General features: G+C 45.8%; 1 pseudogene; it reads right to left on the bottom strand.

Moving 5' to 3' along the window:
- Positions 1-24,853: 24,853 nt before the first annotated feature.
- Positions 24,854-27,217, bottom strand: LOC148091365 (chromodomain Y-like protein pseudogene; annotated as a pseudogene).
- Between the last annotated feature and the right edge of the window lie 39,516 nt (positions 27,218-66,733).

Genomic DNA, 66,733 nt, shown 5'->3' with positions numbered 1-66,733 from the left:
CTGAGGCACAGAGAGGTTAAGTATCTTGTCTGGGGTCACATAGCCATTAAAAGGGAAAGCCTCTTTCAATGGTTAGTCCCTTCAATGACTCCCCAAATCTTGACCTCCAGGGCAAAATGTATACTTTCAGCTTGGTCACAGAGTCCTTTGTGATGCAGGCTCTGCCTGTCCAGATTTATCACTCGGTGTGCTCTTCCCTGACACCTGAAGATCGAGCCTTGTGCAACCATCCACAGCTGCCCAAAGGTGCTCATGCTATTCTTTGTTCACATGGTTTCTTTCCCTAAGATGCCTTCCCCATGCAGGCTGTCTGGTAGACACATCTCCCAGGCTTCAACTTAAAGGATGCCTCCTGCATGAAGCCTTTTCAGACTTTGTCCCCCCAACTCCTTGGAGAACTGACCTCTTCCTCCCTTGGGCTTTGCTGTACATGGGCCTACATATTATGACCTTGTTTGTCACCAAGGGTTGAGGGTAGGAGTCTGGTTTCCTCTCCATGTGGTTGTGCTGTATGAATATTATAACTATAGGTGCTGTGGCCTGACAAATTCATTCCAGCTGGAGAGCTACTTCTCACTGTCTCAGTGGTGGGGCAGTAATGACCAGCTAGCTGTGAAGTTCTTGTCCCTCAATGTACAGAAGAATGCACTGGTGGCTGCCTGTTGGCCTTGGGCTGTGGCATGGTCTGGGGAGTGGCTTCCCTGGGACAGCAGACAGCTAAGGAAAGGTGGGAAGAGCTGCCTGCTGTTTTTTGGATTCTAAATTCCTCAAATTCCCCAAGGGGCCTTGTGAGTCTAGAGCCAGTCCATGATGCAGTGGAACTACCTCCAATGCCCTGCGGCCAGACCAGCCCCTTATTTGTGGGCAGGAGGCAGCTAAGTCCCTTCTCAGGCTCTTTTGGAGCTCTGTTCCTAGGCTATCCATGAAAGACTTTCCTCGCCCCACCTTTGGTGGTCAGAAGCCCTACTTGGGCAAGTCTGCTACTGCCTCTCCGCTTCAAAGCCCTTCGTTTTTAAAATGGAACAATTACTTGCTCCCCCACTCATTGCACTTGGCAATGGGTGCCAGGGGAGACAGTGTAAGAAGTACTTTCATTTCCTTAGGACTAAGAGTGCAGAGGAAGCCCCACAGAGAAGAACTAATATTAAGTAATAATTTAAGTTGGAGCTGTCAGGAGCTGGGGCTCGGGGAGTGTGGCTGCCCGCACTTCCACAGCTGAAGGACACCAGCAGATGGAAGGAGACATCCAGGCTCCCACATAGCTCCCCCTGCCACCAACCCCTACCCCCAGGTGATCTCTCCCCAGAGCTCCCAGGTGAGCAGCGCAGGACTGTGCGGCTTGGCAGCTCATACAGGCAGGCAGGAAGGGTGGTGAAGAGAGGCTGAACAAGTCTATATAAAGAACCGTATCTTTGTTGACAGTGGGTCAGAATGGTCTCTTAGATTTTTTTAGGCCTCTGTGTATAGCTGGTTCTTTCTCCAAATGGCTGCAATAGCACCCTCCTTTGGCCCTCTGAGCCCTTGCTATGTGCCTTCTCAAGGAACTTATATTTGATCCCCACTGTAGTAATTTGTGTAGGGCCTTTGCCCCCACCCCTTCATAGCCTCAGCTGCTTACAAGCAAAGGCCATCTCTATTATTAATCTCTGTCTTCCAGCACTTGGTGTGGAGCCTGACCCTGGTGGGGTTCCACACGTGTTAAAACAACCCTGAGATCGTTTCGGCATTTGTTTTCAATTCTTCCCTCATTTTATTATCATTATACTATTATTAGTACTATATATGATTCTATGTTATTACCAATATATAATATTACATATTATTACTGTAGGCAAAGGCACTAATGGAAATCTAATGTGTGTGTATAAAAGGCAAATGCAACTTTGATGATACATATCCCCTCCCGTCACCTTCCCTTTGCTAAGGGATCCCTTTCTTTCTTTGGACCTTTGCACAATCTGTTTCCCCTTCCTTGTGCTAAAGAACTAAAAACTGAGTAAATCTGAAGAACTAATTGGATTTATTAAGCGATTCATGAATTTAGGCAACATTCTAAGGGGTTGGTACAATGGAAGGTTTTTATAGGAAGAAGGGTGCGAGGAAAGTTATCAGAGAAAGAAAAGGATTATTTTGATCTTTTTTGGGGGAAGGGAATAGCAAGGGTTTTTATCATGCAGATAATCTACCTCTCCTTCCTATGGGTGGACAGATCATATCATTGGTTTTGGCCAGAAAATTCCAGCCTTATTAATTTAGATTACATTTTGGGGGAAGGTTAAAACTGCAATAGATCAGATATTAAGTCTAGGTTTGATATCAGGGCCTTTAGCACGTATGATGCCATTTTGGGCCTGAGGGTTTCCTTTTAAAAATTCTCCTCTTTTGATTTGACTCTCAATTAAGAGATGTAATAAAAAATTAAGACACTAATGTCAGTCTGGACTGCCAACCACTCTGCAGCTCTGTTGCTCCTTGCTGTGGCATGATGCTTTTGTTTCATCTCCATGACATTCACAGGTCACAGTTTCAGCTTAATAACCTTTAAATCAGTCATTCTCTGCATTCCCTTTTTGACGCTCCAGTCTTAGGGAGGTCAGAGGGAGGTCATTTGCTTGGCACTTAGCAGCTGCAAGCGTGCATTTAAACCTTTTGAGGGAATAAAATGCAGGGGAGATTATTATGATAACTATAAGCATGATAATTTCCAATGTTTGGAGTGCACTTTGGAGCCATAGTCCCCAAGACCCAAAACAATCAAAGAAAAAAAAACCTATGGTTTTCCTTTGTTCAATGATCATATATAATTGAATTTCTTGCTCAGTGATCTTACATAATTGAGTTTCAACTTCCTCAGAAGATTTGAGTCAGGTGCAACAGGCGGTGTTGGCCACAGCATAAGCACCTCCTTGCTCTGCTAAAGATAACCAAGAGCTATTCTATTATCAAGAACAATTTTGGCTGGAGAGTCTAAGGATTTTTTCTGGGCAGCAAATGTCTTAGCAACAAAATGTGCAATGTCAAAAAGTTAAGGAGAAGTTGCTGATTATATTATACCAGTTGGTATTTATTCCTTGCCAGGGAAACATAGCCCTGCCAAAGGAAGCAATTCCTGAATTATATAAACGCCTCCTGACAGGTGGTTTCTACCAGAGCAAGGGACACAGATAATCCAAGAGGCATTGCCCTGCTGTACACCAGCAACCTAGGCAGTCATAGGGCCAAGAAAAGTAACGACCAAGAAGATAATCCTGTTGGGGCACATTTACCTGTTCAAGCCAGAGGTCAGCTACGTTTTCCTCCTAGCCTGAAATGAAAAGTTGTTCTAAATGCCAGTGGTTACCCAACCACTTAGCAATGGCCTTGGAAATATGGGAAAGAAAAGAAGGGTTTTTATGTTTAGATAAAGTAGGAAGTCTTGGTGGGGTTCTTGGAGGAGAGTACTCTACATGAATGTCAGCCATTTCTCTTCATAGTCAATTTGATTTGAGGGTCTCCAGCGTTTGTACAGGATCAGATGTCAGGTGGAGCCTTCTTTAGCCATAAGATGTTCATCCAAAGCTCAATGCTTTGTAGTTTTGCAGTAGTGTCAGTGGTCAGGAGAATTTGATGAGGCCACTTTCAACAGGGCTCAAGCGCTGCCATCCTCTGATGGCACTTCTAGAACACCCAGTTAGCAGTCTCTATACTGTAACCAACAGGGTTCCTAGAATTGGCATCTTGGGAAGCTTCCTTAACCTATTAATGATAGGTTGGAGCACAAGACATTACAGACTTACAGTAGCTAGTGATACTAGCATGAGACAGTAAGAGAGCAGTAGAAGGCAATACAGACATTTGTCTATCTGTGATGAAATCTTGTGAAGTGAAAATACAATTTCTAACAGTTTCTTTACCACTGTGAAGGCATCAGCCTTGTGGCAGGGGAAGGTTTCCAACCATCTGGAAAACATACAAGAAGAACATTCTGATGACCCATGCTAAGTGGCGATTGAAAGAAGCCCAGTGGCTTGTGCCCGAAGGGTTCTGAGCTCACTGGGGACAAAAGTAGTTTTTGTGCAGCATAGTGGGTGAAGGAACACAAAAACCGAAGAATAGGGATTGCCAGGGAGCCTGTGGGAACCAAGCACCTGTCTTGTGTTTCCCAACTACTCATTTAATTTACAGGCATTGTTTACTCATTTTTATTTCTCTATTTCAGAAGCAGGCTGTTGCCATGTTGCAAGGACATTGGGAGGGCAAAAATATGGCAATGGTGGCGGGGTCATTTCTGCAGAAGCAGGATGGACTTCATCCGTATGTGCCACGATCGCTATAGAGTCTGCCAATGCCGCCTTTGCGTCCAAGTCAGCTCGGGCATTTCCCTGATCCTCAGGGTCAGTCCTTTTAGTGTGAGCCTCCGTGGTGACAACAGACATTTTATGCCAGGGTGTATCAGACTTCCAGGAATTTTATATAATTTCTAGAATACTGTAATTAGGTCAGGTACTAAGTCTGGGTTTTAGGTCATGGGCCTTAGCACGAGTGATGCCATTTTGGGCCTGTGGTTTTCTCTAACACTTGGAGCTTCATTTCTTTTATTCCTTCCATGGCTACTTCAACTCACCCTTCATAACTCAGCCCACATGTCAGCCACTGTAGGAACTCTCCCCTGATCTCCTCCAGCAGACTGAACACGAACATGCCTCCCTAGAACTTTCAGGCCGTCTTCTGCTGCAGGACACGGAATGATAAAGGTCTGTGTGTCTCTCTCTTCCCCTAGAATGACAGCTCCTTGAAGGCAGGGCCTGAGTTCCTTACTATGTCCTGTATAATAATGTTATCGTTCATTCATGGATTCAACCAATGCTTTTTGAATGCTGATCACCAGCCAGGCACTGGTGTTGTGTTAATAAACTATCCTGTGGTGGCCAACCTCCAAGGTGGCCCCAGTGAGCCTCAGCTCCTGGTATTCATGCCGTTACATGGTTTTCTCCCATCTGAGTCAGGCTTGTCCAGTATGACTGATTGAATCAGTGGAAATGATGACAGGTGCCTCTGATGGCCTGTAGCATTAGACTTGATCATAAAGGAGTTTCCAGCTTTCTTCAGAGTCTCTTGGATTGCTTGCTCTAGTCTAGACTAGCCAGCTGCCATGTCAGGAAGACAGTCAATGCAGCCCCAACAAATGTTCATGGGGAGATGAACCAGCTTGGCAGCACCTGTCAGCCATGTGAGTGAGCCACCTTGGAAATGGATCCTCCAGGCTCTGTTAAGCCTTCTGATGACTACAGCCCCACTGGCATCTGAGATGCAAACTCGAGAGACCCTGATCCAGAACTGCCCTGCTGAGTTTGTCTCCCAAATTCCCCATCCACAGCTGCCATGATTCTTGCTGTTTTAAACCGCTCAGTTTGGGATTTGCTATATGCAGCAAGAGAAAACTGACACAATTCTATTTTTACAAAGTTCACATCCTAGTGGAAGAGATGAAATGAACAGACTTTCTTCGTTCACTTTTTCGATATAACCAGATGCTGCTGGGTGTTGAGATTTCAGTGGCAAACAAGACACTGACAAAGTCCCTGATCTCAAGCAAATTCTACAAAATATTAGGCTGTTAAGTGCTAAGAATAAAAGAGAACTGAGCAAGTTGGGTAAAAGGGAGAGAATTGCAGTTCAGGTTGTCTAGTTAGTACTAAACACTTTTCGTCTTTATCTCAAGTAATACCCCCAACGGCTTTGAAGTAGTTTATGAACATTTTCCAGTGAAAATTGACCGTCAGAAAAGTTAAATGATGCGGCTACTGTCACACAGATGTTACAGTGTAAGCCAGGCTGCTGGAATCCAAGGCCAGTGTTCTTTGCAGCACACGAGGCTGACCACTTGGGACTTTCCTTCCGGCCTCTAACCTGGGGCTCACCCTTTGGCACAGTCAGTGCTCGGCATCAACGAGGTGCTTGTAACGTGTTGGTGGGAAGCAGGCAGGGAAGTGACCTTTAGGCAGGATTGCCACAAGCTGGCAGCGGGGCCGAGGCCTCTACTTTTTCTAACTCAGAAAACACCTTGATGCATCAAGCTCTGCCTACAGGCTGGGTATATATCCACCCAGGCCCCAAACTTGGCTGCCCTAGTAATTGTTTATAAACAGAGACATCCACCCCCAAGAACTACTCCCTGCCCACTTCCTTCTCTGTCTTTCTATGTCGCTTCATTTGCTTTGCGTTGCAGGAGCTCTAGTTCTCCTGGCCAGGCTCACTGCCCGCTCTTCCCCTTCCGTGCTCACTGAGTCCCTGGTGCCTGCCTCTTGCCACTTATCTCCTTTATTATTATTTTTTTTTTGCCTTCTTGTGCCAACACCACTAGATGGAGATATGCTAATACTTACTGGATGCTTACTCTGCACCCACTATTCTAAGTGCCTTTTCTGCATGATTTCATTGACTCCTCATGACAAGCCTTTGTAGAAGTCCCTTTAGTTTCCTCATTGATATAAAGGCTCAAGGTCTTCAGCTACCAGGGGTCAGAGCTGGGATTCAAACTCAAGTCTTTTTAAATCCAGACTTCAATTCTTTAGCCAAAATCACACACTGAGCTAGAAGAACTCAAAGAAGGGTGATTTCAGAGGTCACCTTGGCCACTCCTCTGGTAGGGTCAAACCAGATTATCTCTAGAAGAGTGCAAATACTATCTTAAATTAGTGCTAGAGAAAAGAAAAAAAATATCCCCTAACAGCTCATACAGCTTGTACAAGGATTTGCAAATTTAACATTGTTATTAATGCCTAACACAAATCATTCCTTCAATAAACATTAAGTTCCGACTATGTGCTAAGCCCTGTGCTGTGATAGTTAGGCATGGGTTATAATGAAAGTAGAGAGGCACAGAACAGACTGGCAAGTCAGGGATGTCACTAGGTGATGCCGAGTGAATGAACCCTGATAGTCTTGTAGGTGTCAGGCAGCACAGAGGGCCATCCAGACAGATGGAACAGCGTGCGCAGTCAGGGAGAAATGACTGAAACCGGCCTGTTTCAGCATATGGCTGAGCTTGCAGAATGTCTTTGGGAGGGATAAATAATTGGGATTAAGAGATAAACAGGGGCCAGGTCAGTGCTAAGGTAAGGAATTTACTCTGTGTCTGGAAAGCACTGGGGAACAATTTAAGGTTTTGTTTTAGGTAAGGTACTGATATAATCAGATTTGCATAGTAGAAAAATTATTCTGTTCGTATATGGATGATGAATGGGAAATACCAATTAGGGAGGATATTGCAATGGTTTAGGCAAGAGATGGTGAGTAGAGAAGAGAGAGGTGGGAGAGATTTACGAGTAGACTAGTTAAAACTTGGCAACTTCCTGGGTGTGGGGGTAGCGAAGAAGGAAGGCGCAGACTGATTCATCCAGGTTCCTGGCCGGGGCAAGTGGGATAGTGGTACCATGTGCTGAGATGGGAATCAGGAGGAGCAGTTCTGAGGGGGGAGGTATTGATATCTGACTATCCCCAGGCTCCTTAGGGCAACTCTTATTTCTGATGATAAAATAGAGACTCAAAAAGATGCTGTAATCTGCCCAAATTCACATGGCCAGTAGAGTATCAGAGGTGACACTCAAACCTAGGTGTTTCTATTTATGGGGTTATTCTCCGATGCCCAGGCAGATTTGCTTTGCAAAGACTATAAGGAGAGCTTAGTGTGGCAAAGCAAACATTTACCTATGTCAACTTGCCATTTTTCATTCATTCATTCATTCATTCATCCATTCAACAAGATTATTGGGCTCCCGCCATGTGCCATACATGTGGGGATGCAGTTGTGAACAAGCTAGGCAAGGACCCTCCCCACAAGGAGCCTGTAGTCTAGTTAGGGAGACAAGTGATACACAAATTAGCAAATATACATATAATATACTGTCAGAGTAAAGTGAGAGGGGGGGCAAGAGTGAGAGTGTGGGTGCTATTTTGGATAGACTGATCAAAACAAAGGCCTTTCTATAACATATTTGATCCAGACCAAGTGATGAGGGAAAATCATGCAAAGATCTGGGGAAAGAAAATTCCTGCCAGAGGAAACATCAAATGCAAAGGCCCTGAGGTAGGGATCAAGCTTGGATAGGCAAGGAACCACAAGGAAGCCACTGTTCCAAGAAAAGAGTAAGCGGGGGAGAAAGTGGTAGGAGATGAAACTGGAGGGATGGGTGAGGCCCTGGAGAACTTGTCAGACATGATCAGTAGTTCAAATGTATTCTAAGCATGATGGGGTAATCTTGGAGGTTTGGAGCAGGGCTGTTTATTTTTAATCTAGACTTTTTCCCCACAAGATACTTGTAGATTGACAGGCAGTTGTAAGAAATAAGACAAAAGAGATCCTGTGTACCCTTCTCCCATTTTCCCCCAATGGTAACATCTTGCTAAACTATAGTCCAATATCACAACGAAGATTCCTCGTGGTGGTTTCATTCGCATTTCCTGTGGGAACGATGCTGAGCATCTGTCACATTCTTATTTACCATCTATACGTTCTCTTCAGGGAAATGTTGTGTCTTTTGCTCATTTTCTACCTTTTGTTTCTAACAGTTTTTTGTTGTTCACTTTTGAGAGTTCTTTATATATTCTAGACACAAGCCCTTTGTCAGATTTGTGACTTGCAGTTATTGTCATTTGGTGTGCAGCTTTCTTTCCATTCTAACAAGGTTTTTCATAGAGCAAGGCTTTTAATTTGGATGAGACCCAATTTATCAATTTTTTTCTTTTATGGATTGTGTGTTTGGGTTGATGCCAAATGAAAGAACACCTTGCTTCATTCACACTAAAGCCCAGAGCTTTTCCTCTGTGGTTGTCTTGGAAAGTTGAAGAGAAAACTGACCAAAGAAATGTAGGGTTGCTGGGCAGAACTGAGGGAGCACTTGAGATTCAGGGGTGGGTGAGGGAAGAGGCTTGAAGGCACCTTTTACTCTCTGGAGGTAGGGCCGTTATGGGTGGGAGCTCCTTCCCCTTCTGGCTTGAGCTACATGGGTGCAGCAGATGGTCATCTTGGCAACATGACCAGAGGCCCAAGCTTTCCTTCTCCAAGAATACTCATAGGCCTGGAAAGAATTGTCTATCCCCGTTTACAGAAGGTACTACTGAGGCCCAGAGAAGGGCTGGATCTAAACACAAATCTTCTGCCACTCAGAGTAATGATTATTGTCCTACCAGTTAACTTGAATTTCTACCACTGGTTATTGCTTGAGATCAGTGGCTCTCAAAGGATAGTCCATCAACACCCAGGGATCCCCAAGACCTTTTCAGAAGGTCTTGATAGTCAAAGTCATTTCCCTAATAACACTAAGGCAGTCATTGCCTTTTTATTATGTTAACATTTTAACTAATGGTGCCAAAGCAAATGTGGATAAAACTGCTGGTAGCATGAATTAAGGCAATGGCACCAACATGTACTGGTTGTCGTTGGATTCTTCATCCCCAAGTACTCAAAAGGAAAAAAATAGCCAATTTTACACTAATGTGTGATTAAATGAGGCCACAAGAAGCTTTTCTGCTGTATACCAAAATAAGATGGCTGTCTTGAGTAAAAATGCTTCTGCAATTATTTGTGTTGCAAGCTAAACTATCCTTCCCCCCCCCCCCCATGGAGTACAAGAGAATAACTAATAAACTGTAGTTATTTAGACTCGAGTATCTGGCAGACATTTTCTTAACAAATGAACAAAGTGAGCCTGTCACTTAAAACAACTGACAACATTTGTTGCTAATGATAAAAGTTGAGCTTTCAAGTGAAAATTAGAATTTTGAGAAAAAACTCACTTGCAACTATGAGCCTGACAGCTTTCCGATACTTAAAAAAGACTTTCCCAATGATATCAGTGGTAATATGAATAAGTGTGTTTTCTTTGAATTTGCATGAAGAAATGTGCTTACGCTTAGAAGAGCTGCATAACTCAACAAACTAGTAATTCTCACAAGCGACCAATGCATGAAGGTACAAGTTGGCATGGGTCAAAGGTCCATTCAAAGTGTAAGGTCGATCAATGGGTTTTAATATGACAAAGTAGAAACATTTCATTGATGTGTTTTCAAATTTCATATTGCAACTAATCTTGAAACTTCCACTTGTCAAGTTTTGTGGAGTATCAAAAGAATACCCATAATTATGTGAAGAGGCTATTAAAATACTTCTTCTCCCTACTACCTGGCCATGAGAGGCTGGACATTCTACATGGACTTCAACTTAAAACTATGTGTTGGGAGAGACTGAATGCAGAGCCAGATTAGAGAACTTAATGAACAGCTGAGCCCCAACCAGCCCTGGTCCCCACTAAGTTACAGCTCTTGTCAGGGGAGTCCAGAAGGTTTCCTCAATCTCTTAGCCACTCTGTCCCCAAAGGAGGGTCCCAGCCACCCTGACCCACAAATCTCTAACATCTCCTAGGGGCAAGGATCACCTTCCCCTAATCTTTAACTTCTCCCAGGGGGTCAGGTGTCCCAGCACCACCTCCCACCCTTGTACTCCATGATGCTCCCAGAGGCTTGTTGCCAAATAGGTGAAATCTAACCTACCCAGAATGGGGGTGTGGGCTCTCAAAATATAGCTCACACCAAGTGAGGGGGTATCTGAGCCTGAATACCCTCTAAGACCCTGCCTTCAACTCCCACAGTGGGTGCTGCCCTTTCACGTAGGACCTATTTCCCACCTGGGGATGGACTGATGATGTTGCTTATTGGACACAAAGTAAGACAAAAAAAATAAACAAAAAGTAACAACAACAACAAACATCTTTTATTGTAAAGATGTAAAATTATATTTATACTAAATATTTTTATATTAATAAACATTAAAAAATAGTTTTAATTTTAACTATTGCAAAGATCTATAGGCATAACCCATATAAACAAAAGCTCTTTTAGGTCTTCAATAATTTTAAGAATGCAAAGGGGGCCTAAAAGTTGGAGAACTACTGCTTTATGCTAAAGTGATGAAGGCTTCTATCCCTTGTGGCCAAGTGACGCATTACCCAGCATTAGCATCCTTTTCCAGATGATTCTCCAACTCCAGGCTTCAATACGAAAGTCCTGAAAATAAGGATCTTCAAAGGACAGCTGAGCATGCTCACAGGGGACCCAGATGTCCAATGACGGCACCCACCCTTTCCCTGTTCCTCTCCTGCTCTCCTCCTGATGCTGAAGCCAGCAGACCTTGGTCTCATTCTCAGCTTTGCTTTTAGCAGCAAAGGGACCTTGACAAGTCTTCTGATTTTTGGTCTCAATAAGTAAAAAATAATGCCTGTCCTTTCTCACTGAGACTGTTTTGAGGATTAAAAGTAATAGAGACAAATCTGTAAAGTGCTCCCAAATGTAAGGATCATTTTCCCAATGAATTCCCATACACATGTATGGCCATTCATTTCTAAATATTTACCAAAAATGGCCCAATGCAGGCCTTGAATGCAAAAACAATAATGCACAGTTCCAGCTGGCAAGGACCTCAGTCTAACAGAGATGAGAAGAAACACTTCACCTACAAGGCTGTGAAGTGGTAGAAGATCTTTGAAATCTTAATGGCTACTTCCCTCCAAGCGCCCACTCATGCTTCTTGCTGCCTTGTGACCCATTTTCTCCCAGATAACCAGATGGTATTGCATCTGTGCCTCAGCAAGGGGATGACACAGAGGAGTTAGAGAGAAAGGTTTTGAGTGTTTAGTCAAAAGACTGAACTTGAGGAGACAAAAGGTGTAGAAGTTACAAAGGGAAGCAGGGTAAAGCTCCCCCCTCTCCTCCAAGACGAGAAATGAGGCTTTGTGGGCACCCTGAAGGGGAGCTGTAAATGGGGCTTGTGGGGCCTGAGATGAAAGGTGCCAACCTAGAGGAACTAGGTAGAGATGAGCCTGCAGAATCAGTATTCATAGAGGCTCCTGGTCTCCACTCCAGCGATCATCATTCAGTGCCAGAAATAGGGTTTCCTACACGGTTGGCGTTTACTTGCAGCCTGTTTTCTTTCTGTACCTCTGAGCCCCCCGACAGCCTGTGCCGGGGAGGTCTACTGTTTGTCCTTGGCCTCTGAACTCATCAGCAACCAGCAAAGCGGCTCCGCGTGTGCCTTCTAGACTTGGCTCAACCGCATTCTCGCTCATCTTGCATAGATAACCTCCTTTTTAATGGCCCGAGGCTCTGAGTAGCTAAAGGGCAAAAGGAAAAGCTTCATAGGCTTGCGCTTGGGTGACACCAAATGGAACCAGCCTGAGATCTCCCCGTTGCCAGTGGGATAAGAGCTCGAAGAGAAAGGGGCAGGGAGCAGCAAGACTACAGAGGAAGTGACTCCTTCCACCAGGCCTCCCTGGGCAGGAAGTGACTGGGAGCAAGAGGGGTGGGAAGACTTCACAGAAGAGGTGACATTTGAACTGGGAGCGAGTGCTGAGCCTCTGAAAACCAGCCACTGGTCATTGCCACAGAACTCAGCCCGCCCTATCCAGGAAGAAGAGGCTGTTGCCTGGGAAAGAGGAGCACATGGGCACCTGGAGAAGGCACCACTCTGAACCAGCAGTCAGTCGAGGTCCAGCAGACACCAGTTCTTCCCTAGAAAATGTGTGGGTCTTTTCAGAGCACAGAGACTGCCCTATTCACATACCTATCCACCAACAAATAGTGATTGCTACTTCCTGTGTTAGGTTCTAGGATGGGTAAGGGGCTGGCTACACAGCAGTATAAGAGTCATAATTGATGTATTGGGTTCTCAATATATACATCAGGCACAGTGCTAAACATTTACATTTATAAGGTATTTTAATCCTCAAATTTCCTGAGGCAAAAATTCCTACAGCTGGTTAAATGGTAGAAACAAGATTTGAAAGCATATTTATATTTTTCTTGACCTTCTACATTGAATAGCTTAGAATTTATTTGGGTAGTTAAGGAAGAAATGCTTGAAAAGGTAAATGATACAAGAGGAAACTCACATTTGGGTAAACTGCCCTTCCCATAGACGCCTGTGCTCATCCCCATTGGCAAGCCCTTTATCCAAACCCTGTCTATTTTGGCAAATTTCCACTCTGCCATCTCACCCATCTCTCACCTACATGAAGCACTAGACCTGATGCTAAATCCAAGGTCTTGACAGTAAGAAAGTTGGTCCCTGCCGTCGTGTTTTCTGTAGTTGGAGAGAGTAATAGGCAGTCTGCTGCCTGTCCTCCAGCATCCACTTGCTCTTCTGCAACAGGAACAGAATGTCTGGTTTTCAGCTGAGTAAACAGGTGCTCAGGAAAAGGTCTGCATTTCCTACCCTGCTCCGTAGCTGCTTGTGGTCATGTGACCAGGTTCTGACCAATGAGATTTGAGTGGAAGTGACACATGCAACCTTTGGCTCCAGCTCTTAAGCAGAAAGGGTGTGACTCCCCTTTCCCTTTCCCCCACTTCCACGGGCAGGCATGAGGATATTGTAATTTGCTATTTCAGACCATATAAGTGAAGGTGTCACCTTTGGGAGGGCAAAACAAGTGACTCTCTCTGAAACAGTGCTACCACACCAAGTCCAAGTTTTATGTGAGAGGGAAATAAAATTCTGTTATGTCATTTGGATATGTATATCTCCTAATAAATATAGGAGAAGAAAACATTGAACAAATTGTCATTCAAGTACATAATTTGTATAAGTACAAATTATAAGCAATAAAATGAAAGAAACATACATAAAATTTTTCCTGAGAATAGAATTGGGGGAGGGGCACAATTTTATAATTGTTAGTCAAGGAAAGCTGTCTTAGTCATTTCAGGCTACCATAACAGCCAAATACCATAGACTGGTTGGCTTAAACAACAGACGTTTCTCACAGTTCTGGAAGCTGGAAGTTCAAGATGAAGGTGCTAGCTTGCAGATGGCTGCAGTATGTTGTGCCTTCACGTGGCAGAGGGCTCTGGCCTTTTCCTCTTATAAGGGCATCAACCCCATGATGTGAGTCCCATTCTCATGACCTCATCTAAACCTAATAATCTCCCAAAGGCCTCACCTCCAAATATTATCACTTTGTGAGTTGGGGCTTCAAGATGTGAATTTGTGTGTGTTGGAGGAGAGGGGGGGCACAAACATTAATTCCTAACAGCTTCTCTGAGAAAGGGATATTTATGCTGAGACTGATGCATGGACAGGATTTGGTCAGGGAAAAGTAGAGCAAGGAAAGAGCTGCTATGAAGATTCTGAGACCATAGAGAATTTGGCTACTGCTGGAACCCAAGAAGGGCCGGGAGCAGAGCCCCTCTGTACCAAATCTTCAATCAGTTCTCAATCTCACAATCTTCTCCCCTACGAATGGGTGATGTAGCCTGGCACCTCAGAACCTAGACTTGAGGCAGCACCTCATGCTAGTCCAGATACCTCTTGAAAGGATGGCTCAGGTTGCTCTAGAGAGATCTGGAGGATAGATGCAAACCTTCCAGGAAGGAGCCCCAGAGTCAAGCCAGAGAAGCTGAATCTATAGCTGGGGACCAGGAGTGAATGTGGGTCCAGAGTGGAGAGGAAGCTGGGGGTTGGAGTGTGAGAGACCCAGGAATGGATCAGGAGGTGAGGAACCAGACAGCTGTGCAAGCTGAGGCTCTGAGGTTGGACATGTCCCAGCTGGATGCCCAGAGTTGCTTTGTACTGGGGGCTTGATGTGTGAGCATGGTTTGTGGCTTCACTGCCACTTCTAAATGATGCCAAGTGCAGTGGCAAACACTCTTCTTACAAAATCTCACGTAATTCTCTCATATTGAGTTTATAAGGTGGGCATTATCTCCATTTTACAAATGAGGAAACTGAGGCTCAGAGAGGAGAAGATAATTGTTCAAAGTCACCAAGTGGGTAGTGCTGGCCTGGGGTGAGGGTTAGACCCAGAGCTTATCCAGGGCCATGTGGGGGAGCAGAGCACATCCAACCAGTCCAGAAGACCACCTGGGCAGGGTGCTGCAAACTCTTGGGTTAGAAACCAAAGTTAGCCCACAGCTGTGTTTGGTTTGGCTGGTCAATGGTATAAGAAAACAAACAACTGAATTTGAATACCTGTAGACATAGAATGGATTTTGTCATCTATCATAATCTCCCCCACTTATTCTCTCTTTTATTCCCTGCCTGCTCCCAAAGGCATTGAAGTGTTCATGTGGCCTCCCTTCTAGAAAAACCTTTATTTAGCACCAGATGCCAGCCGAGGAAGCTTTCCTGAGCCCCTCTTCCAATTACTCTGGGAATCCATCAGAGACTTGGAGCCTGCGTATTTATCTAACTCTTAGATAACTGGATTCTAATATATCTACGACACAAATCTTTCTCCTAAAAGGAGGGTAATACATGTGGGCAAGGACCCTGTTTTATGAAGTAGCCATTATGTGCCCACTGCAAGAAAGTAAAGACTAGTCTGGCTGAGTCTGGAGTTCTTTGGGAGCAAGAGACAGTTGCATGTTTGCATATTTCAAATTGGGACATAGCAGGGGGCAACTGGGGCACTTGGAGGTAGAATGTCCCAGAGAGCTGGCTGTCTTGAGAACTCTTGTGGGTCTCTTCTGGCATTTTGCCAAGCTTGCTACCTCCGTGGGAGCCAAGCATGTGATTTTTACCCTTCAGGTCCCCATTGTGTACCCTATCTGCCTGGTCTGGAGTTTAACCAACACACCATTGGGTCCAGAGTTTCCATTGCAAAGCTTTGGCTTCTGAATCCCTTGAGTGTTTTGAAGCACAATTTGTGGACCCCATCCTTGTCATTAGAGTAGTGACCATTTAGTTCATGTGACAGTCAAAGGACTTTGAGTTGCAAGCTGCCATGGGCAAGGGGATATATCTACAACACAAATCTCCTGAACTCAAAATAGCCATCTGTTTACTGCTTTTTTTTTAGATGAAAGCAACTACATTTTTTTCAAAAACCAAGATAAATTTAAGTTGTCCATGGTGTGTCTAGTGAAAAGCTATAATCGAGGGTTTTATGTTCCATGAATGCCTTGAAAATTAAAGTTCAGCAAAAAAGATGGGATTGTGGGGGGGGCAGGATACTGGAGAAGAAAGAGAGCACTCCCCTTCCGTTAACCTTGGGCTTGCAGGGGAAGGGAAAGCACACATCCTTAACCCAAAGCCCTCCCCTAGAAAATTAATTTATACTCCAATGAAACAGACAGGAAGGGGCGGGGCTCCCAGGTGGATGAAATTTCGTTTCATTCAAACAATAGCAGCAAAGTGAAACAGTCATAGGGTCATAGTCTAATCGCCTGAGTAAGGAGGTTCCCAACGTGCTATTCTTCAACATCTCCAACCTGCGTCCCTGGGTCTGCTTTGAATTTCCTCTTCTCTAACTTGTATTTATATCCCGCCCATTGCAAGCTGGCAAGAACAATCACTGGCATCATCTGTTTTCTTTCAGATCCTGCTGTAATTCACTTACCTTCTCTCCAAGGGTCTTTTTCCTTTGCCATCAAACCAGACTGTCTTATAAAGATGAAGGAAAGAGAGAGGGTGCACTTTTGGACTTTATTAAGAAACAGACAGAAAACAAGGCTATTTGGTCCTGAGTACAGGGAAGGCGTGTAGTAAATTCACTTGTTAATTTGTTCATTCCACTAAGAATTGACTGAGAGGCTGCTGTGAATGGGCCATGTGCAGGTGACAGCAGGGAGATGGAGATGTTCTCTTTCTGCCAGGAAATTCACAGTTCAGTAGACAACACAAGCATCCCAGGTATTTACAAGCAAGGGCAGTGTGAATAAACTTAGCTGCTATGGTTGAAAAGTGCATTTTCAGGTTTTAGGTGAAAGGAGGGGGGAAGGGATGATTTCTGTGATTTGATCTGGTTGAAATTGTCAAGGCTTTCTCATTACTAACAATAATGTATTGTTAAGAAAAAAAGTTAACCAAGTAAATTTGAAAATCTGACTATATTGAACAATTTATGAATCGGGCAGCATCCCATCTAGTAAGTGAGGTGCTCAGAAAAATTGTACGAAATAAAAGGTTTTTATAGGCAGAAACTGGGTGGGACAGAAAATTATTAGAAAAATAAAAATGAGTTTTTTAGGCAGGGTCGCTTTTTTTTTAGGAAGGGCAGCAGAGCTCTTATCTAACTAAGGCTGACCAGGAAGTGCCAGGCTTATTAATTTAAAATTCCACTCCTGGGAGGAGCTGAAACTGTAATTGGGTTGACTATCAAGTCTTGGAGTAGCATGAGTTACTACTCCATTTGGGGCCTGTTGCTTCTTACTAAGTATTAAGGACTCCCTGAAGGCAAAGCAAGGCTCTCAATGGACAATCACGATTTGCCCAAAGATGACCAATGCCTTCATCTTTAGTTCTGGGAATGTGACTCATTTTGCTAATACCAGGAAGAAGGGAGAGAAATAAAAACACAGAGTTAGAAAGTGAGTGCAGGGGAGAAACTTAGCTCACCAGCTGTTAGGACCTCATGTGCTCTGTGCGCACTGCAGTGGAGGCCTTGGGATTGCCTGCTTGGGAGATATTCAGGGAGAGGGGCTGGTTTGCAATGGCGATGCACCAGACCCTAAAAGTAGAGAATTGGGCAGCAAATTCACAACACCCATGGCAAAGAGCAGCAGCTAATCAGACCACCTGATACCAACCAGCTTCCTCATCTGAACCAGAGACAGAAATGACCATTTTCTCAATTCTCGTAAGAATGTTGCATAACTAGTCCCACCTTCGATGCACAAGAGAGACATTAATCTGTTACAGTCCGTGCTTTAGGCACCGGGGCTTCATTCTCTGAGGAACCCCAAATGCAACCTGACAATCCTTGTCAACGGGTAGCACTCGACAGCAACCAGCTGTCCCAGCAGGTTGGTGGGAAAGCTGAAGTTTATTTGCCACCCTGGACCACTTGGCAAACTGGGGGGAAATGAAGGAAAGGCTACAAAAAGAGTAAGAAATTTTCTACTAGGGGCATGTAGAGAGCCACTTTCAGTACAGCCCTTGAGTGGAGCAGGAAGACGCAAAAACTGGGGGGAGTCACAATGAATTTTCCTCATAACACTGTCATATTCCCCAGATTTTTAGGTACTGTTGCAGGCAGAATTCTCAGATGGTCCCCAAGATCCCTGCTGTGAGGGTGGGAGGGACCTGAGAGTATAACGGGGTTTCACGCCTGCGACTGGGTTGCTGTGTTATGCAACGCAGGTGAAGGGATTTTGCGGGTGCCCCTAATTTGTCAACTGGTCTAGCAACACAAGGTCCTCCTGGGGGGCTCAGGAGGGTGAGAACCTAATTGTCCACGTCAGAAGTGTCTTTAATGAGCAGAGGGAAGAAAAGAAATAAGAATACATTTCCATCATTATCTACCCTGTCATCACACAGCACAGGCAACACAGAGCAATCGAATTTTGAAGTCAAGGTCACTCCTGTATATGCCATGGAGAGTAGGAATGGTGTTTATGTGCTGCACCCAGACCTATTCTGCATTTTCCGGGGCAACGCCTGTCCAGCGATCTGGTGAAATGAACTGGACACACTGAGGAAGACAGGCCTAGAGTCTGGGTCATTCCATGCCGGCAGCCGCCAGGTTGGATGGCAGGGACTGTTCCCCAACAAAGAGGCCCTTCCCCAAGGGAGGACATGTAGGGAACAGTGCCTGAGAATCTGCAAAACCTTTAACAGGGCTCCACCTAACAAATCAGAGCCGCAGCTCACCAAGCAGGGGCTGCCAGTCCAGCGATCCCACCCACACCCACTAAGCTAGAATCAGGAAACCTTCCAAACCACAGCAGAGTTGCCTCAATAAGTTTCACACGGTCTACCCACTAATGCTCACAGAAATTGGTATTCAAGGCGAGAGCTGCCCTTGGTGGTAGCTAATCAGTGCCAGGCACTTGGCATGTATCTCCTTTGGTGTCTTCATCCATCCACCCTGTGAAGCAGGCATTATTACTCTCATTTTACAGGTGAAAGAACAGCCATGGGAAAATGAAATGACTTGCCCAAACCTGCCTAGCTCTTAAGTCATAGAGCAAGGATTTGAACTCAGGTCTCTCTGTCAATCTGAGCCTCTTACGAATGTTGCTGGTTGGGTTCAGAGTTCTCTGCCTTCAAGATGTGACCACTGGGCAAAGGCCCCACTGCAGTAATTCTGGTCCTATGGCCTTGCCGCTTTGGCCTTATACCTTAAGAAAGCTGGTCTCCAAGGACTCCTATTTTTTTAGAAAAGTCCTGATTTGTTATTTCTCAAATTATAAAAGCAATATATTACAGTTTACCTGCTTTTTGTAACCAGTAAAATAAAACAGAGATGTATAAAGGAAAAGCAATCTTTTTTCTGCTTCATAATTTATTCCAGCCTCCTGCGGGAATTAGTGTTAATGGCCTGGTGCTTGTCTTTCCATATTTTTCTCCCTCCTCTTTTATCTAAAAGCATGGGTGCATATAGACAGGGTGTTGAGCTTGTTTGTTCATTGTGAATGAAGTAAAAGGACATCACAGTAGTTTTCTGGACAATAATAGATCTATTATCATACCTACATATCAGCAAATATGAGTACAAACGTTCCTCCAATTTCCTGTCTTTCAAACACAGAGAATTTAATAATTGAGATCAAACACGGAGCTTTAGCCAGATTTTACCTTTTCATATCCACCTCCCTATTATACCTACATCACCACCACCCCACCCCCACACATACATAAAATCCAGGTTAACAGTCATTGGGATTCCTTCCATACTTTTCTCCGTTTTCAAATAAATCATATATAAATATGTAAAAAAATACACAGTTTTTTGTTATTGTCTATTTTATAGAAATGAGCTGAATTAAACACATTTCTTTACATATGGCTTTTCTCAGAAATATCTCAAGGAAATCCCTCCAAGTCAACTGTTCCGGCACCCTATTTATTCCTGTAAGCGTCTGCATGTCATGGTGCAGCTATGCCAAGCTTTACTCAACCATTCCCAAAGTGCTGGGCCCATTTGTTTCTATTTTAGTCACTCTAAACCTAACTAAAATAAACTGCTGCACTTAATATTCTTGTACATATGAGCTTATATATTTGTTCTTCAAGTTGAAATTAGTTCCTGCATAAAGAGAGCTAAACACTTTAGTTATTGAAGAAAAGTTATACAATCTGGTGTTACTGTCAATAGAACATAAATCATGTGAAAGACTCAGTTATAACAACAGAAACTCCTACCAGTGCTTTTGCTAAAATAAAGGCAAGAAAAATAAATGGTTTAGCTTAGTATATAATAACTTATAAATTATGTATGTCTTTTATTATTTATCCCAACATCATCAGCCTCCCCACAGAATACCTAAACATTTGCAGTAGTAATTAGACTTGGACATCTTTGATATTTTGCCAACTTTTAGTCACACAAAATGTATAACTTTTCATGTATCTCTTGACTTTTTGTTATAAAGATGTATTTACTAAGGTAGGAGGAGACAACATTGTATTTAACAGCGTGTTAGCTTGTTTTGTAATTCATTTAGACATCTGGTAAGTGGGTCTCAACTTGTTCTTTTGCCAAAGCCCTGCAAATCTTCATGAGGGACTGATCCACTGCGGGTCCCAGACTATGCTCCTCTATTAAAGTGTTCCTTCCTTCATTCAACACACATTTGCTGAACACTTTCTATGAGCCAGACATTGTGCTAATTTCAATCATTCAACAAACATTTATTGAGTGCCAAGGACTGGACACTAAAAAGGTACTAATAAAATTCTGGTTAATATGATCCAATCGTAATCAGGGAGAGCTCAGTCCAATAAAAAAAAAAAAAAAGATTTAAAAAGAAATAATTCAAACATATGGTAAGGGTTTAATGAAGGTTCATGGCAGGCGCAGGGAACACACAGAAGAGAGGGTACCTCAGTCTAGGGAATTATATTCATAGAGGAGGAAGTGTCATTTTAGGTAGGACTTAATGGCTGCTTGGCTGAGCACTGGCACTGGGTCCCAAATATATGTTATACATATAAATACATAGTTATGTTTATTTATAATATACTATTTATATGTAATATATATTTGTACTATAATTTATAAAATGTCATTTACATATAGTTATGATGTTATATAATAAATATATTTAAGTATATAATACATTATATAAATATATTTAATTATACATAATTATACACTACATATAGATTTAGGACTATAAAAAAACATAAGCAGAAAGTAAAGCATTTGCTCTTAGTCTTATCACTCTATTAAAATGCTGATGAGACCCATGGAGAAGGAAGGATTTGTAGGGGTGAAGGCAGGGTAGGGCCGAAGAAATCAACAGCTTGAAGAAAGGGACAGCCTTGGGGTTTCAGACCTGTTGATTGATTATGTGGCAGGAGCTGGAGTCTCTCAGTGAGAAACAAAGCGCCTGTCCCTGCTGGTAAACGCAGGTGAGCACCGAGCCAGGAACTTGGCCTTAGTGGCTTCTTCCAGCCATTGAGATGACTCACCCACAGCGAACCTCAGCAGAGGCCGGTGAGACCAACGTCACGTTATTCCACCACCTTCTGCTTTCTAGCTGCGGCTTCCCAACACCCCATCTGACCACCCAGGCTGTTTGAGGTGCTGTCAGCACATGCATGAAGGAGCCTTCGCCTGTGGGTGTTTTCCTGACCCCACTACCTCGATGCAGAATATTCTCCAAAGCTGTTATTGCCCACAGCACCTAACTCTCTCACACCCCCACTGTTCAGTGACCTCACCTCCCCAGGATGGCAGCCAAGATGAGCAGGAAAATGCCCTCTCCAGTGATGAGCATCCAACAAAGAGGGAAATAGAGACACTTCTGGCCAATCTTCCTAACCAGAGGTGATTTTTCTACACCCCTCTCGGTCAGAATTCTACTCTCTCACCTGAGTAGTCAGAATGAAACAAACTGTGAAAATCATAAAAGACTGAATCCCCTTTGTCTACTAGTCCAGTAGAGTTTTTCAGCTTTGAGTAAAATGATAGAAAACAACTTTAAATGGATCTAATGGGAACCCAAGTTGACTCAATCATGAAAATTCAAATGGAAAATCTAAGCCAATAATTGGGTTTTCCTCAATTGCAATGAGGAATCTCCACATTCTGGCTTTCTTTCCCTCTGTTTGCATGGACAACCAAGAAGGATATCGCTCAACCTACAAACAAAAGAAATCAAGAGAGGGCGGTCAGAAGGCTAAGGGTAGCTGCTCCAATAAAAATATGATCCCTTGCCCAGTTTCCAGTCCCGAGCCCATTTTCAAGGCCAGAGCACATTGCCTGAGGGAGATCCTAAGCCCCAGGCCCTGTCCCACTGTGGCAAAGGTATAGGGCAATGATTTCCGTAGTCCTTTCCCCAAAAGACCTGTGGTCATTAACCCAGGTAATCCTACCCCAGGGAAAAGCATTCCAAGTATTTCAAGGACTGTTGGACGTAGGGTTATCATTGATTCTGCTTTATAGAAATGTACTTTCAACAAATATATGTGGAACATATAAATTTTGCATGATAAGTGATATTTCTATAAATATGGCCTTAGAGTTATATGCAATTCACATACTAATACATAAACATTATATGTACATTAACATTTATTGAGAGTTTACTGTGCAAGGCACTGTTCTAAAGTATTTTAACTCACTCAATCCTCACAGCAGCCCTATGAGATGAGAATTTAAATTTTACAGCCCGGCCGGGCGTGGCTCAGCGGTTAAGCGTCGACCTAGGATCCAGGCGATCGGAGTTCGATTCCCGGTCAGGGCACATGCCCCAGTTGCGGGCTGCGGCCGATCAGTGACTCTCTCATCATTGATGTTTCTATCTCTCTCTCTCCCTCTCCCTTCCTCTCTCTGAAATCAATAAAGATATATTAAAAAAAAAAAAAAAGAAGTTACAGAAGAGGGGAATATAGTGCTTTGTGCAGATGAGAAAATGGGCACAGGGAAGTCAGTGAACTTGACCAGGAGCATGCTGACAGTGACTAGCAAAGCTGGGTTTCAAACTCAGGCGCTCTGGCTCCAGGGATCTCTACTCTTGGTATGGAGTAAGTCAACAAAAGGGGGCAGGGCATGATTCTCTTAGCTCTTTTTGTCCTCTTGTCCTTGACTTCTGCTTCCAGTCCATCAGGGTTTGTTTGTGTGTGAGGCAGGATGAAATCCCCTGAGATTTTGAACTTATCTATTCATAGCTCTAGGGAATTATTTTATCAACAATAGCAAGTCAAACCCACAAGCAGGTGTTCAGCCAAATCTGTGTCCTGGGGAATTTGAGATATTTCCAGTGCATCACATGCCTACAGGTGTCAGGCAGGTGACCTAAGTGAATGGAGCAGCTGGGTGGAGACGGGGGCAAATCGGAATGCTCACACCTGTCCAAAAGGGGCAGCTGCTCAACTCCAGCCTAGGGTTCCGGGAGCAGAATAATCCAGTGTAGACAGGCCTTCCCAAAATTTTCAAGAGAATCAGAAATATAGGTAAAATCTCCTGATTTTTAAACATTAGTGATTTTTTTGTGTTAAGAAATATTAGTCTTATTTAACCAATTTTGACAGCTGAATGTTCTATAAAAACTTTACAGATTGTACAGCTTATATATTTTGTACTGAACAGAAAAGTAGATCCCACAGATGCAAAAGTACTGCACCAACCGATCCAAGGTAGAGGCAGATTTAAATCCTGTACAGCTCTCCTCACAGCCAGAGGTGGTCGGTTCTAAGTATAAACTTTGAAACTGTACAAAAATAAGGTTTTGACTTTATTTCACTTTTCGTACATTCAATATGACTGCAAGCTCAGAAGCCGAACTAATAACAGGCCTCTGTGATCAGGAATCTGTCCCCACTCCTGAAAGCAATGCAAACGTCTGTCTGTGCAGGGAACTCTTGGACACCACACTGTACTTGGTGTATTGTGTAGACATGAAAGCAGAGACCAAGAACATTATACATCAAATATAAGGTAGTTGTTATTATTTTTTTTTAAAAAAGATTTCTGTATTTAATAGGGTGCCAAAAGAATTTTGACTTATTAAATAAAATATATTCTAAGTGAACCTAAAAATTACACTTTGTAAACATAAGAATACTTTTTTTGGTGTAATACATCAATCATTTCTGCAAATAGGAAACCAAAAATGTATATAAAGTAGTATTTCTCACCCAGTTGCAGTTATTTTCTCAAATGAGTCAGAGACACTATTTAAACCTAGGACTAACATAACTTAGATTTCATACTTAAGCTATTCAGTGACTCACTAATTCTGCACAACCAGCTTTCTTCTAGAGACAGTGGTTTCTTCATGGTAACTGGGTGAGAACCGGACACATTAAAAAAGAAAGAAAAGGCAATTGATTTTTTTCAGCATAAATCCTAAGCGTACTTTAGTTTGGGGGCATGTTCATCAGTAGATTTTTCATCAGAAATATCCTAAAAGATGTGTTACTTTAGACTTTTCATCTGAGGTATCTGTACCCTCTTGGAGACAAAAGCACATCTCAGGTCTTTCTGTGTCTCTGTTTGGTGCAGGGGAGGTGAGGCCGTCTAGTGCCTCTTTAGAGTCTGTTCTAGAAGGAAAAAATAAGGAGACCAAACATTATTCCAGACTTTTCTGGCACCCAAACCAGCAAAACATACTTTCCTTTTTTCTATAGCACAAGCCAAAAGATAACAAAAATTATAGCTTCAAAGAGCAGTCTAGAGTTCACCCTTATACTTTCATATTTGTGTGTATGTTAAGTATAAAATAATGACTTTTGGACAAAGGAGCTTTGTAGTTTATTTTAAAGTCACAGTACTTAAAAACTCCTGGATAACAAATAGCCTGGATGTTTCAAGTCCTGCTTCCAAGCGTGAGCTAAAAGTGAACTTTTCTCAGACTGTGAGGATGGATTAGGGCATCTTGGAGCCACAGACGTCCTGCCCTACAATTCCAGTGTCATCAGCAGGTAGCCTGCCAATCAAAACTCATCCATCTCCCTCTGCAAATATTTCAACACGGAGTCCATCCCTTGGGTGGAACTCCAGATTTTCTTTAGCACTTCACACTCCCTCTCACTGGCCTGCTCCAACTCCATCTTCACGGGGGCTTTGGATTCCTCAAGCACAACTGGATTACATGAGGCAAGCTCCTTAATGCGACCCATGACTTCTTGGGTGAAGGCCCCAGGCCAGGACACCTGCGAGACCAGGCCTTTTGCATGCCTCCAGCACTGTCAGCTTACGGCCACTGAGCAACATTTCATTTGCATTTGTTCCTCCCATAACCTTGGGAAACATAATGGTGGCACAGCCATCTGGACTCTGTCTAAAGGTAATAAAGGGTATTTGAAACCAAGACTTTTTATTGGCCCAAACCACCTCACAAAGAGGCAATATGTATGGATGCTCCTGGTCCAATGGCTGGGCCATTTGCTGCTACAATAATAGCTGCTTAAACTGAATGAAAGTTTTCATGAAGTTTCTGATAGCTTCTGCCATTTCAGTGCTTTCTCTTTTTCTGCAGCCAACAGTGTTTCAGTTGGTTCCCTGGGTGGACTGCCCTTCCTGCTCCAGCTCCCGGCATGGGGAGCTCAGCACAGATGAGCCTCTCACCCTCAGGGCCCCTCCTCGGGCTGGGCCAAGCCAGGCTGGGGTGGGGCGGTGACACTGCATGGTCATGCAGCTGGCTCTATGTATTAGTGACTTTTTTTTTAATGGCAATATTTTGCAAGCCAAACAGAATCCATCTATAGGCCAACTATGGTTCATGGGCTGCCATTCTGTAACTTCTGACCTGAATGAAAATTAATTGGGTCTCCTAAATGCTATGATTTGAGTAGCATTGGGAAAGTGACCTCATTTCACCAAATATCTTCCCTGGTATGGCCTGAACTTCCGTTACAACTGACTTATCCTCCAAGTTAAAATTGAGTTCTCTACATTCATTTAAAAAAATATGGTGGAGAAAGATAACCTGCTAAAACCCATCACCATACTATGAAAAAAACAATCAGATACTTCAAGTCCTCTTGCTGGAAGAAGACATAGTTCATTCAAAAACTACCTAAATGGGTTGGGCTGAGGGGCCCAATAGAACCGGATTCTGCCTTTGGCTACAGTGCTTCCAACTCCCCTTGGCAGAGACCTCTCCTGGGCCATCTAGTCCTTAGGCCACCTTCCTTCAGTCCACCTGACTCCACCACTTTTTTGTGAAACATGATTTTATTAAGGTCTTTCGGTTGCAAGTGACAAAAAGATCTCAAAGTGGCCTAAATAAGAAAGAGAGAATATATTGGTTCCAAAAACTAGAAACTGCTCTCTGGGGAATGTAGGTGAGATATGGCTGGGTCCAGAATGCCAACACTATGTCTCCAGCTCCCAGCTCCATGTTCCTCTGGGTTGGCTCCATTATTTGGCAGGGTCTCCCAGTGAGGTGGGCAAAGGTGCCAGCAACAGCTCTGGTGTAACTTGTACACACTTAGCAACTCTATAGAAAGAGGATCCCTTTTCCCAATGCCCCCAACAAAATTATCAGAGCAGATATTCTGGACTTGGGTCATGTGTTTATTCCTAAAGCAATCACCATGGTGGGGATACGGGGTGGGATACTCTGATTGGCAAAACCTGGGTTACAGGTCACCACCCCTCACCCCCAGAAGCCAGAATGTAGGACCAACCCCTTCTGAAAATTCTTGGACTTAGAGTCTGATGGCGGGGGGCAGGCCTTCAAAAAAAATTTTTTTTTGAGGGACTGTTACCGTAGAAAGTGGACATGGAAGTTGAGCCGGCAAAATACTACCCGAGATTTCCAGGGAGACCTGGATAGTTACTCAGTTGCCTTGAATTTGACTAATAAGGAAAAGCAAATCCGGTGGCAAATGAAGCAACTTAAAAGCTTTTCTTCCCGTGAAGCCAGTCTCATTAGTTTAATTCCTGCCCTGAGCTCTGGCTCTGCCATTGGGTTCCTGCGGGGCCCTCAGACTCAGGCTGTGCTCTTGAATCTGGTCTTGCAGAGGCGAAGTCCTTCCTGCCTTGCACTGGCTGTGCTGCCTCATTTTCTGCAAAGTGCTCCCGTCGTTCGCATTGATATTGTGACAGCGCAGCCAGCCCCTGCGCAAGCATGCAGAGAGAACAGTTTAGAAACACAGCCTCAGCCTCACCTTCTCGTCCGGGCATTACCACTCACCTTCTCAAAAGACCTCTGTGGCTGCTCTTGGCTACCACAGAAGGTCTAGGCTTTTCATTGTGGCACTGAGAACGCCTTCTGCGGTTTGGGCTCCGCCTGCTCACCTTCGTCTTCCAGCGTAACTCTGTGCGCCTGACGGCACGGCACTGCCGCCCATCCCTCAGCCCTGAACCTCTCCCCTCCGTAGCCTTTGCAGATCCTGCTCTGTTCCCGGCATGCCTTTCCTTCCTTGCTGCCTGCTGTTGGAACCCTACTTACCACAGAGGGAGTTTGGGTTCTTTTTGCTGCCCAGTGCCCAGCGCCACCTCCCTCCTGTTAGAGTGCTGATCTTCCGAAGGGAATTCTCCACGTCTGTGGTCTTGATGGTGGGAACACTGATAGTCAAGGGGCTTTGTCGAGGGAGCACTCACAGCCTGCTACCCATCAGTTAGCCCACGCGGGAAGAAGGGTCCTTGCATCTCCAACAGGAAGGCGTTTTCTACTTTGCTGCCACAGCAGGAGAATGGAAGGTTGTCTGCTCACCTGGCGGCAGCTCAGCCAGTGAGAGGCTATCACAGCTCGGCCAGTGAGAAGCCACCACACTTCCCTCTTCGTGTCCCCCGATGGGCTCTCTGTATCAGTCCCTCCTAACTTACCCCTTTCCTCTATGAGAAAAAAGCTGTCGACAGACTTCGGTCCAGATGGCGGCGCAGGTAAACACGGCACTCGCATCCTCCCACAGACACACCAAAATTACAACTAAACCACAGAGCAGCCATCGTTCAGAACCACCTGAAATCTGGCTGACTGGAAGTCCTGCAACTAGAAGGTTAAAGAAGCAGCCACGTTGGGACTGCCTGGTAGGAGGGGCTGAGGGCTGAAGGGCTGGTCCGACACCCACGTGTGGTGCTTTTTAATTGGGAGGGTATCTTGGCTGTGAAGGTCTACGTGAGGAGCAAGGGGACTCAGCCCCACACCGGACCCCTCAGCCCAGGGTTCCAGAGCCAGGAAGGGAAGTCCCCATCACTTTGGGCTGTAAAAACCAGTGGGAATTGTGGCTGAGTGACATGGAAGCTGCTGGAGTCTCAGGTGTTCCTCTTAAAGGGCCAGTGCAGGGACTTACTCAGACTCACTTCGTCTGAGCTCCAGCATTGGGGCAGCAGCTTGAAAGAATCCAGGGACGTACAGGGAGGAACTAAATTACCTGGCATCAGGGCAAGAACTGAGGGGCAGCTTTCTCCCAGGCAAAAGTGGTGGCAGAGGTCATTGCTCCTGCACTGAACCCTCCCCACCCCAGTGCCGACAGGCAGTCGCCATATCTGAGTTTCCATCAACCTGGCTCACACTGTTCCCCGAGCCCTGGTGACTCCCTGAGCCCCCCCCCCCCCCCAAGCTGTTTGCAGTGTGGTCTTTCCTTATGAATAGCCTGTCCTGGCTCAGACTTCAGACTTTACTAAAATCTCTCAAACAAGCAGCAGCTGGCATCAGCATGCCCCATACCTCTCAATTAGAAGCTCCAGGCCTGGCACTAGCAGATGCCTGCCTTGGTTCACAGCTTTTCCTCTCCTGGGCACCCCAAAGCCCAACACAAGTAGCAGTCATCTGCAAATTGCTCTGTAGCTTGTGTTCGGTGGCCCCAGACAGGGCACAGGCAGAGCCTGACTTTGTACCTCCTGGGAGACCCCAGAGCCAGTGCATCTGTTGGTCAGCTTCAGACTACACCAGATTACAATCCTACCACATTCATGAGCAACACACTCAAGGGGCAGACTCAGAGAGCACCAAAACCCCACTGAAGCAAGTCCTGCTCTATACGGGCATCTCTTGTACAAAGGTTCTTCTGCTGTAGTCACAGCTGGTCTGCACAGCCAATTCACCTGGGGGTCAATCCCTCCCAGTGATGCCAACAGCAACCAAGGCTCAACTACAACAGGACAGTGCACACAGCCCACACAGGGGAGCACCTAGAGTACCCAGATCAGGTGACTGGGGAGACTGAGCCACTGGGCCCTACAGGACACCTACTAAACACAACCACTCTACCAATTCCAGGAGATGTAGCAGCTCTACCTAATACATAGAAACAAACACAGGGAAACAGCCAAAATGTGGAGACAAAGAAACATCGCAAATGAAAGAACAGAAGAAATCTCCAGAAAAAAAACTAAATGAAATGGAAGCAAAAAAACTACTAGATACAGAGTTCAAAACAATGGTTATAAGGATGCTCAAGGAACTTAATGAGGACTTCAAGAAACTTAGTGGCAACTTCAAGGAACTAAGTGACAACTTCAAGCAACTTAGAACATCAGTGACATATAAAAGGACGGGTCAGAAATGAAGCATACACTAACTGAAATGAATAATTTACAGGGAATCAACAGAGTAGAGGATGCTGAGAATCAAATCAGCAATTTGGAACACAAGGAAGCAAACAACACCCAATCAGAAGAGCAAAAAGAAAAAAGAATCCAAAAATATGAAGATAGTGCAAGGAGCTTTTGGGATAACTTCAAGCATACCAACGTTCACATCATAGGGGTACCAGAAAAAGATAGGGAGCAAGAAATTGAAAACTTATTTGAAAAAGTAATGACAGAAAACTTCCCCTACCTGGTGAAAGAAATAGACTTACAAGTCCAGGAAGCACAGAGAGTCCCAAACAAGAGGAACCCAAAGAGGCCCACAGCAAGACACATCGTAATTAAAATGCCAAAGGTTAAAAACAGAGAATCTTAAAAGCAGCAAGAGAAAAGCAGTTACCTACAAGGGAGCACCCATACGACTGTCAGCTGATTTCTCTACAGAGACTTTGCAGGCCAGAAGGGAGTGGCAGAAAATAGTCAAAGTGATGAAAAGCAAGAATCTACAGCCATGATGACTCTACCCAGCAAAGCTATCATCTAGACTGAAGGTCAGATAAAGAGCTTCACAGACAAAAAAAGCGAAAGGAGTTCATCACCACCAGACCAGCACTACATGAGATGTTCACGAGTCTTCTTGAAGGAGGAAGAGGAAGCCCGGCCAGTGTGGCTCAGGGGTTGAGCATCGACCTAGGATCCAGGAGGTCACGGTTCAGTTCCTGGTCAGGGCACATGCCCGGGCTGCGGGCTCGATCCCCAGTATGGGCGTGCAGAAGGCAGCAGATCAATGACTCTCTTTCATCATTGATGTTTCTGTCTCTCCTTCTCCCTTCCTCTCTCTGAAATCAATAAAGATAATTTTTTTTTTCAAAAAGTGATTTTCATGACCCCATTTCACTGAGTTTAAAAAAAAAGAAAGATAAAAAATATGAATAATAAAATGGCAATAAATGCATACCTATCAACAATTAAATATAAAAATCAAAATAAAGGAACAGGCAACCTAATGAACAAAATAAACTGATGAATAAAATAGAACTAGAGGCATGGAAACATGGAACAGACTGAAGAATCTCAGAGGGAAGAGGGGAGGGGTGGGGGGAAGAGATTAACCAAAGAACTTATATGCACATATGCACATCCCAGATAATAGGGTGGTGAAGGCCTGGGGTGGGGCAGGATCTGTGCGGGGGGGGGAGGGGGGAGGGGGGCAATGGGGGAAAGAAAGGGGGGACGTGTGTAATACTCTCAACAATAAAATTTTTTTTTAAAGTTCTCCTTTTTCTTCAAACTTGCTTATGGTTTTGTCAAAATTTGCATGTCCTGAATTTCAGTTCTTTGCTATTCCTGAATAAATTGATTTTTGCTGGTAGTACAATAAATGTTTTATTTTTAAGGGAAAGGAATGACCAATTCCTGCTAAAGAAGCCAAAGGTACTAGTCTTCTGCTCCTCGCCCTGACTTGGCCAGTGGCTGATCATGTGACTTTGCTCAGCCTGTCACACATTCTGTCCTGGGGCTTTGACAGGTACTAAAAGGACATTCTCAGCTGTGAAGGCTGAAGCAGCCTATTTCTTCTGTGTGGGGTTTGTATTCTTCATCCATGGCTCCCTTGATCCTGCCCATCTGGTCATTTCAGCCTCCCGACGATTCTGTGAGCGCCTGAGCTCGTTCCCATGGTTTGCTCTTTTTGTGTAAGCTAGCTGGAGAAGCTTTCTGCTGCTCGCAGCTAAGAACTCTGACTGGCATACCCCTCTTTAAGGTCCCACTTAGATCTTACCTCCCACACAAAGCTTTTCTCCAAGCATGCTCTCCTCCACAGTCCCATGAATTCTCTAACAGAAAAGCAGACCCTTGGAATTGGCTCTGACTTTTAGTTATTTGCTTACAGGCCTGCTCTCCACACCAGACTGGGAGCTCCTTGAAGGCAGGGGCTGCGTCTTAGGTGGCTTTGTAACACAAAGCTAGCTCAGTGCCTGGCACATAGTAGGTACTTCATAATTTTTCATCGAATGGTAAATATGGATTGGGTTGAATGTATGCAATTGTTTCTTTCAGGACATTGCACTGCTTCAGATATTTTTCTCCTATTTCTATTTATTAAAAAGGAACTGAAGACTGAAGGAAAAAGGAAATTATGCAGCTTTTACTACTAACCAAGCCCTGGGTCAGCTGCTTTACACACAGTATCAGGTCACTAAGTATGATTATGATTCCATTTTATTGCTGAGGAAACAGATTCCGGAAGCTCAAGTGACTTTCCTAACGTCACAGAACTGGTAATAGATGGAACAGCTATGACCCCAATGTCCTTTTCATCATTATCTTCTCATGGTGATTCTCTCAACTCATGAAACGTCTTAAAGTTCAGAACAAATGGAAGGAAAAGCAGGAGGTTGAATAATCCTCAGAAGAAAACAACCAGCCCCTGAGAGAGGAGCACTGTCGGCATTTGGGGGCTTAAGTTAAATCTTTTATGGAGTATCTTCCTGAGACTGTCTTCAAGGGTTTATTCATTATGGGACCTTCTAAATTTCAGTTCATTGTAGCCCACAAATGTTTCATGTCTCAATGTTTAAAGCACCAGGAAAGAATCTGGAAGTGAGATTGCTGTGGATGCAGCTATGAGTGCACCAGATCCCAGTCCTTACAAAGCTCCCCATTGGTAGGGACCAAGGCTAATAAAAGCCCCACTCAAAGACTGAGGAATCCTGTATGGACCAGCAAAGGGCTCTGGATACACAGAGCAGGAGGAGGGCAATTCCCAAAATACGTATCAGGAGTGACTAAAAGGATGTGTAGGAGGGAAGGCAAGCAGGGTGGTTAAGAGGGTGCGCTCTGGCCAGCTGCCTGGATTCGAATTTTGCCTCCAGCACCTGCCAGCTCTGGACTCTTGAGCAAGTTTCTGTGCCTTCATTTCTTCATCAGTAAAACGGGAGAATAGTAACGGTACCTACCTCATCAGGTTCTGGTGAGGATTAAGTGAGTTAACGTTTTTGTCTTACACAGCAACCTGATGCCGAGTGAGCACTCTGCGACTGATAAACTAAAGTATAGGATGAGCAGGCAAGGAAAGGTGCAGGAAGGTGTCCCAGCCATGGAACTACTGCTCCAAGTTAGAACGAGTGCATGGCAAATGGGGACAGGGCATGATTCAGGAGGCTGGAGCACCGTGTGCACAGAGGACAGATGGGTGGCAGCAGTGGACTGAGGTGGGGTTGAGGATGCCTCGGCTGGAGATGAGCTAACCTCAGAGGGAAGGCATGTTAGCAATACAGCAACTTTTCCAAGCAGTAACCCCAATTTGGAGACAGAGACGATTGCAGATACACAATGAATGTGGCTTCCTGAGTTAGGGCATGGATAAAAATAGTCTATAGGAGAAAACCTTGGGTGTTTCTAACAGGAAAAACCCAGAGAAAATTATTTTGACATGAATTTTTAACATACACCCATAGAAGGGGAAGGAGGGAGGCCTGTTCTGTTTGAGGCAACCTGCTGACATGTCTGAAGCAGCCATAATAGATAAAGATTGGCACCCAGACTGGCCACAGATATGAACCGTAAATCACAGCTCACTTCTTGCTGTGTACCCCTCAATGAGTCACTTAAGATTTCTGCATCTACAGCTTCTCCACCCTCAAAGTGTGGACAAACCCACCTTTCTCTGCTAAGAAACTCACTCTGATATAAAACACTTAGCAATGAAGAGGGTGCTGTGTGCCTGTTGGGTAATAACACCACATGTAAATATCCGCATAGCCCCTCCCACCACCATATGCAATTCCCAAAGTGATGATTAATCCCTTTTGAAAGCTCTTTATACATATCACTCTGCCTGCCCTTTTCCCAAGGGGCACAGTGGATTAATTCTGAAATTCTCAACAGCCCTAAGACTGTTTAAACTTGTAAATGATGATTTTGTGATTCTAACTGGTTTAGCGTTATGAGGCCTGGCACACCCAGGAGCCACCAACTCACAGAACAGGTTCACCCAGCCCCAGGCACCCTGAAGGATGTCAAGAGGGGCCCCTAGAACTTAATGCTCTGATCATGGGTGTGGAAAGGAAGAGCTGTTTTTTTCTCATTTGGGGAACCTCCTTTAAAAAATTGAACACTTAATCTACATACATTGTAAAAACATTAGATAACATATCCACAATATAGGAGAAAAAACAAATTACTACAGTCCCACCACCCATAGAAATTCAGTTTAAGCTGTGTAGCATAAGTAACTGTTAATATACATATCTTTGCTAATCTGTTGTCATATAGCCTTCCAGACTTCCCTCCTTTTCTCTCTCTCTCCCTGTATACACACACACACACACACACACACACACACACACATATTAGAATATTATTCTCATTCTTATTGGTATCTTCTTATTCTCTAAGTTGTTTTATTCAATTTTTTAATTGGGACCTTTGTGTGCCCCAGTGTTGCTTTATGTCACCATGCTTAATGGCAGACTAGTATCTCACTGTGATATAATGGAGCAGTTGGACCTCTGAGGGAGACAGAAGCCCAACTCAACTGGTTAAGCACCATGAGGGCATTTATTGGCTCACGCAACTGCAAGCGCAGAAGCAAACTTTAAGCGTGGCTGGATACAAGGACTCAGATCTCAGCCTCCCTCAGCCCCTGCCCTCCAAGTTCCTTTACGTTAGCTGCTCTCAGGCAAGCTCTCTTTGCTGTGTACTTAGGTCCTGCCAATCCCACAGCCAGCGGAAGACTACTCTGTCCCAATTGTTCCCATAAAAAGTTCCTGAAGAGAGTCTCATTGGCCCAGTTTAGCTCTGCGCCCACCCCTGAATCAGTCACTCTTCATCCTGTCAGGCTGGAGGGCTCCTACTGGCAGGCCTGGGTACATGTGCCCTCTGTGGAGCTGGGTTAGGGATTAGTCCCTTCCTGCAGCAGGAAAAGAGCTGTTTCTCAAGTAAAGTTGGGATGCTATTACTGTAAAACAAAAAACTGCTAGGCTGACCAAAACATAACGTTTATTACATATAATAACCATTCTCTTTCACTGAGAATTCCGTTTATGCCTGGCACTGTGCTAGTCATTTTACATATGTCGTATAACCCTCAAATAACCCTATCAGACTGGGGCCACTGTCATCATCAGTGTTTTATAGAAATCTGAAGCTTAGCAAGGTTAACTAGTTTGCCCAACATCACAGAGCTAATAGGGGGCAGGACTAGGGCAAGAGCCCAGGTTATCTATCTCCAGAGTCAATCTTTGTAAGGGTTGTACTTTCCTGGGCAGACCACAGTTTATTGGACCAGTCCTTATCCTGGTGGAGCTGAAGAGCTGTTGACGTTGGATACCGGAGAGTGAGCTGGAAAGATAAGAGATGCTGATCAGAGACAAGCACAAATAAAATTAAGATTATAGACAGGGTTGCAAGGTCTGATAATGACAAGGTCTAGGGTATGACCACGGCAGTGGATAGCTGAGCTGTAAGACCTTTGATGGAAAGGAGATCAAGGAACTCAGAGGCCAGGGCATTGGAAAGATTATCTACATGGACTTTGAAATGACCAAAAATTAGTTTAGGAGCAGTGATGGAGAGAATGACAACAAGCCAGGAACCAGAATCCTCAGGAAATAATGGGAGATCACATGGGCCTGGCAAGGACTGCCACCAGGAGGGGCAGTGGCAGTATTATCACCTCTTCACATAACCTTTGGGATTGTTGGTCCTCAGGGCAGCACCAGGCCACAGAACAAGAGGGTGAAGGGAACAGAGAGAAAAAGCTTTTACAACATAAAAGATTGATCAATGGATTTCAGAAGATGCACTGGGAAGCACGGGGCCTGACCCTAGGTAGCAGAGCATGTGAAGAGAGAATTGATTTACGATCCATCGGGGGAGGTGATGGGTAGAGGAGAGGGAGGGAACAGGCATACACTTGTTCCATTCTGATAGGTAATCAAGTTCGCCTATGATGAACTAAGGCTCAAGGCGAGTAAAAACTATGGCAGAAAGAGTCGGGTGTTGCAAATAAAAAGCAAAGTAAGACAGGGTTTTTGATCCCAAGGAGCTTCATAAATGTTAGGAAGTAAAACAAGTACATGAGAAATGGAGAGTGTGAGGTCAGTGACTTTAAATTGAGTAAGTGAGGTTGAGAGGAAAGGATATTCTTATTCAGGTGGCTGATGAGGCCAGGCATTATCCAAGAGCGACAGCTGAGATCTAATTTAAAGAATGGGAAGGGTTCCTACAAGTGGAGAGTTGGTGGGGGACACACATTTCAGACGAAGGAAATAGCATGAGCAAAGATCCGGTAATGGGGAAACACGTGGTGTATTTGGAGGACACGGAGTGACTCATTTGACTGGATGTGAAGAAGTTGTGAAAGACAAACCTATCAGATGAAGAACCAGGGAGGGGTGAAAGATTGTTAGGGGTTTTTGCAGTCTTCCACATGGGGTTAAGCTATTAGTGGAAAGGGGATTTTAAATAAAGAAGACAGTTTGGGGAAAGACAAGTTTTGTTTAGAGCATATTACATTTGAGGTAACTGTAGTACATCCCAGTGGGCAGTGATAAGTTCCCATTTGTATCCTTATGAGAGACGAGGCCTGAAATATTGTATGCATGTGTGATATGTGCATATGCCTGCATTTTTTATACCCTGACTCATTCAAAAAATTATTTGAGTGGCATACACAAATATGCACATCAGAAGTTTTGAAAAGGAGAAATTAGACAAAGGAAAACACAAGGTTGTGAAATAAAATTAAGTTTAAGCCATAAAGTTAACATATAATCTTCATGCCATATAGTCCTGTCAGATTGCTAGAGGCGGACAGCACATGTGGCTTTGAACTTCCTAGCAGCCAAAGCAAAAAGGGGGAGCAATGATTAGGTGTTAGATTTCTAGTGGATGAGAAACACAGGTTTGTAAATCTTCAGGACAGAGGGAGATTGAGGACCCTGGTTTGTATGAGACGGCTCTGGACGGGGCGTCAGGTGTCCTCCTCACCTGGCGTCCCTGTCATTCCAGAGCACGTCCGTCTCGAAGCTAGATGTGGACGTGTGATTTGTTCCGTCCAAGAGGCGCAAGCACAGGGTGCGTCATAGTTCCAAATGCAAGTTTAGGAAGCCCGTACGGAACCCTCCTTCCCCACGCCACAGTGACCGAGGCGGCCAAGGAGAAGGGAATGTGGGGGGAAAGGGAGGCGGGGGGGCCGTTTCGTGACATCCAATGAGACAAGAAGAAAGAGTGGCAAAAAAGAGGAGACAGGACAGTGAAACGCCTAGAAGGGAGACCACGGGAACCACAGGATCTTAGAAACTAAGACGGAGGCTTTTCCAAAGGGAGAGCCTTAGAAAGATTAAATGCTCGTCCACAGCCACACAACTAAAAATTGGTGGAACTATTACCTCAGTTCAATTGGTAATGACGCACAGCCGTGCTCTTGGCTGCTTCGCGTGCCTCTCCTGAGGGAAAGGGAACGACAGGCCCCACCACCTCCCAGCTGTGTCACCGAGGGCACAGTGAGCCCACAGCTGCTCACCTATAAAACGGACAGTATGGTGAGGAGAGGGGCCTGTATTGTCCACAGTGTACAAAGGTTCATGGCTCTGTGCTTTGAAGACCTGGGATCTGCAAATGTGACATGAATGTTCGTCTTTACCTTTTGAACCCAGAAAGGGGAAGTGGGGCTTCAGGCATCCATTCCCAGGAACCGCGTATCTCCAGGCTCCGCAGGCCACAGAAGGCCTGGGACCCAGGTCTCTGGCAACGCTCACGTAGCCTGCATGAGGAGAATGAAACGAAACCACAGTGCTCGCCAGCATCCACCCTGCAAGCTCCAAAGGACAATCTCTTGGCAGGAAGGGAAGATAATCTTTTATTCCTCAACCCCTTGGATTCCAGTTTGAGCCAGAGCCCTGTTTTATGAAATAAAAGCAGTGATCCGGCAAAGAACAATTTTTCAAAAATTGAGGACCTAATAACGAGAAATAGTACCACACCTCTCAAATGTTCTATCTAGGCGCTGCCTAGGGGCTCAAGCCCAGCTCTTTTGTCTAAGGCTGTGGCTTGAAAGTCATCTGATAGCCAGGTGGTGACTCTGTTGTCTCTAAAGTCTGTCACGCTGTCTGGCTTCTGTCAGTGGCTGCCAGCTCACTCCATTCACCCTCATTCTATTTAACTCCCCATGTAGGCAGGCTTTGGGAACTGGTAAGTTTTTGGTGCTTGTTTGCAAGAACATTTTGTATTAGATCAGCCCCAGAATGGAAGATGTGTGAAAGATAACTTAAACCTACTATATTTTCAGGGTGGGCCAAAGTGTTCACCCCATCTGCACTTGAATACTTCTAGAGACCAAAGAGCACACTACCTATCACATAAGAGTATTCTTTCAAGCAGCATCTCCACTGAGGCCATGTGTACTCCCACCTGCAGGCTTCGCCACTGGAGTGCCTTCTTCCTGAAACCCTTCTCCCCCTACCCTCTGCCAATACACTGTCTCCCCTATATATGGGAGCCCCTCTCAATATAATTTTATTCAGTTTAGAGTTTATACAACAGCATTTATTGACATCTACTACATGCCAGGCACTGTTCTAGGCTTTAGATACAAAGACTAATATGACAGTTCAGTCCTCAGGGTTAAGAGCGTAGGTACTGGAGGTAAAGCTGAATTTAAATCCTGCTTATAGGACAGATGGGTGACCTTGCATCAGTTACTGGACCCCTCTGAGTCCTACTTTCCTCATCTGTAAAATGGAACAAACAATAATTTCCATTTCAAAGGGTTGATGTGGCCCGGCCGGGTGTGGCTCAGCGGTTTAGTGTTGACCTAGGATCCAGGCGATCAGGGTTCGATTCCCGGTCAGGGCACATGCCCAGGTTGTGGGCTGCAGCCGATCAATGACTCTCTCATCATTGATGTTTCTATCTCTCTCTCTCTCCCTCTCCTTTCCTCTCTCTGAAATCAATATATATTTTAAAAAAATAAAAATAAACTTCAAAGGGTTGATGTGGTGTCTAGATGAAATAATGAACATAACGTTATTCTCAGTGTGCCTAAACAAAGTCAGCACTTTGTAAGTGATAGTTGGATATTAGAACATTTGAGCACAGTGGTGCTTTTGCTTGGAACTTTCCTAACTTCCTAGTTAAGATGTATTTTTAGATCCTGGCTCAAGTATCACTTACTCAGGGAAGCCCCACCCCAGACCAAGGTGTTGCCTAATTTCACAGGCTTACAGCACTGTCTACCTTTCTTGATAGCACCAACACAGCTGTGATTTCACCTGCATCAATGTGGTTATTATTAACTTATGTCTATCCTACACCATCTCCCACAGCCCCATCCCAATCAGAATGTCAGCTCTGTGAAGACAAGGGTCTTTATTTTTACTAACCAATTTCTAAGTAGGCACCCACTAAATATTTGAATGAATGAAAAACAAATGAACAATAAATAATATGTAATATTAGACATATTATAATGACATTGAGGTATTATATTGAGAAAAGCATTCAAAACTTTTAGATTCCAAGAGGCCAATGAACAGCTGTTAAGGAGTTGGGATGGGACCTGGATGGCATAAATAGCTTTGTCCTGACCACCCAGGAGACAGAGTTCATGGCAATGTGTAGAGTAGAAAGAGACTTACAGCTCAGTAGGTTAGGCCTTTAACAAAAGATAGTGATGGCTAACATCTGTGTAACACTTACATTGTGCCAGGCACTGTGCTGAGGGCTTTATACATATTAATTCATTTAATCTCTATAATCCAATGAGACAGCACCTATGCAGAAGGCTTAAATTATCTACCCCAAATTAGTGTGATGGGCTCAGGCTCACTTTGAGATCTCATTGCTAGTCCTTGGGTTTTCTTCTCCATGACCTCTTGGGTTCTGGACCTTTCCCTCCCTTAGTTCACACCCTGGCTCTTAGACTTTGTATGATTCTGACCATTGGTAACCAGACTTCATCTCCTACTTTCCAGACCCTCAATTTGGTTTGGCTTCCAATGTTCATGAGAGCATTAGTGCTCAGAGGACCCTGGAAAATTTCTATCTTATTGCTACTTCCATTCTAATGGGAAAGAGTCCAAATATCCTCCTTTCACTCAAAGACCCTTTTCTTTTGATTGATTGATTGATTGATTGATTGATTGGAGAGAGATCTGTTCTTCCACTTATTTATGCATTCATTGGTTGATTCTTGTATGTGCCCTGACCTGGGATCGAACCCACAACCTTGGCATGTCGAGCTGATGCTCTAACCAACTGAGCTAGCCTGCCAGGGCTCAAATACCCTTTTCTAACTTGAACAGGGTTGTTTCAATCCTTCACTTGTTAGTTTTTGAAGGGACTTGTGGAATTAGATAGTGTCTTCAGGGTCATTTACGGTCATCCCCATTGAATTCCATAGCCTCTGAAATAGTCTCCTGGACGAGTGGTTTTCCAGCCTGTATTTGTGCAGTGCCAGTGATGGATAATTCATCAACCCAAGGTACACTTTCCATTATGACCTGTTGGAAAGATCTTTCTGTACCAAAGTTGAAACTTAACTCCCTATAATTTCTCCTCATGGGCAGTAGTGTATCATGCGATAGAGGGGCAGTAGGAGCTGTCTCTCCCAGCAGGAGCGAATATTTTATCACTTACGTTACTTAGAATTTCTACTGTGCAATACTAATGAGAGCATATCAACTTTTCATGTGGTTTTTGGCTATTTTAAAATTCTCCACAGACAACACACACCTCATCGCCTGAGCAGGAAGGACTCATCCCACCAAGGCCCCCTGGTCCTAACCCCACCTCCTGGGGCCACTAGTAAGTCTGCTCCCCCTTCCTCAAGGCAGCCTATTTTGCCCCCTAAATCTTTCTTTGACCTGGTTTCTTCTGGCGGGTGATAATCCAGGCTCCATTGCTTGGGAGCTGGGTGAACTTGGGAAAGTTGCTTAATTCTTCTGGTTCTCAGTTTCCTCACTTTAAAAAGGAGGTGCAGATCAAATCAGACATGTGCTGATAGAAAACCAGAAAGTGCTGGTGATTGTTCTCATGCTGACCATCTGGAACTCCGACAGGAAGTGACCTTTTGCTCCAGGGACAAGGGTGGGAGCCCAACATGGAGCCTGAGGATGGAAATAGCAGGGGCTGATCAGGAAATTATAAACCCAAGAATCAGGGCAGTAAATGAAGGTGGGATCTGACCCAGGAGGACTTTTTTATCAATGAGCATACTGGCAAACATGCATTGAGCACTGTGCTCTAAGCACTCAGCATGCAGCTCAATTCACAAACACCTCACAACAGTTCCCAGAGGTAGGGCGATTGTTGGTCCCATTAGGCAAATGAGGAAACCGAGGCACAGAAAGACTAAGCACTTTGCCAAGGTCACACCCTCTGTGCTAGAGCAGGGATTGGAACCCAGACTGTATGGCTCTATAACTCGTTTTTTTTTCTTTCTATTTTCTTTTATTTATTTATTTTTTTTTTTAATTTTTATTTTTGTTTAAAATATTACAGATGTCCCTTTTTCTCCCCAATGACCCATTCCACCCCGTCCCTTCCCCCTTCCCAGGCCCTCTCCCCACCATTGTCTGTGTCCTTGGGTTTTGCATATATGCATATAAATTCTTTGGTTACTCTCTCCCCCTCCATCCACCCTCCCTCCTCCATCCCTCTGACATTCGTCAGTCTCATCTGTGCTTCCATGTCATTGCATCTATTCTGTTCATCAGTTTTTTATTAAGTTCTGTAGATTCCACGTATAAGCAAGATCATGTGATGTTTGTCTTTCGCTGCCTGGCTTATTTCACTTAGCATAATATTCTCCAGGTCCACCCATACTGTTCCAAAGGGTACGAGATTCTTCTTCTTTACAGCTGCGTATTATTCCATGGTATAAATGTCCCACCTCCATAACTCTTGAACACTGTTCTATGATGCTTCCAGGGAGCAAGGCCAAGGTGAGGAAGCAACTATGACGGTAGGTAGGATGGAGCCTGATGTCCTGAGATTTTACCTGGCAGGGCTTTGGGAGGCTAAGGAGCCAGTGGGGCTGGGTTTCTGGAAGGGAAAGGAAGAAACTCCAGCAGCAGAAATGAAATGCCAAGAGCAGAAGCAGAAGCACTGGAGCTCAAGTTCACATATCAGAAGGGCACCTGCCAGGTTTAAACATCATAAATAATTCTTAACACCTGCTGGCCCCTACACTAAACACTTTGTTCATATTATCCCATTACCCAGCAGGATGACCCTGTGAAAGAGATGAGTGTGTCCACTTCACAGTCAAAAAAACTGACAATAAAGTTAAATAAGTTGCCCTTGGTCACAAAGGTAGAAGCTGAGCTGGGACATGTTTGACTCCCTTTCCCTTAGCCTCTGAACCACCATCAGGGCACCACCTCAACCTTCTAGGAGCTGCTCACACTCCCCCATGGAGCAGAGACAAACTTACTTTCCCCACCCTCTCACTGCCTGCATGCTCCACAAGGCTTCCCCTCTGCAGGTTCCTGAAGCCACCTCCACCCAGAGCCCAGTATCCGAGGCCTGTGCCCACCTCCGAGCGGGGCTTGAGCTGAGCAGGCTCTGGCTGGCTTTTGCAGTTCCCAGGCTTGAGCAAGCCCAGACACAGCCCACCTCCCAGGGCGTGGGACCACGGGCGGTAAAGTCACAGGTGGTTTTCAGGGCCCTGTTCAGACTTGTGGGTGGTGCTGAGCCAGATGTGTCAGGGATAAACCCTGGTGTGTGTGTCTGGGGCGAGAGAACCAGACAGACCACTCCCCAGGGACGGAAGCCAAGCCGATAAATAAAGGCCCTGCACCAAAGAATAGGTCTTGGATTGACAAATTTCCGGAAAAATGTTTAATGTGGAGTTAAGCATAGCCAACTAAGAGTGAGTCGAATTTCTCCCATCATTTGGCTGCAGCTCAAAGGAAAAAGGTGCTAGGAAACCCAGTGGTCCCTTTAAGGCAGCTGACTCACTGGTTTTCCTATCTTGGTCCACTGAAATCGAAATTCAAGACTTATGTTAACTGACCATTGTTTGCAACTGCCAAGTTTAATGTCCTAATTGGTTTACTTTCCACTCAAAAGGGAAGGATGGGGGAAGGGCTATTTGACCTGGGAACTGAAGAGTGGTCAGGATCCACATCTGTGAATCTGTTTTCTCTTCTATAAAATGGGTCTCAGTGCTTTCTCTCAAAAACTTTGTTTTCATCCGTGTCCCCCGCCACTCCTTACTCTTCCCCCATGCCCTCCCTCAGGGCATGAAGAGGGTCTACTGTCCAGGGCCAGTAGGGTCCTGATATTGCCTGGTTATGTCCTTTCCACTTTTTAGGTCTTAACTCAGCCACATCTTGCCTGGACATCTTTTCTGGTCTTTTCCCCAGCTCTCAGCTGGGCTGGGTGCCCCTTCTCAGGGCTCCCACAGCACGTTGTATATAGCTCCACAATTGCATGCTCGTTTGTGTGTTTAGACCTTATATACACCATTGTGGTGGCATTTTTGTCTCTAAAAATGCCAAGCTTGGCCCTGGCCAGTGTGGCTCAGCTGGTTGGAATGTCATCCTGTACACCAAAGGGTTGCAGATTCAATTCCTGGCCAGGGCACACACCCAAGCTTACAGGTTCGATCCCTGGTTGGGGTACATATGGATGCAACCAATCAATATTTCTCTCTCTCTCTCCTTCTCCCTTCTCTTCTCTCTCAAACCAATTAAAAAAAAAACAAAAAAGCCAAGACCTAGCACAGCGTCTTGGACATAATGGGTGTTTAGTAAATATTTGTTGAATAAATACCCACCTTATAGGTGTATTTGAAGATCAGATGAGATAATGGATGTGAAAGCAAACTGTAAATTACTATTACGTTTATTATTGTTTTCCATGGATACATTTATAAATTTTGTACAAACTGACATATGTATTATTGTATTATTTTGTATTGTATTACATATTATGTATGTAATATATGTATTGGTAATATTATTACAATAGTAATAGATGCCAAAGCCTAGGCAAAGAGATTTGTATAAGGTCAAATGCTGAGAAAACAATCAGAAATATACATGTACGTATACAACTGTGTATTCGTTTCTACATTCGTACCATCAATGACAAGAAATTATTATAACTCCTGGGCTGAAGATGATGGTCAGAGCTCTAAATTATTTTCCAAGAAGGCAGAGAGGTGCTAGCCAGGGAGTTGAATATCACACTTCTGCCTTTTATGTGGTTAAGACTTTTTGGTTTCCAGATTTTTATACCCTTGGCTCTTATATTCGCCATGTAAATTCATCTAAGAAATCAGACAGTGGAAAGGGGGAAAAAACACACTAGGCCCTTCTTTTTATGCTTATGTTCTTTTCTCAGGAGAGAGGGAGTGCCAACAGGCTGAACTTCTGTCCTTCTTTCTGGCAGTGGGGAGACACCAAAGAAGGGGGCCACGAGCACAGGAGCAGCTGCTGAAAGGCCCAGCCAAAGCTCCAAGCCACTGCCACGCCCGTCTGAAGACAGCCTACCGGTGAGCCCCAGACTTCCAGTGTCAGGTTCTATCTGGTAAGTCAGCGTCCCCGCCCTTATCTCGATCAAGATCAGCCAGATCCAGTGCACAGTGACACACAGCACGTCCCTCTGCTCAGCCGGGACAGACCTGCTCTTCTTCAGTCCCGCCCGATTGCTTTGCTCCTATCTGCCCAGCAGGGCTAGGAACAGACTCCTCCCTTCCTCCCTCCCTCCCCCCTTCCTCCCTCCCTCCCCCCTTCCTCCCTCCCTCCCCCCTTCCTCCCTTCCTTCCTGCTTTTTTGCCTTCTTTCTTCTTTCCTTAATTAAACTTTACTCTAGTTAATTTTTTAAATAAGTAATTCATTCTAGAGGTTACAAAGAACTATTATAAAATAAAAAGATACAGTAAAAATTCTCCCTCCCTTCACTAGCTCTCACGGACTTGATGCCCGCTGTGTATCTCTCCAGAGATTTAAAAAAATGCACATGCAAGTATTTGCCTGCTAATATGATTATATACCCTCACTCATTTTTGTAAATATGGTAAACCTTGTGTGGTGATAAATAGTGCTCTGTTCCTTAATTTTCTCAACTAATGTATTTTGGATATCTTTCCATATCAGAACAGAAGGACTTCCGCTATCATTTTTCATTGCTGTATAGTTTTCCAATCCATAACTTATTTTAATCAGCCCTAAACTGTTGGACATTTACAACCGATGATGCAGTGGATACCCTTGATATATATGATTTCCCAACTGTTATCTAATCAGGAATGGGGCTGCTGGGTCAGGGGCAGACAGACTCATCGCTGAAATAGCTCTTGCCAAATGGCTCATCACAGGAGCTGTGCCAATTTAGGTTCTCTCCAACAGCATACGAGAAGGAATAGAGTTCTAAAACTTTAAAACAGGAATAATTCTACCATCAATACCCGCTTGCTAAGCCCCCACTCTAAGCTGGGCACATTACACCTATTATCTCATTTAACCCCCAGCCAACCTTTTGAGGTACGTTCATGTCAGTCCTGTTGTCAGAGGGTCCCTGAGGTTCTCGGGTGAATGACCTTCGTCGTCCCCACGGCCCTTCTCACCCCCCGCGGCCTTTCATCTAGAAGTCAAGCCGCAGAGCGCTCATTCTGGTCTCACCGGAGGACTCCGCTGCATTTCCTGAGCACTGAACGCCGGGCACGTCACCTCGCCTGTGCGCACAGCAGCCTCCTGTCTCAGGCTCTGTCACTATCTCAGCAACAAGAGAACCAAAGGCAGGCGAGGTAACAAGCCCTGGCTCACGGTCACGCAGCGTGTGGGCGGCCGGCCGGGTTTGGACCCAGTCTGCCGACACAGCCCAAACCTCCCCCGCACTGAGACGGACAGAGGTCTGGGGTGGGCGCCGCGAGGGGAGCCCGACAGTGCGGGTGCCACTGAGCTGGGAACGCTCGAAATGGCGAAGATGCTGAATTTTATGTGACGCGTGTCACTGCAATGTTTTAAAACAGAAAAGATGCTAATGTGTGTTTCGGAGAGTCGTGAGATTAGAGGTCGTGTTAGTCAAGGGCTCAGCACAGGCCCGGCACAGAGGACATCCTTGATCAATGAAAGCATTGATTATCAGTATTATTAGCAATTGCTGTGTCTGCCGTGGGAACCATCCCAGGAGGGACTTTTAGTCTCCTGCACTATCAAGGGGGGAAAGTCACCTGGTGTGTGAGGAACAAATGAGTTCTTGGGTGTGAAAATGCTTTGTAAACTTAAAAAAAAAAAAAAAAAGTGAGAAATGATTGATTGATCAAGGTGTTATCAGCACATTTCACAGAGAGCTGAGGTTTTTTTCTGCCTTCTCCTAGCACTTTGTATTTACCCCATCACAACACTGGTCGCCTGGGGGAGGGGGACCGTGGGTAACTCCCCTCCCCTCCCCTCACTGGGATTCTCAGGCAGAAACCGTCCTCCTCATTTGCACGGTCCAGCACCCAGCCCAGAGCCTGCACCCAGAGGCAGCCTTGTCAATTTTTGCTGACCTCAGCTGAATTTGGGAGAGGTGAGCAGCCCTTTAGATCATTTCAGCCAGAAGACCTCCTTCCGATGACAGAGGCAAGATGGTCAGTCCTGCTTTGTAAAGCAGGGGTCCTCTCCAGGGGGCAGTTTCTCACGCTTAAGTGTGTAATTGTCCATCTCCTTGCAAACACTGGGCCTGCTGACCAGCGAGCATTGCCCTGTGGGGCGGGTAGAGAAGTCAAATTCAGGGTGAGGAGAGGGATGGCAGGACCTCCCAGGAAGAGGTGGCTTCAGGACAAGGGCTGCCTCGTTGTTTTTGGTGGTTTTCATTACTTGGTTTGAACTCCTGTGGAGTAAATGTTTCTAGGGCATATTTGGGGATCTAATTCTGGAGTCCTTAAGCAAAGAAAAATGTGATAAAATACCTGCCCCTTGGACACAGAGGCGGCTGCTTAACAGGCTGCCTGTGTGCACCCTTTGCAGACAGGGGCCCTCAAGAGGGTAAGTGACCTGCCCAAGGTCCCGCTGGAAAGTGTCAGAACCAGGACAAAAGCTCACAGTTCTTGGCCAGGGCTGATTCTGCAGCCCTCTGCTGACTGAGGTAAACTGAGGGACAAAAGCAGGTTCTCTGGGGCAGGCGGGCAGGCAGGCAGTTGTCATCTTCAGATGTCAAGTGTGTTCGTCCAACAGCCCCTACACCTTTCACAAGGGTTGGGAAAGATGACTTTTGCCCTGAACTTGTCCTCCAAATACCAGACCAGAAAAATCACTCACTCGTCACTCTTGCTTTGACTCATGATGCCTCAGCATGTGCACAGAGGGGAGAGCTGTGAGCCACGGAGAGGAAGGAAAGACCAGGCACCACGAGGGGCCTCCTTGCTCATCAAGTCCCAGGGAAGCTTCCCCAGGCTGCCTCCACGGTCAGCAAGGGACCTCTCCTCCAGGAAGGAAGGACAGTGGCCACCGCAGTGCCTCCCCCCCAGTGCACAGGACGCCAGAGCTCGGTGTTTCTGTCACTCTGTACTGTTTCTTCCTGTAGGGTCCGGGGGCAGGGGGCAGTGTCTAGGTGGGGCTGGCAATTCACGTGCGACCCACCTACTGAGCTAAGGCATGGAGAGGTTAGGCAGTTTGTTCTAGAGCCCATGGCAAGCCCGTGAAGCCAAACTCGAGCAGCCCCCCCACACAGCTCAGGCTCCTTCCTGCTTCCAGAAGGTTTCACAAGGCCAGGAAGCCAGCAGTCCTGGGGTCAAACGAAAGGAGGCTGCTCCGGGACACACCCAAGAGCAGCTTCTGGTCAGGCATTCCTGGCAGCATGGGGCACCTCATCCCTCCCACGCCTTGTCCATGATGAAAGCTGATAGGCAAGGCCTGCCGAATGCCGGGGCAGGGCAGCGACTCCAGCATGGTTTAGGGGCACCCAGAGGTCTCCCTGCTAAAAATATCTGCCTCCCCTTTCCTGCTGTGGAAGCTGAAATGGTCTCAGGGAAGTGTTACTCCCTTGGTCTGAGGCATTATATTCTTAGTAGATCTGATTTAAAGATTAAACACCACTATGTGCAGAACAAACTGAGGCATGGTCATGCCATGACACCTTACTTGGCATTTATTTATATCCCTGCATAAATCCAAGGAAGAATTTGAGAGTCTCACAAATTTATTTCTCAGAGTAGCCAGCTGAGGCAAACAGATCTTGTTCCAGCAAATCTGGGGATCAGCTAGAGAGAAGGTGATCTCTCTGCCCTGGATATTTCATTTGTCTGCTCAAAATCTCCAATAGCTCTGACTGTCGTTTAAGTAGAACCCTCACCCCATACTATTTGTCATCTTCCTCACTGAACTCCCACCTCGAGCAAATGCTCTGAGCTCTCCCCCTGCTCCCTGACTTCCTGCAAGCTGCCTCTTCTGCTGGCTGATCTTTTTCCTCTGTCCCTGGCTCCTCTCTGTCCTTCAGGCCTTGGCTTGAAATGCTACCGCTCCGGTGGCCCCCTGACTGTGGTAGCTAAGGTAAGTGTTCCCCTTGTCTTTCAAACACTCTGTTCTTTTCCTTCACAGCCTTTCCTACAATTAGAGTGTGTGTGTACAGTCAACCCTTGCTATTTGCAGATTCTGTGTTTGCGAGTTTGCCTACTTCCTAAATTTATTTGTAACCCCCAAATCAGTACTCACAGGGCTCTCGAGGTCATTTGTGGACATGCACAAAGTGGTGAAAAATTTGAGTCAATGCCCATGTTCCCAACTGAGGTCCAAGAAGGTGACACTCTGCTGCTTCTTTAGCTCTCAAGCTCTGTACAAGTGTTCTTTTCACAGCCAATTTTGTGCCATGTTTTTCACATTTTGGGGCTTTGGTTGGTGGTTTTGCTGTTTGGAATGGCCCCCCAGTGCAGTGCTGAAGTGCTGTCTTGTGTCCCCAGGCTCAAGAAGGCTGGGAGGTGCCCTTTGGAGAAAAGACTCATTCAGGCATGAGTTGTACTGCGGTTGGCCATGCGTGTGACGTTAATGAATCAACAATATATATTAAACAAGGTGTATTTAAACAGAAGGGCACATAAAACTAGATCATATATGGATTGACTGATGAAAATGTGACCACAGCCTCGCAGGAACCCAACCCTGTGTTTCCCCTAGGAGCAATGGTGCCGTATTCACCAGCTCAGTGCTTATGGTAGCTTTGTAAAACATAACTGCCACAAACAATAAGCACCAACTGTATATTCACTGGTTTTTTAGGGCTGCTGTAACAAATACCACAAATGGGGTAGCTTAAAGCAACAGAAGTTTATTCTCACAGTTCTGGCAGCTAGAAGTCCAAAATCAAGCTGTCAAAGGGGCATGCTTCCTCTAATGGCTCTTGTGGAGAATCCTTCCCTTGCCTCTCCCTAGTTTCTGGTGGTTTGCTGACAATCACTTGTGTTCCCTGGCTCGCAGCTGCGTCTCTGCCTAAGTCATCAAATGACATTCTCTCTTGAATGTCTGTCTCTGTGTCTCTTCCCCTCTTCCATAAGGACACCAGTCATATTGGATTTAGGGTGCTACCTACTTTAGTATGATTTCATCTTAACTAATTCCACCTGCGAAGACTCTATTTCCAAATCAGATCACATTCTGAAGTTCTGGAAGGACATGAATTTTGGGGAGAGGACTACTCGATCCAGATATATATTTATTTTACATATCATATATAATTTAAAAATATATGCACTTAATCAATGTGTATATTAAACTACTTAATCTATATATTAAATAATGTGCTTATTTAATCAATAGCTGTCTCCCAAAACTAGATTACAAACTCCATGGGGAAGGACATGGAGTTCTTATTTGTCTTTTTATCTTCAACACCAAGCCCAGCCTGATACATGGTAGGATCTCAGTAAATATTTGTAAAGGATGAATGGATAAATGGATGAATGGATTTCAAAGCCAGTAACAATCAAGCTGTCATGGAGCCCTGAGCTCCTCAACAGCCATCATCCATCAGGTCAGGCTGAGAACAAGGCCCAGAGGGTGGCTTCCATCTCCACCTCCCTCCCTACTTCCCTTCAACCAGCTTTCCTGCTTGAATCTGTTTTATAAACTGCTTCTATGCAATATTGTTTTTATAAAATAACTTATTAAATGAATTTTCAAAGTGTGAAAAAACACTGAGCCTAGCCCCCTGTTATATAGACAAGGAAACCGAGGTCAGGAGACAGGAAGGGCTTTGCCCAGGGTCCCAGGCAGTCATGGCAGAGGCAGGACTAGGGGCTGGTCTTCTGAGCCTGTTCCAGAGGTTTTGACTGGACACTCGCTCTCCTGCCAAGACCTACGGAGGGAGTGCATTGGAATTTACCCTCTCTGGGACCCTGCTTTTCTATCTGGAACAACATCTGGAGAACGAAACCGAGCCTGTGGCATGTGCCCCTTCCCTGTAGCTCTGAAAGGCCCTTCGTGCCAAGTTCGTGGACATTCCACCAGCCTGTTCTAGGCAAATCCATCTGCCAGCAGGTCACAATCCTTGCCTTCATCTCTGAGCTGAGGTATTTTGGCCTTTCTGCTTTTAAATGCACCCTTTGCTTTTTTGGAAGCCAAAGCCAAGCAAGGGAGGCCCGGCTCAGGAGCCCTGGGGCAGATGGGGTGGGGTGGGCTATGGAGGAGGGGGCTCTGTTTTGTAGACCTGACTTGAGAAGAAAACTGGGCTGATTATCTCCCAGGCCCAGCTGCAGAAACGCCTTAGCTCGGCAGTGGATTATAAATAGCCCAGAGTGCACTCCCAGCGCTTGAAAACAAGGATTTTTTTTTCCTGTGTTAGAAGAACAGCTCTTTACAGCGATCCTGGGCCCCCTCCTCAACCCAACCCCCAAAGAGCTGTGATTTATGTCTTAGCACCATTACTGGGACCCAGAATCACACAGCCCCGATAAACAATGATTAATTCATTGCCAAGTTCTATGAAAAAGGAGGCATTCCTTTGGAAGTCCTTTCTTTCATTTTGGCAGAGATATGCTGACCCATGAGACCAGAGGGGCAGTTTTGCTGCAAGTTTATTACCCTGGGTTTCATCTGGCTCTTTCCGCCCTTGTATGCAGTGGGGCTGGAGGAAAGCTGGTGGGTCGCTGACTGACATGAGGGCAAGAGGGGCAGAGAAGAGCCTCTGAGCTTGGCTGAGTCGACTGAACTTGTTCTGAGATGCTCCCTGATGAAAAAGCCAAGGATGCTGGGCTGGTCCAAGCCCTTCTCTCCAGGGGAAGTCAGCCTCTATCTTGAGGAAATCAGGTCTCAATGCAAATACCCGAGAGTCCTCGCTTGAGTGGGCTCACTCACTAGGCCCTTAAGTTTGAATAGCAGCTCCCGATGTGCAAAGCCCTTTCCAGGTTCTGTTCTCATCTGACCTCCCCAACAACCGTGTTATCTGCTTGTTTGGTTTTCTGGAATCAAAACTAATGCCTGCTTGTTGTAGAAAAGTGTTGAAATTTCAGGAAAGCGTAAAGAGGAAAGAATCTCACCCAAATCCCAGCATACTGAGAAAATGATGTTTTCATGGATGCCCTTCCAAACTTCCCTTATTGGATTATAGATGGATATAATTTTATCAAAATGGGGATACGTTATTGTGTTAGTTGAGCTTTTGGTAGAAATAGATGTAACATTTAAGTAAGGAAGTGAAGAGAGTTTAATAAACGGACTATTTACATTGGTCTGGGCATAGGTTAGGACGCCAGCAAGGAAAAGTGGTTTATACCAGAGCTAGCAACAGGGGAGAGCCATTATCACCCCTAGGTCTGAAGGTCAAGGGGAGGGAGTGGCTACTGCAAACCAGAGCTGTGCAGAGAAGGTTACTTGTCAGGAACTGTCCCCTTCAGCAGAGACACAGCCAGTCCCAGAAAACCAACAGAGATGGAGCCAGAGAACTAAACACCTTGGCCTCACTCTCCCCCAACCCTCCAACTGCTGGTGCCGCCCGTTGGCCAACCCAGCCAGAGTTAGAAGGCATAGAGGCCCTTGGACAGCAGTCCACAGAGGCCAACACCACAGGCACAGAGCAGGGTGGAGAAAATCAGTGAGTAAATAGGAGAGGCAGCAGAAAATATCCATTACGCCTTCTATGCTACTGCTTTTATCAGTCCACGCTAAGCCAAGAGGCTTCTGACTCAACGAATATAGATCGGCATCATACTTTTTAGTGGCCCTTAAATGAATGTACCAAATTTATTTCACCAATCCCCTATTGATGGACACAGGGTTAGTTTCTAATTTCTCAGGAGCACAGACAATGCTGTGATGAGCAGATCTGGACATAAAACTCTTTGTGCACTCAGGATATATAATCTTGATTCCCCTTTGATGATTTTTAGAGACCAAGACTCATTGCCTATGAAGCTTGCCCCCAGGTCACACAGTGGGCATGTGGCTCTTTGTCAACAATGAACACGGAGTGGTCTGTGATAGAAAAAGGAATAATAGAGTAAATTTTTAATTTTTGGTTTTAAAAAATAATAAGAATGTTTATTACTCCCCTGCGAGTCTTATCACCCACATGACTCGGAAGGGAAGTGGACTGTTGGGTCCCGGGAGAGCAGCACCTGGGTGGGTTGGGAGGGACAAGGGGAAGGGGAGAGAGGAAATGCACAGGGCAGAGAGGAAACGATGACACAGGACGCTCCTTCACTGGTTTCCCAGTTGTCACCTCAAAAGTTGGAACCTGCTCCAGAGGCCTGGGAAGGGCGGAGGAAATGGCCTCTGAAGTCCGGGGGAAGTGAGTGGGAGGCTGCACCTCCTGTGACGCCTCAGTCTCCTTGTCTGAGAAGTGGCACCGATGCCGCACAGACTCGTCTGAGGGTCGTTTGATGTACACAAGCAAAAGGGCCTGGCGCCTCGAGGTGCTCAAGAAATGCACGTTTCTTCCTGTCTTGCCCAAAAGCTGGGAGCCAAGCCAGGTGAAATCTTTATTTAATTTTTTTAATTCAACTAATACTTATTGAGGAGTAGATAAACAAGGCTCTTCTTGCCTTCAAGGAGCTTAGAAACCGTCGTGTGCACGAACTCGCTCTGTATCTCAGGGCTCTCTGCTCTTGTCTGGGCTTTTGTTCCTCCTTGACTGTCCTTGTCGCCTCTACCTGGTGAAATCCCTTATATCCTCACTGTCCACTCCCATGGGAACCCACCCAAACGTGTCACTCCCTCCTCTGCACCCCCATAGCACCACATCGGTTCCCCTCTCACACCTTATTCCTTGGTATATAGTCCAGGGATTAAGAGCTGGAGTCAGATGGGTTCGGTTTCCATCCCACTCACCTGGTATAGCTAAGTTTCCTCGTCTGAAAAATGGGTACAACAGCATTTCCTACCCCAGAGGGTACTTGTGTGAACTGAAAGAGCCTATACATGCAGAGCACATAGAACAGAGCCCGGCACGGGGCCTACGCGCCTCGGTAAACATCAGAGCGATTACTGTTCATCACTGTCCACCTGGGGCAGGGGCCCAGTGGACATTTGTCAAAAGAATTTATGATGTGTATTTATTTCCAAAATAGCAGGATAAAATATGATTCCAAAATGGTCTGGAATCAATAGCACCCAGAGGACCAGATAAGCATAACGGGCTGCATGGGGGAGAAAGGTTTCCCTGGTGGCAGCTAAGGACAAGGGTCAGGGGGGCTCATGCCTGATATTGCCAGGGAGGAGCAGGGGCTACTGAGTCCCCGGTCCAGCACTTCCGACTGTGTGCCTTCGAACAAGCTCCTTCACCTCTCTGGAACATTTCTTAAATGTGAATAAACAGCCCCCTTCTCAGAGAGGTGCTGTGAGGATTAGGTGGGTGAGCTAGCGATGCTCACACACGCAGTGAGAGGCAGGCTGGCCACTCTGATTGCCCTGTTCTTATTCCACTCGAGGCAGCATGGTTAGTGCACCCCCCCCTTGCAGCCCCGCTGCTGGGCTGCTCTCTACCTGGTGGGGTGCCTTTGAACTTTATGACCCAGGATTTCATGGTTCTGGGCACCTCTGTCAGCTAGAGAGCGGGAGACTGGGCACTTGTCCTGCACGAGCAGAGCCTGTGCCTGGTGAGACCCAGGTCCCTGCTGGGAGCCCATCTGCTGGGCCTGCCAAGGCCAAAGCCAAGATGTAGAGCTGGGAAGGAGTCACAGTGTCTGAGCTGGATGCCAGCCTGGGTACTGACTTTCTGCTTCCCTGGTGTCCCCATAGGAGCCATCAGCTCGCCTGCCTCCTCTGGCCTTCCCCCAAGAGCAGCCACTGGGCCTCCCGGCCACTGTTGCCATGGAGACTGTCTCCCTCAGAGGCCTTGCCTCCCATCTCTGAGCTACATGTTCTTCTTGACAGGGAGCCCCTGCCCCAGGCTGACCTACACCTCCCTTTTCATTCATTCATTCATTCATTCATTCATTCATTCATATAACATATCCAATGCCTACTATACACACACCAGGTCCTATTGTAGGTACTGCAGAAACAGAATTGAACAAGGCAGTGGAGGCCTTGCCCTCACAGAGATTATGTTCTAGTGGGGAAGAGAGACAATACACAAATTACTGTATATGATGCAAGGAAAATAATGCAGAAGTGGCCTCTCAGGGGAGGTGATGTTAAGCAGAGGCCAGCGTGTAAGGAAGCAGCCATTGGTATCTGGGCAGAGACATCTAAACAAAGGAGCCAGTGTGAAGACCTTGCATCAATGACACTCGATGGCGTGTTTGAGGAACAGCAAGGCAGCCAGTAGGGCTGGGGTGCAAGAAATGAGAGGGTCATCGGTGAAAGAATTGGGTTGCTATCAGGGGTGAAGTACCATAGGGCCTGGGAGTACATGGCGAAGATGTTGCATTGTGTTAGAAGGGATGGGAAGCTATTGCCACTGGAGGCGGGGTGAGCAGGGGAAGGAGGTGCTCTGACTCCATTTAAAAGTTTCATTCTGGGCGCTGTATGGAGACTTGGTGGTGAGGGTGGGTGGGGGATACCCATGGAAGCGGGGCTCTTACTTAGAAGGTAGCTCAGTGACCCAGGTGGTATGAGGTGGCTTGGGCCAGTGTGCCAACAGTGTCAGTGATGACAAAGGGGTGGGTTCCAGACTTATTTTGAAGGAATAGTCAACAGGACTTGCTGCTAAATAGAAAGTGGAGTGTAAGAAAGTGAACTGACTCAAGAATGGCTCCTGGGCTCCGGGCCTGCGGTAAAGGGTGACATCTCTTCCTGAGATGAAGATAAGGAGGGAGAAGGTATCTGGGTAAAACTGAGTTCAGCTTGGACATGTTGAGTTGCAATCGCCTAATATCCAGGAAAGAGAAGATGCTATGCAGATATTTTGCCAGTCTTTGAACCTGGAGCTCTGGAGGAGACAAGAAGCTGAGGACACATGCAAAGCCAATGGCCCAAATGAGATTTTTAGAGAGTAAGTATAGGGGTCTTAGGATTGAGCTCTAGGTCCTTCTGGCATCTAAAAGCTGAGCTGAGGAAGATGCAGTGAAGAGGCTAAAACTAAGTTCAGTAAAGAGGGAAACAAGGAAAGAGTGGAGTTCCAGAAGTGAAGTGAAGAAAAAAATCTAAGAATGAGTGTAGTAGGCGGGATAATGGCCTCCAAAAGGTATTCACATCCTAATCCCTGGGCCCTGTGAATGTCACCTAACCTGGCAAAGAGACATCACAGATGTGAATAAGCTCTGACCTTGAGATGGGGGATTCTCCTGTATTATCTGGGTAGGTCTTAAAGCAGAGAACCTTTCTTGGCTGAGGTCAGAGGGAGCCATGACTACGGACAAATGGTCAGAGAAATTCAGTGTTGCTGCTTTGGAGGCGGAGGAAGGGGGCCATGAACCAAGGAGTGTGAGCAGCCTCTGGAAGCCTCCAGAATCTGGAGAAGGCAGGGAAAAGATGTTCTCCTAGAGATTCCAGAAAGGAGTGCAGTCCTGCCAGAATTTTTGCCTAGTGAGACCCTCCTCCAACTCCTTACCTACAGAGCTGTCAAATAATAAATTTAAGTTGTTTTAAGCCACAAAATTGGTGGTGATTTGCTACAGTAGCTATAGAAAATTATCACAATGAAGTGATCAGCTGGTCCAATCACAATCCAAGCTCAGTAAAATGAGATTAAAATTTTTCCAGTGTTTTGGGCAAAATGGAGGTCATGGGGACTTTGATCAGATATGTTTAATGGGCATGAAAGGAGATTTAAGAGGACTGAGGGAAACTTGGGAGGAAAGAAGTAAAATCGGGGGATAGGCCAATCTTTGGAGGAAATAATCTAGCACAGGAAGCCGAGAAGTGGGGTAGAGATGAATGTGGCCTCAGGGGAGTTTCTGTTCTTGTTTTTGAAGATGAAAGATACTACCACGTGCGTGTGTGCTGATAAGAATGGCCCCAGAGAGGAGCAGAAATGTGATGAAGGGAGGAGATTTGACTCAAACTGGGAGCTCTGCACCCTGTGCACCCCTGAGCTCTCTGCAGAGCCTCAGCGCAGCCTTTCATGGGATACAGGGCTTCCCCCAATACCGTGGACTCAGAATCTCCTCCCGGGCCACTCCCCTCTCCAGGTCTGATTCTGCAGAACCTCAGCCCATCCTTCCCATGGCCTGTGTTCTGGGAGCTGTGAGGTCTCTCGGGTTTCTGCTTGCCCGCTCCCTGAGCATTGCAACCACACCGATCTTGTTCTTTGTGCCTCCCCAGCCCAGCCCAGATGCCAATGCAGAGAGGGCATTTAGTAAGGGTTTTACTGAGCGATGGGAACAGGCCACCTCGATGAGTGCTCACTAAGTGCCAGGTGCCATACCGAGCACAGGTGTGATCTCACGTAATCCTGACAGCAGCCCAGTCATCCCCATTTCCTAGACAAGTAATCTAAGGCCCAGGGAGATTAAATGACTTGCCCAAAGTTACTTGGCTGGGCGATGGCAGGGTTGGGACTTGAACCCAGGCAGTCTGACCCAAGAGGCCCCTCTTGCAACCAGCACACTACATCACCCATGGCCTAGAGCAGTTGAGTTGTGTCAACTCCAGATGCTAAAGGGGTACAGTGGAGGGGGACCGAGGCCTTCTTGGAAGTGACACTTGAGCTTGGCTTTGAAAGATGAGGAACTCTTAGCCAGCAGAAAGGTGGGAAGGGGATTCCGATGAAGAGGGTGAAGGCTCCAAGGTGGAGAGTTCGTGGTGGCTGACGAGAGGCTTCCCAAAGCCGGTTCCAGTTTGCTGTCACATGAGAGGGAGGAGTGGGGAGAGAGAGGAAGACAGGGGAGGCAGGGCCCAGTGCACGAAACCTGGCAGGCCCAGCCAGGGAGCTCAGGATGAAATTTGCAGTCAAGGGAAATCCCCGAAGGAGCTTAGTATAAAACCAGGCAGAGCGCCAGGCCCCCACCAACAGGGCTGGGGCCCAGATTTGGCCACAGGACTGGAGTGGGGAACCAGCGGCGGCAGCATCCCAAAGCTGACCTCAGTCCATCTCCAGCACAGCTGCTATGGTCTCTCCAAGTCTCCCGAGCATTCAGGTTCATTTCAGAAAAGCTGTGGACAGGGGCCGAAGCCCAAAGGGGACTGGGTCAGTGTCAGAGAAGGGAGCAGGGGCCAAGCCTCTGTTCCCACAGACAAAGGGAGAAAGCAGGCTGAGAGACGGGGACAGCATGTGACACCTGGGCCACAGGCCTGGGCAGCAGCCACGGCAGCCCGGGGATAATGGCTCCTTTTGTCCTGGACATAAATTCTCTGGAAAAGAAAGGCGCCCAGGGCCTGCTTCTCCTGCTGCACAATGCTGGCCGCCGGGGCCCCGCTGCGAGGTTCTGCCACGGCGCTGGGGGGGCACCCAGGCTCCTTCGCTGTCTCGTTCCTGCCAGGCGGGCAGAAGTGGGAAGCTGGAGTGGCGAGCCAGACATTCTGCAGGGGGCTGGGAGTCTGGGCTGAGCACAGCCTGAGCCAGGAACTTTGTTTCTTAGCCCAGAGGAAACCAAAGGATCTTGAGGCTCTGAATTATCGAGTCCCAGACAGCCTCTGTGCCAGCGCCTCTCAATGCTTGCCCTCCCCACTCTTATCCCCCACCCCCAATTTCAGCAGACTACAATGGTTACAATAATATCTCTGGGTGCAGAGAAAGCTGGGTGCAAATTCTGACATTGCCACTTAAAATGCCAAGCTATTTAACCTCAATGAGCCTCAGTTTCCCATTTGTAAAATGGGCATCATAATGCTGACTTCATAAGACTGTCCTTAGGCATAAGTGAGAAAATGTATGAAACATGGTTAGCTTGGGACACAGCCTTCCAGAAGGGCTCAGTGAGGATAGACAATCCAATGGATTATCCAGTCTGTAGTTGGATTCCTACAAGGACAGGGGACTCACTGCCTGACTTTCATATTCAGACCAGCTGTAAATTTGTCTCTTTTACTCTCATTGATGCTAAGGATAAATAGGAAGGGGGCCCACATTTATTAAGCATTGACTACATGCCAGGTGTTACTATAAGTGACTCAGAGAGACTAGGGGTCTTGCAGAAGAGTGACCAGGGTTTGACCCTGATTGCACCATAATACCACAAGAGAATGTCAGGCATGTGACAACAGCTCTCATGGCCCCCTACATGTCTTCTCTTCTTCAGGGAAAACAACCCCTGACAATCTCCTCTGGGCATGCTCCAATTTGTCACTGCTGCTGTTGAAAAAAAATAGCCTCCAGACACAATATTCCCACTGTCTTCTGACCAGAGCAGAATCAAAACACACTCTCACCTCCTTTCTTCTAGGTGCTATGTTTATGCTAATAAAACCTAAGAGGACGTGATGCTGGGACCATCACATTACTCAGCCTTTGAGAATAATATGTCCCTGTGCTCTGAACCCCTTGTAAGTCATTGCAAACCTTCACTGCAGATAATAGAACCATGCGACTCATTTAAATATTCAAGCATATCATAGCTCACAGAATCTCCAGCAGGGCTGACGATTCCAGCTTGGAAGGGACACAGCCCAGAACAATTTGCTAACTACCTCGACCCGGCTTCTCCACTAGTGACACCATGTCATTGAACAAGAGGACCACACTCCCACCGCTGGTGCTGGCATGGAGTGCTGTCTCTAGAACCGCTGAATCCTGCAGCTCCCACGCTCAGCACCCCTTCTTCACCTCCCGCTCTTCTTACTGAGCCTCCCAGGCATATTTTGGTGGTTAAATGAGTTAGCATGTGCCTAGCCAGCCTCCAAATGACCCTCACCCCTGGGATTTGTGTCCTTGTGTAATCCCCTCTCATACTGGATGAACCTACACACACTGGAGAAAGGACAAGGAATGACTTTGGAGATGAGGTCATAGAAGCCATTGTAACTTTCTTGGAGCATTGGCTCCAGGGGAAGCCAGCTGCCCTGTCATAAGGACATACACAACACCCTGAAGAGGTCTGCGTGGCAAAGAACTAAGGCCTCCTGCCAACGATTGGCATAAACATCTTAGACCCTTCAGCCCCGGTCAAGCCTTCAGATGATGTAGCCCCAGGTGGTATTTTGGCTGCAAATTCATGAGAGATCCTGGGCCAGAGCCCGCCAGCTAAGCTGCTCCCAGGCGCCCGATCCACAAAAACTGGGAGGGATATAAAAGAAAATATTGTTTAATATTTGTTCCTCACGTTTTGGAGGAATTTGTTATGGAGCAATAGATAACTGATGCAATACGTGCAAAGACTTAGAACACTGCCTAGCACGTGGTCAGCATTCCTTCAATGCCATCATTATTTTTATCTCCCTTCACCTCTATGCCAAATGTCAGAAGCCATCACCTCAGCAGCTTGGGGAGTCTGGAAAATGAAAAACAATGACGATTTGACTTAACCCTCCCAGCAACCCTATGACTAGGCATATTAGAATCTTCATTTTACAGATGATGAGAGGTCGAATCACTTACCTTGGCTTCCAAAGACAATGGTCCAGGATCTGAACCCTGGTTGTCTGGTTCCAGCCCCCCAGCCCCATCCAACGATGCGCAGTGCAGGGCAGGCTCCAAGGGAGGCTGAGTCACACTGTGGGAAGCTCCCAGCCTTGTGATTTGTCATTTCACTAGGACGGCGTGTGGAAGCCGGAGGGACGAGCAGAAGCAGAAGGAGAGAGAAGCCAGGGACTGGTACTGAACATTAGGGGGCCCAGGAAAAATGCTTTTGACACCAGCACACCCATTTCCCCGCCACCACCTACAGGGCAGAAATGGCACAAGGACTCAACGTAATTCAGATGATAGCAAGACTGTGGAGCTGACCACCCTTTATCAGAGATTTTTCTGGATTAAGGTGCAGCCTGTCTGGGCACTTCTCAGTTCTCCCAGGACGCCCCCAGGGCTCCCTTTGAGGCTGGGCTGCCGTCCTTACTCCCCAGAGTCTCTGCCTGCTTCCTTCACCACAGCTGAGCTGCCACGTAGGCACTGGTCTTGGGGAGCACCCGTCCCCCTCCCAGTGTCAACCCTGGAGTGGGACTCCAGCCCCTCTTGACTGTCTTCCAAGCAGGCGCCTCAGGCCCTGATTGTAGGGTCTTCTTGCTGGTTGCTCTGCAGCGAGGGCGCAGTGAGAGTTTCAGGATTTCATGGCGTAGAGTCGTGGAGAAAGTAGAGGTTTGACCACCTAGCCTCCAACTCCGATAAATCACATCACTGATATGGCCTGAGGCTAGTGACACAGCTTCCCTGCGCCTTCCTTTAGTCACCTGAATATTAAAGAGGATCCTCTGAGGAGGGCCATTCAGCAAAAGCTACCAAAATGTGCAGGACACACACTCTTCTGCTACCAAGAAGCTGCCCTACAGAAATATACTCACCAATTTTCATCCATCAGGAAAGAGGTAAATAAATTATGGAGCTCCCACAAGGTGGAATCGCTGGCAGCTGTCAAAGAGAAAGAAGGGGAAAGAGCATCTCAGCCTCTCGTCTCTCCTCTGTGGCTCGTGTGCAGCCCGCCTTCACCCCGCTGCCTTCCTCGGCGCTGCGATCAGGCCCCCTCACTCTGCCCCCACATCTAGCAGAGCATCCCAACCGGTGGCTGCTCCACAACGAGCTGGGGACTCGTGGAAGGACGCGGAGCCTGGGCCATGCTGTTCGGGAGACGGTCTCCTGACCTTTCTGAAAGCAGCTCTCTTTACAGACAAGCTAGTGGTGGGGGGAGTGGAACCTGGAACCCAGGTCTCCTGACGGCTCGAGCTGCGCTCTCCCCCAGCACTCCAGCGCCTCCCATGGCTCCCCTTTGCTTTGCTGCAGCAGCCCTCACTGAAGCTCCTGCCCCAGCCCGGTCACAGTGCTGCCCGAATAAAGCACTAGCCTTCCCCTAGTTCCCTGCTGGTTAGAGGGGAGTCCACGTGCACCACAGCAGACACCCACTCTCCCAACTGGTCACCTTTGACAAGGGCCTTGGCTGCACCCACCTTCACGCCAGCCTAAGGCTTCTATCACTTTTGTTTAATACCATTTTCTCCACCTATGAAGTTCTCTCTCCTCCCTCTCTCTCTCTCTCTCCCCCCTGATGGGACCCTTTGTCCATCTTTTCATACCCATATCACACTGACCCTCTAACACCACCTCTGGGAAGGCCTCCCAGATCACAGCTCCCAGATCACAGCCACTCCTGCCGTTCCCTCCACCCACCGGGCTGGCTCAGAATTCCTGGGACACCATTTACAGGACTGATGTGCCCATTAGATGTGGAGAGTAGTCGTGATCATGGCGGATTTCCCTCCAAGCTCCCCACCCCCACTCCAGGGAGCCTGGCATTTCATAGGCAGCAGATGCTCAATAACTCCTTGAAAAAATGATTAATGACTAAACCAAGGCAAGGGATTGTGGCAGGAATAATTTCCAAGTGGATGAAAGAGTAAATGAATGAATTGCCCTGAATTCATGAAGGAAGGATTATAGCTGACCTCTCAGTCTCATGGTCACTGGCCCCTTTTCCCCAGGCAGTTGAAAGCCAACAATGCAAGGATCCTGTCTTGGTAAAGAAAGACCAGATACAAGCCGTGGATATAATTTCCTAGGGATCCCATGAGTCCACCCCAGCAGAGAAACAATATCAACAGCAACTGCTGCAAAGGAAGTCCAGATAGCCAGAAATATAAAAATATGGTCACCCTCACCCATGATTTTTAAAATGTAATTTAAAATGAGACAGAATTTTTTCTTATTAAATGTATAATCCTTAATGGGCAGAGGAGGGAAACAGTTTCAATAGTGTTGGTGGAATGTTAGCATTTCTAACATTTAAGGAGGCCAATCTGGGCATACACATCAACATTTTTAACTTTTAAATATGTTTAGCCTTTGACGCAGCAACTCCACATTTAAGACTTAATCCCAAAGGAATAATTGTGCAAAGAAGACAAAGACTTATGTACTCGAATTTTCCTTTCCATGTTGTTTGTAAGAATAGACAAATAGAAAACAATATAAAAGTCTATAACAGTCTAGTCGAGCGATTTTTCAACCAGTGTGCTGCAAGAAGTTTTAAAACATGCAATACCTGACGTTTTAGTCAGGGGCACTGACCTCTTTCCCTTAGATTGTCAGATAAAAAGATGACAACAGTGGAAACAATAGCCATCCGGTGTGAAAATTAATCAAAATTATACCTTTTTTTTTTTTTGTCAGATTGGCAAAAATATATTTTTTGGTGTGCCGCAGAATTTTAGTAATTAGTTTATGTGCCATGAGATGGAGGTTGAAAATCGCTGGTCTAGTTGAATAAATTATGCTTCATCCACACAATGAAACAATCAAGCCTTGTACAAATAGAATATCAAGCCTTGTTAAATAGAATATCATTCTGTATAGACAGAACATGAGGCTCACATATCATAAAGAAGCAAAAGCAGATGAATATCTTTTTTGATATATATGTGTAAATATTTATTTGTGAATAGAAGAATTATGGAAACCTATACACCGAAGGCTAGGATTGTGAGAAAAACTGTTGCTTTTAATTGTATACACTTTTGTAGTTTTTGAAAAATAATCATGATTTTCAGAAAAATCTTTGGAGAGCCCGAGCTGCAGCAGGAGGCAGCCCGGCCTGGGTCCCTCCCACCCTGGCCCTGCCTCGGCTGCTCCTGGCCTCGGCCCTGGGAAAGGCTGCCCAGCCCACTCTCTAGAATGATTAAAACAATGGTGTTTTACACAGCAAACGTCAAGAGCAACTCCCAGAATAAGCCCTGAGCTCACTTCAATTCCTGTGTGAGGTAGCAGAGTGTGTGAAGGTCCCACAGCCCTGGGAAAGCTACGCAGGGCGGGCCCTTGGGGACAGGCTTCCTTTTCTGCGACCTTGCCCAGCTTTGTTCCGAGGTCACACTGCCCGTGGCTACTGTCCTTGTAACACACCAGCTTCATCCACAGCCCCAGGGCATGAACTAATAAGGCCTAGGCAGGGCTCCAAGTTAACCAGAGGAGAGAGGTGAGAAAGGAGTGTTATTTTAACCCAAAAGCTTTATAGGAAAGGAGTCAGCATAGTAAAAAATATTTGCTAATGTTTCATAATTGTTGTAGGCCAGGCACTGTGTTGGCTAAATCTCACGGTCAGTGGTTTTGGATAAAAACGTAACCCCTCTGAACCTTAGTTGGTTTTTCTTTTCCATCTATGAAATAATATGGCGAGGCCTAGCTCTTAGGGTTGCTGTGCAGAATAAATGGATTATGCATGTAAAATACTTAACTCAGTGCCCGGTGGATAGTAAGTGATTGATAAGTAGTCATTGTGATACTATTCTTGGTGTAGCTACCCAGTTGATATATAGAAGGTGGCCTGCCTGTCTTACTTACCCTCTCTTCATGCCAGCTGGTCCATTCCAATGGGGACAGCCATTGCCACCACTAGGCTTTTCCCCAGCAAGCAAAGGACCCTTGACAAGTACAGATGAGCACCGGCTAATTAGGATATCAAGTTGGAGCTAAACTCCGGGCTACCTGAGCCTGTCTCTGAGAGAAAGTAGAGGAAGAGCTGTGTGTGAGGGATGCCAGAGCCTCAAAAGTAAGTGTTATGGGTTGAATTGTGTCCCCAAAAAGATGTTAAGTCCTAATCCCAGGACCTGTGAATGTGACCTTATTTGGAAATAGAGAATTTGTAGAAGATCAAGTTAAGATGAAGTCATTAGGGTAGGCTCTACTCCAGTACGATTCACGTCCATATAAAAGGAGGAAATTTAGACACAGACAGATGCACACAAGGACAAGGCCATGTGGAGATGGAGGCGGGGATTGGAGTGATGCATCTATAAGCCAAGGACCACCAAAGGTGACTGGCAACCAGCAGAAGCTGGGGGAGAGGCATGGACCAGATTCTCTCTCACAGCCCTCAGAAGGAACCAACCTTGATCTTGGACTTTCAGCCTCCAGAACTGTGAGGCAATGAATTTCTGGTACTTTTTTATGGCAGCCCTAGCAAATTGATACTGTTTGGTACAACGAGAGAGAACAGACCTCTGTCTTGCGCAGCTGTGTGACCCTTGACAAGTTCCTTACTCTCACTAAGACAAGTTCCTTTATTTGTGAAATGAAGTTAACACTAGTGGCTACCTCATTGAAGGTGAGTGAGATAATGCATGGAATAGTCTAGACCCAGTCCCTGGCACATAAATGCTCAGTATATATCACAAACGTGCAAATTCGTCACCGTGGGGGATAATAAGAGGGGCCCTGAGATTCACTTTAAGTTGCTTCACAAGTATCTTTTTCTTTTTTGAAATTCTAAACTCCTTATGGACAGGAAATGAGCAATCACGTTGACTCCCCAATGACATCAGAACAGCTCTTTCTCTGAATTTCATTAATGTTCAACGTACGCTTCTTACTCAATAAGGCGTGTTCTATATCAGAATTGTATTAGAGTAAGTTCTAGAGTAGATTTTGATGTTTTTGCATCCAGTCCTGGATGCCAACCTGAGACATTCAATGAATACTGGTTGAGTTGTAATGAATGAATGAATGAGTGAATGATTGAAATTTATGGGGTACATGCTTTGCCTGTAGTAAAATTGAATCTATAGTAAGATGTGATGTTTTATCAAGAAACAATTTTTGCCAGTACTTGCTATGATCTCTGCACCATGATAGACTGAAGTTGTTAAAAAAAAATAAGCTAAGGATTATTGAGCGTTACTGTGTGAGGTTCGTGCAGATTATCTCTCGCATTCCTCAGAACATTATAGAGTTACTGGAACTCTTATCTTCCTTTGCCAATGTGGAGACTGAGACTCAGATCAAACTCCTTGCTTAGAAGTCACAGCAAGGAAAGGAGAGTCAGGATTTAAACTCAGGAAGTCTGATTCCAGGCTCCACATGCTTAACCACTGTAGCTCACTCCCTTCCTCTTCCTAAGGAAGTGGAACCCTGTTAAGGCTCTTAACCTAGTTCCAGCATCACTGTTGGGCCTGGCAGGAACCTTGAAAAGCAACTAATTCAATACCCTTTAAGAAATAAAACTGAGAACCAGAGAAGACATGTGACTAGCCTTATAATGAGAAAGGGACCCAACTGGGACTCAGACTCAGGTCTCCTGACCCCCAGACTGGGGTGCCTTGGTGGGAGTGGGAACTTGGGCTGCAACTGGTCATTCGCTAAGGTCCCTAGTTCTGCATGCCACAAATGGGAAGGTGTCAGGAAGGTGTGAAACGCTGGCTGCCAACCTTCTCTTCTGTCCATGGAGAAGGCTTGGGCTGGGAAGGAATCTTTCTGACTGGTCCTGCACATCTGTTTCCCTCTTCAGAAGATGCACTCCTTCTGCTCCCGCTTCCTCTGAATTTGAGTCTTGCCAATCTGGGCCAGATGCAAACAGCACCCCACGAGCACAGGAAGCAGGCTTTATTCTGGGTGACGTGCTGCTTGTTATAACTCAGGACATGGACATTACAGTCCATGGGCCCAAAGGATGCAGAGAATCGTGGGGCATCTAACCCTGTCCCTAAAGAAGATAAAGGGATCCTTTTTTACTTACTTCTAGCCAGGGTAGGCTGGAGCCAACTCCACCAAAGTCCAGATGGCGCCTTTCAGAGCAGGGAAAGGACACTGATGAGTCTTCCCCATATTTCACAGCACACTGTGTGTTGCACTCACCTTCTCCTCTTGCCCCTACCCTTTCCTCAGGTGGCCTTGCCTTCTGCAGTCCCAAAATTATGGCTCTGGGACAGGGCCTGAAGCTGGGGCTGGAGAGGTCTGGGCACAGTAACCTGGAACCTGATTCCCCTGAAAACCCCCCATGGATGTTCTTCCAAAAACCTGGGGGTCCTCACAAAACTTTCTACGAATCGCAATGGTCTCCTTAAAGCCCAAACAGTCCCTGAGCTATCAAACAGCTGCCAGCATCTGGGCTTAGTGCTCAGGGAAACACTTTGCAAAAGCAGCTGAGCACATGTGAGCTTTGCTGGGTCACTTAACGTCACCTAGTTCTTTTCCGCTCATTTGAGAGGCAGAGCAGCTCTGAGTGGTGGCTGTGGTTTCATTGTATTTACCTGGAGTCAGAAAATGTTGGCACTGAAGTGCAACTTGGCACAAATGGCTGGGTTGCTGACACACTTTCTTCTATTTCATATATTGGGCTTCCACACACATAGATGCATTTGCGAAGAGAGGTCAGATACTTGGAAGTTAATAATAAAAATGCTTATTAATGGGTTCAAACCCTCATTACAAAAGGAAACTGGGCCTAGAGACAAAAGTGACTTGTCCAAAATCACATTGCTAGTGTTGGAGGCAGCAACTGAACCAGTAGAACCCAGAGATCCTGGGTCCCAATAAGAATGGACAGAACCTATTTACTGGTGTCTGAAATTTCATCATTAGGAATTGTTACTTAATTTTTCATACAATTTGATAGTCTTGTTTAGGTATAGAGTAGTGCACAAATACATTTTCATTATAAAAATTATTTAAAGGCCAAATCTGTTCATAAAGTCTTTAGAAGTTCCCTTTTGCACTCCTTTCCCTCTCCCGATGCCAGTCCATTCCCCAGGGCCACCCAGTGCTGACAAATGGTATCAAGTCCTTCGAGGCTTTCTCAATACAGTTAGTAATACATTTACAATATGTGATTGGGTTTTTAAGTATATACTTATTTATTATAATATATTGTAAATAGAGGTATACATTTTAGAAAACAATTTATATATCACCTCATTTATAAGTATAAGATCAAATGATACTGTTTTGAGACTCCCCCTGGTCACTTAACCTTGTACCTTGGAGCCCTTTCCATATTGGTCCTTCTAGAACCTTGATGTGCTGTCAATGGCTCCATGGTATCCATTATATGAATGTACCTCAAGATATATTTAGCCATTTCTCTTTCTTTGGACATTCGGGTGGTTTTCCATCTTTTTCTATTGAATCACAACTGCAATGAACTTCCTTGTTTGCAAACCTGTGGGACATGA

Source organism: Miniopterus natalensis, chromosome 16 (assembly GCF_054644295.1).
Source record: "Miniopterus natalensis isolate mMinNat1 chromosome 16, mMinNat1.hap1, whole genome shotgun sequence".
NCBI classification, from domain to species: domain Eukaryota; kingdom Metazoa; phylum Chordata; class Mammalia; order Chiroptera; family Miniopteridae; genus Miniopterus; species Miniopterus natalensis.
This window is presented reverse-complemented; position numbering and strand designations above follow the sequence as displayed.